The sequence below is a fragment of the Alnus glutinosa genome, chromosome 3 (assembly GCF_958979055.1).
Source record: "Alnus glutinosa chromosome 3, dhAlnGlut1.1, whole genome shotgun sequence".
NCBI lineage: Eukaryota > Viridiplantae > Streptophyta > Magnoliopsida > Fagales > Betulaceae > Alnus > Alnus glutinosa.
In genome coordinates, this window is record NC_084888.1 from 33,737,954 (window position 1) to 33,796,005 (window position 58,052).

General features: G+C 35.3%; 6 protein-coding genes and 1 non-coding gene across 13 annotated transcripts; 2 read left to right on the top strand and 5 right to left on the bottom strand.

The window, feature by feature from the left end:
* Positions 1–3,756: 3,756 nt before the first annotated feature.
* On the bottom strand, positions 3,757–3,873 carry LOC133865077 (U5 spliceosomal RNA). Its single transcript, XR_009899612.1, has one exon. It is a non-coding gene; the product is annotated as a U5 spliceosomal RNA (small nuclear RNA).
* A 14,008-nt stretch (positions 3,874–17,881) lies between these two features.
* LOC133864153 (3-ketoacyl-CoA synthase 19) lies at positions 17,882–19,554 on the bottom strand. Its single transcript, XM_062300402.1, has one exon. It carries the CDS (start codon positions 19,473–19,475, stop codon positions 18,126–18,128), a length of 1,350 nt encoding a protein of 449 aa, XP_062156386.1. The 5' UTR covers positions 19,476–19,554; the 3' UTR covers positions 17,882–18,125.
* A 5,037-nt stretch (positions 19,555–24,591) lies between these two features.
* On the bottom strand, positions 24,592–27,965 carry LOC133863388 (protein FAR1-RELATED SEQUENCE 4-like). Its single transcript, XM_062299329.1, has 7 exons — positions 26,821–27,965; positions 25,689–26,640; positions 25,501–25,587; positions 25,338–25,406; positions 25,133–25,258; positions 24,753–25,051; positions 24,592–24,663 (listed from the first exon to the last, which is right to left on the bottom strand). Exons 1-6 carry the CDS (start codon positions 27,963–27,965, stop codon positions 24,773–24,775), a joined length of 2,658 nt encoding a protein of 885 aa, XP_062155313.1. The 3' UTR covers positions 24,592–24,663; positions 24,753–24,772.
* Positions 27,966–31,683: 3,718 nt separating this feature from the next.
* On the top strand, positions 31,684–32,445 carry LOC133863389 (uncharacterized). The gene has a single exon (XM_062299331.1). The coding sequence runs from the start codon at positions 31,684–31,686 to the stop codon at positions 32,443–32,445; it is 762 nt and encodes a 253-aa protein (XP_062155315.1).
* A 1,600-nt stretch (positions 32,446–34,045) lies between these two features.
* On the top strand, positions 34,046–37,830 carry LOC133862290 (probable pectate lyase 4). 7 transcript variants are annotated; one of them, XR_009899197.1, is made up of 6 exons: positions 34,052–34,296; positions 35,081–35,432; positions 35,516–35,726; positions 35,852–35,920; positions 36,721–36,870; positions 37,423–37,563. XR_009899197.1 is itself a non-coding variant. In XM_062298062.1 (6 exons), the coding sequence occupies exons 1-5, from the start codon at positions 34,170–34,172 to the stop codon at positions 36,748–36,750; spliced, it is 789 nt and encodes a 262-aa protein (XP_062154046.1). In that variant the 5' UTR covers positions 34,052–34,169; the 3' UTR covers positions 36,751–36,791; positions 37,423–37,558. The 7 variants fall into 7 exon arrangements, 4 of the variants coding, with proteins under 4 accessions (XP_062154044.1, XP_062154045.1, XP_062154046.1 ...); XR_009899196.1 differs by having other exon boundaries at positions 36,721–36,878; positions 37,423–37,560; XM_062298062.1 differs by having other exon boundaries at positions 36,721–36,791; positions 37,423–37,558.
* Positions 37,831–38,104: 274 nt separating this feature from the next.
* LOC133864688 (exocyst complex component EXO70H1-like) lies at positions 38,105–40,177 on the bottom strand. The gene has a single exon (XM_062301093.1). It carries the CDS (start codon positions 40,150–40,152, stop codon positions 38,233–38,235), a length of 1,920 nt encoding a protein of 639 aa, XP_062157077.1. The 5' UTR covers positions 40,153–40,177; the 3' UTR covers positions 38,105–38,232.
* Positions 40,178–49,408: 9,231 nt separating this feature from the next.
* Positions 49,409–51,243, bottom strand: LOC133863885 (large ribosomal subunit protein uL29). Its single transcript, XM_062300017.1, has 4 exons — positions 51,106–51,243; positions 50,816–50,951; positions 50,533–50,689; positions 49,409–49,724 (listed from the first exon to the last, which is right to left on the bottom strand). The coding sequence occupies exons 1-4, from the start codon at positions 51,107–51,109 to the stop codon at positions 49,650–49,652; spliced, it is 372 nt and encodes a 123-aa protein (XP_062156001.1). The 5' UTR covers positions 51,110–51,243; the 3' UTR covers positions 49,409–49,649.
* Between the last annotated feature and the right edge of the window lie 6,809 nt (positions 51,244–58,052).

Consider the following 58,052-nt stretch of genomic DNA (forward strand, 5'->3'; position numbering starts at 1 on the left):
CAGGTGGAAGAGTTGAGGTGGCAGCGTTTAAGGTATGGAGGTATGTGGAGCAAGATGTTGGTGGGTGAACTAGTCTCTAAGTGGGAGATTGTTAATTTGTGGAGAATATCCGAACATGCAGGACATTCTACACGGACAGGAGTTCCAGGGGACGCCAGTTTTAAGGGGAATCTGAATGGGTAGTTTACCTTATTCGGACGAAAGTTAACCAGAAAGTGCCTATTTTCGGGTATGTCCGGACAGGCGTGGCATTAAGCTTCAAAACCTTAGGGAAGTTCAGACAACCCAGGAGGGCATCTAGACGCCGCCACCTAAAAGCCCAAGTTTTCAATTTAAATACATGTTTTGAGACTTTTGAAGTATAAGAAACTTGTGAAAAACATATAAGTCTTTTATAGATTTTCTATAGAGGTTCTTCAAAGATTTTCTGAATTTGAGTTAAATAGTTTAATTAACATCTATGTAATGTAAAAGTCTCTTGTAATATTTTATCCATAATAGTAAAATCAGTGCAACTCTGTGGACGTACGTAGCCTTTAGTGGTGAACCACGTAAATCATGTGTTATTTTGTAATTGCTGGATACTCTTTCTTCTGCTTTCTTCTTATTTGTCACATCTTATAAGTCTTGGGGAATAAGATTTGATGATTTTATTCTCAACAACTCCAAAGCAAGACCACTTCGTTTACCCATCTCAAAGTGGCAAATTTCGAACCCGTGCAAAGCGCCTCTCACATGGATCAGGTAAGACTCAGCTCCGTTGCAAGCATAGCCCCAATGAATTGTTGCACCCAAGAAAATTCGGACTTTAGACATGATAGAAGATGCTACTAAGTCTAAGATCTGCACCACTTGAACGAGTCCTTTGGGGTTTACTTTCTCATATTTTCTCAAAGGGGTATGCTAAGTGCTTAACAAACCAGCACTTGTGAATTAACTGAATATGCAGGTACAAAAAGGAATGCAAGTACAAATTAATTGCAGGGCGTAGAGCAATTGCTATTTACTCAATTGCAAACCTTTTTAGAATACTTAAATTAATGTGACATGTGAAGCACATAAATTATTAGGAGATAATCGCATTAGAGTTGTAGTTATGAGTGCTACAAGCCTATACACAAATGTTCTAACGAGAAGATGAAAGCGAACACGAATTTTCCCATTATATGCTGCACGTTGGTTAGAATATCAGTCGGGTTCAAATCCTACGGAGAGGTCCAAAAATTGTTGAAGAAAACATGGAAGCTAGAAGCAGTGTGTCTGGGGTTAGGCGAAGTTGGACATTTACTCTTAACTTTTTCCTACTGCTTTACTGCCATAGAACATTTACTCTTAACTTTAGCTAAAAAAAAAAAAAAAAAAAAAAAGATTTCTCTATTTTAGTTATCAACTTTTTCAAAGCATCTGAACCTCTCGTACATACACTGAAATCTATTTTAGCTATACACTTTCACTATTTTATTTAAATATTCCTTCTCAATGACTTATTTATTCTTTCTTTGAGACGAGAGAGAATGTTAGAGACTTTTTAATATTTTTTTCACATTTGATGAGTAAATTGGTGAACATTGTAGCAGCTCATTAAATGTTTCAACATTTTGTTGAGTAAGATGTAGTTCATTTTAGCATCTTAGATTGTCGAATGACAATGCTTTAGAGCACTTACAGTAATTTCTCTAAATTACAATCCGAACTTAAAGATCTAAGACACTTTTTGCTTCCTTGTTTAAAGACTTCTATATTCTTTCTCTATACTATTTAAATTGCCTCTCTAATTTTCATCAATCTCAACCCAAATTTCTCTTTCAATTACGGGCCTTTGCATGGAGAAAGGGTTTTTGGGCATTGGATGGGTAGCGAAGCAGTATTCATCTTCCTAATCTTGCCTACTATGAATGTAATTTAGTAACACGATAGGGTGATCATTCGAGGTATCTTAAGCCTCCCGAGCACAAACATGAGTTTGTTAAATAAAAAACGGAATTCTAATAGAAATATTCTAACCCATTATTTGTTACTACTAGAATTCTAATAGAGATATAGAAATAACCCTCCCTACCGTTGCTTGTTTATTTTTATTTTTTGAAAATATTGCCTGTTTATTCATTCCCTGGGTCGTTACAACTCTAGGGAGTCCTCATGATCCCTTTGCACCACATTTGTTATGTAACACTTTCATTCATTCTTTGCTCTTTTTTTTTTCTTTTTTTTGGATCATATTCTCTAACTTGATGGCCTTCTAAGATGAGTTTGAAACAATTTTAGCTTTTCTTTATGAAAAATAACAATTGAATAGCGAAAAAAGATTAAAATATATTGGGAGAACTTCACTTATTAGTAAATTGAGAGAATTTCACTTAAGGGTACCGAACTATCACCCTTTTTGACTTAAGGTATCTGATTTTCAAAACGTCTTATTATCAAGTCTTCAGTTAGGATTTGCTATTAAATCTTGCCAAAATTTCAAAAATACCAGTGTTTTTTTTTAAAAAAAAAAAAATCAAAAATCAAAAATTTAGGCATGGGTATTTTTGAAAATTTCTTTAAATTCTAACCAATATCTAAATCCTAACAATTTTTTTTCTTTTTTTTTTCTAAAAAAAAAATATATAGGTATTTTGAGAATTTCGGTAGGATTTAACGGTAAATTCTAATGGATGACCTGTTATTGAGACGTTTTGAAAAATGGATATCCTAATTTGAGACATTTTGAAGTTCAGGTATCTTAAGTAAAAAATGACGATAGTTCGGTACCCTTAAGTGAAGTTTTACCTAGTAAATTACTAAATTTTATTGATTTTATGTTTGTGACTTTAAAACTTGAAATGTTATCAAATAAGTAGCTTTTATGAACAGCAGGCACTTCAAAATAGCAAGATTTGTTTTTATTTTTTGTGCTTTGTTTTCTGCTCAAAAGACCAAATTACTATCATTTTATTGGAAGAGTATATTTTGGCTGGTCGTTGGATTTTAAACTATATAATATATATAAGGCCCATTTCAGTATCTACCACAAATATATGTGGTAGATACAGAAAATGGGCCTTCATTAAGACCCAAGGCCTAATACCCAATCAAATAAAAGGATTACTTTTACTTAGAAATCTGGATATATAACAGCATATTGCTTGAGTTGCACAGATCGACGAAATCCCAACAGGAAGAAAAAGGATGTTGCTATTGTTATTTCGTTGGGGGAGAAACTTTAATCAAAGCTACCGAACGAACAGGAAGAACGATTTCGTGTGAAAGCCAAGAGATTGCATAAGAATGATTTTAATTGTGAATAATAATAATAAGATAAAAAGTAAAATATTTACTTAACTCTCTAAATTGTCGTCCCTTTTATAATTACCCCAATCCGTTAGAATTTTTTATTAATTCCTAACAAAATTCTTAAAATATCTATATATTTTTTTAAATACCCATATCCATTTTTTTTTTTAAATACACCTTTTTTTTTATATATATTTTTACAAATTTCGTTAAATTTCGATCGACGTCTAAAAATTTTTGCAATTTTTTTCTTTAAAAAAAATGAATATTTTGAAAATTAACCCTATCGAACGAGTGAAATTGAAAAATGGATAACACTAAACTAATAGTTTTTTAAGTTTAAAGAGTAATTGCATATGTTATAGCTCTTAAGCTTTAGAATTGGAATTTAATCGGTTTGTTTCGAAAATGATTATATTTTTTTGGCTGTCAACGTGTACTAAAACATGTGGGCAGGATTCTTATACTAAATTTGTTAAGGGGATTCACTGATGTACCCACCTTCAAAACTAGGCGTACGCCAATATCTGCGGCGAGCGCACGGTTTTCTTTAGTAAAAGGCGAAAGAATAGTTCGCTCCGTGCTCACCGCTCGGCTCCGTGAAGAATCATAATTGAGCTAGCTCCTTTGTTAAATATGAGTGTGAGTGGCTGGTGTCTGAGTGTTGCTTCCGATGTGGGACACTGGAAATATTCAAGCTCTTTTCCTTCCTTGCACCTCTGCCGGCCAGCTCACTCTTCCTTTCACTTTACAGCGCACCAGTTTCTTTGATAGTTCACACAATGACACAAAGGTTCTTGCCCAATGTCCCTTAAGATATTTTATACTGCTCACCGATTTTTGTGTTGGGTGTAATAACCTCATATACGGGTGGTCAATTCGGATCGGGACGGATTCCAATCGTGTCGAGATATTGATATAAAATTATATAAATTAATTATAATTTAATTTATTTAATTAAATGAGTCAAACATTACACCATAATTTATTAATTTAATATTATATTTATGTCGAATTTACAAATTGTCTCAAAATTTATCATACTAAGCAGAAGCAGAGCGTGAAATATATATTGCAATGCGTTAAAGACAAATTGGGCTGCTTTGAACCTACCCTCACTTGTTTTAGAGTAAAAATATGATTTGAGTAATTAATGATGCCAGCCTTAACCCATTTATTCTTAAATTGAGCCTCTAATAGTCAAAATAAGGTTTTCTTCTTCACGTTTGCTCATTAATGCCATAACTCCATCCACTTTTCATCTCATAGTCAAATGCTATTTCTCTGATGAATCCACATTCCAACCGAACTTGGGCGCTTATTTGATGGGAACAAGGTACATAGTCTTCACTTTTTCTTCATTTATCAGGGACCTAGGGATAATTCTCGACTATATAAATTAAGAGAGATTAATGCTTCTCTTTTTTTTTTTTTTAACAAGAGAAATTAATGCTAATAAAGTAATAATGCTAAGTTGAAATGTAAGGTATGATTATCTTTACGAGAGCTTCTACGCATGCGCAATGCATCCGTCGCTCTTCAGTCTTTTTTCCAAGTGTTATTTATTTTTTTTTTTAACAAAAAAAGCAATCAAAACGCAGGTGTCTCACTTTCCATTTTTAAAATTTTCCTCATTTCTCTTTCTCAAATCTCCCCCTCTCCATTGTGCCCTCCCCCCCCCCCCCCCCCCGACTGGATCATCGACTCCCTTGCCGATGCCGGAGCCCTTGCCAACGCCGCTCGCTCTCTCTCTCGGAGTCCCTCGAAACCAGTAGACCGGCCCACCGGCCGGAAATCCGAATCCGACGCCCTTGCCAACGAACGCCGACGCCGCTCGCTCTCCCATCCGACACCCAGCTCTCTATCCGTCGGACCCAGCACAGACCGGCCGCCTAGGTCTAACGCCAACGTCGAACCCAGCAGACCGGCCCACCATTTCTCTCCCAGCTCTCTCACAGACCGACACCGGACCAGCAGACCGGGTTTCTCGAGGACCCACCGATCGGCCGTCCCAGATCTCTCTCTCGAACCCAGAGGACCGGCCCACCGACGACCCACCCGCCTAGCTCTGTCGGACCCAGGGACGACCCACCCGCGCGGACCCAGCTCTCTCACAGACCAGGAGCCGGCGACCGCCGTTCGTCTGGGGTCGACGGTCTACTGGGTCGCGGGTCGAGATCGGTGGTCTGAGAGGCCGGACGGTGTCGGCCGTTTGGTGGGGGAGCGGGACGGTGGGGAAGGAGGGCGGTGGTTGGCGTCGAAAATTGAGAGAAATGGGGGAAAACTGAAAATTGGGGGGAAATGAAACCAAAGACTGTCGACTTTCTTAGTTTAAACCTTCCCTTCTTTTTATTTTATTTTTAAACGAAAAAGAAATGCCACGTAGGAAAAAAGACTGAAGAGGGACGGAAGAAAGTCTCCTGTATAGCATTTCTCTTATCTTTACACTTGAGCGTTCCCAATAACTTAGCCATATATATTTCTATTTAAAATAGTTAAGCAAAACTTCTTTATCTATTTTTGGTAATGGCTTTTAAAATACACTCTACATCCAATTATTTATTTTTTCTCTATACTATTTAAATATTCTTTATTTCTTTTTTAAGGAGGGTATGTTTTCAACGGTCATTTTTTTTTCAATTAGTTATTTTTCGAACGGTTATTTTTTTTCAACAATTGTATTTTTCGTTGGTGAAAAGATAGAAATGCGTGTTCTTCGTAGGAGAGAAAGAGAAATTAAAAAGAATGAGACAAATCTTAAAGAAAGAGAAAGGAAAAGAGAGAAACTATTAAAAAAAATTATGTAGTGGTGAACAGTGTCAACCCCGACGTAGATCGATACTGTTCACCAATACATTAAAATGCATATTGCATTTTTTTTTTTTTTTTTTTTTACACAATTTGATGGAGGGGGTTTTTGGAGAAATTACTAGCTATTTTAACTAAAAATGCAAAATGATTAAGCCATTAAGATGCTCTTGATAGGCCTGGAATCAGTTGATTGTCCTCACACGAGGGTTCCTCCTTATTTGTAGGTTTTTTTTTATGAGTTGGCTTCTTCTTGCATAGGGTTCACACACGAGGCTTACAGGTCTAGTAGGTTGTTCCAGTAGGGATTCCGATGCCAAAGTCAATAAGACTACGGGAGGAGAGGTCTCCATGAACGTACTATAGAGCCCTTCAATTATAGTGTGATTGGTGAATTATTGTTATGATAATAGTGCTCACCGTTCTTTTTTATATCTTTGTTTACTTGTCCGATGGGGTTAGCATCCAACTTTCCTTCTGCTACATCGGCTATGTTTGGCAGAGGCTTGTACAGGTCACGAGGCCCACGATTGTGCTTGCCACTATTTACATTACTTTCTCACTTTTTCATATTTTGCAATAACAATTAATATCAAAATATTATTATTTTTTTCACTTTTATATCATATCAATAATTTTTTATTATTGTTCAAATAAAAAAATTCACTACAATATAATTTTTTTTTATTTTTCTATACAAATTATTTTCACTTTATATCATATCATTACTGTTTACTAATTTCAAAATAAAAAACCCGTTATTCTATTTTGTACAAATTTACCAAACATCACCGTTGTGTCTTTGTGCAAGTTGCTTGTAGCTATCCCAGGGTTGCTTGCCTACTTGGGCCAAAGGGGGTGTCTATCCCCTGACTTTCCTACTGTAGCAGTCAGTCAACATTAAATGTTTGGCCGTCTGCATCAATTCCGTTGATAATGCGTTTGGATCCTATCCGGTTCAAATGAATTGAATAAGAGCCAATTAGTTAAAATGGAGGGATAAACTTGTCCAAACGGACCTATCACTCTATCAGCTCTCATAACAGAGAATGGGATTTGTGCTTTAGCAGGCAGTACCATGAAAGGTGGTTCTTCTATATTGCATGGTCGATGGAAATAAGTTAAGACTTAAAACTAGAGATTCTTAGGAAGCAGTGACTGCACCTCCAATAGATACTGGATGAAGGGATGAAACCCTGCAGATTTTGATATGATAATGGCTATACATGTCCGCACTGGTTCATGATATTTGTTTATAAAATATAATGAAGGGATTAATTCATCGATTTCTCACACAAATAGTTCACTCCTCGGATGCCTGATTTCCCAACCCGTGGACGTGACTCATTTCACAGGGATAGAGCATGGGCATGGCTATTGCAGTGTTATGTTATGCAGCGCAGGCTACAAGTTCCAATCAGCACGTTTGGAGCCGGCATTAAAAAGATTATCTTCTGTACTTATTAAAAAAGGAGAGGATTGTCTACTGCCATTAGACTTCAATCATGTAGCATGGTATAGGTTGGCGCGTCATAATGGCCACGATGTGTGACTCCATGAGTCAAAAAGGATTAATGGCCCTGATGTTTGTGTATATCTGTAGGGGAGAAATGAGTAGTACTTTAAAGTTGTCACAATTATTTTATATTGATTGATGTGATTGATTTGTTTGACTTTATGCCAATTACTCAAAAATATTATTAAAAAAATACTTAAAATACGTTACACTAACAATAACATTACTCATATGTAAAGTCCACAAACATAAGACACAAAAGGACATGTATATGATGGTCAAAATTCAAGTACGTTCGTTAATGTGTTTAGGGGAGTATTGTGTTTTTGTTTGGAAAAAATATTTTGATATGAACGTAATGGTTAAAATTATTTTTGTCAGTATTTTATTATGGATTTATATTTGAGAAAATGTATTGTATAGAATACACATGCTAATCTTGAGAAACACAAAACTTGTATTTTTTAAAAAAAATAAAAATCAAAAAGAGACGAACAAAAAAAGGTTCGGCCCCGTGGCCATCCCTCCTCCACGTGCTGCCACCCTATTTCTTTTTTGAACTTTTAATTTTTTAAATAATAAATTAGCTTTTACCTTTGCAAAAGATAAACACTTATTTTGTCAAAATATTTTGTCGACAAAAAAAAAGAATACAAGTTTATAAAAATTATTTTGTGTTTTGAGTTATTGCTAATATATTTGTTTTGTGAAAAAAAAAAAAAAAAAAAAAAAAGAAGAAGAAAAGAAAAGAAAAAAGAGGATGTTGGCAAACATAGCTAGGAAGGGATGAAGCCTCTAGATTAATTCGAGTGTAATCCTCCATGTTCTCCCAGTGCGTAGGCTGGGATCGATTGCCGTATTACTCTGGTCTAGTGAATTTTAAACTAAACTCTCAATATCTTAATTCTAGGTATATTTAGTATAATTATATTTTGATTATGATGATTATACGATATCTTTTTTATAACATTAACATACAAATGTTAAATCTAGGTATCCATTTCTTGACAACTTTCAATAATTTATGAGAAATAATATTATATACTACTATACACCATTATTCTATCATACGATCTCATTTCATTTGGTTGATGCAATAGTATTCCTCAGCCTTTTGTTATTTTTTATGTTTTTATTTAATAATGTATAATTCAGGAACTGATGAACACTACCATATCAATCGAATAAAATAGAATGAGATGAAAGTAGTATACAACAATATTCATAATTTATTCTCTATGTTTGTGCCTTTAGTTGGCCTAGTATTTTTGGCGATTGTGATGGGTTTTTTTTTTTTTTTTTTTGTCTTTTCTTCATCTTGAAAATTATAAAGTTTGATATAAATATGATGGGGCCAAATCTTATCCTCTTTAAGACGTAGACTTGGACCATAATATAACTATTTATTGGACATGTCAAAAAAATAATAATATAACTTCTCATTCATATTAAAAATGTGATGTGGTTTGTCATAAAGACTTAAGATGCGTTTAAGATTGTGATTTTATAGACAAAAAGTATAATTTTAAACTAAATTACAAAAAATGAATCGTTTGGAATTATGTTTTAAAAATTACGATTTAAAAAAGTAAAATATATATATATTCAAGTAGTAGGTAATGGGGTGCTTTTTTGAAAACTTACAATTTTAAAAACTAAACTGCAATTTTAAATGTCAAATAATAATTTTGCCAAATATTTAATTGCGTTTTAAAAAATCACGTTCTCAAATTATAAATTTTAAAATTATTATTTTTAAATCGCACTTTTTAAAATCACAAATCCAAAAAAATCATTATATAACCGAGACATCAATTTTAAAGGTCAAATAATAATTTTGCCAAATGTTTAATTGCGTTTTAAAAAATCACGTTCTCAAATTATAAATTTTTAAATCGCACTTTTTAAAACCACAAATCCAAAAAAATCATTATATAACCGAAACATCAACATTGTTAAATTTAGCCAACATCTTGGAGATAGGTGCTTTAAATAAATTGAAATTATTTTTGCAACAGAGATCATTGTGTTCTACTTTGGCAAGCGGGAATTAAGCACTGTCTACTGTCTAATCAGGTACTAGCTAGATACGTAGGAAATATATTTATTTTCTTTTTCCACCTCCTAATAATTGTAATATTCAAGATAAAATTATACAATTATTTCTTACACAATTCTTACATAATTTTAACAATTTTTTTAAATCAAAAGTAATGTAGTATTTTTTTTTAATTTATAATTTTAAAGGCTAAATTACTAATTTAAATGCCAAATTATAATTTTACCAAACGTTTAACTGCATTTTAAAAAATTATATTTTTAAATTATATATTTTTAAATTATTATTATTTTTAAATCATATTTTTTAAAATCACAAACTCTAGCAGATAATTATTTAGATCGTCTAAGCTTAAATTGGACAGTTAGCAGATGGGAAACATCAACATCGATATGTTTGTTGGCTGCCGGCTGGGCCGACATATTGGAGATAATTATTTTGATCGTCTAAACTTAAATTGGACAGTTAGCAGATGGGAAACATCAACATCGATAAGTATTGGAGATAGGTGCTTTAAATAAATTGAAATTATTTTTGCAACAGAGATGACCATTGTTTTCTACTTTGGTAGGCGGGAAGACCTGTCTATTGTCTAATCATGTACTAGGCTACTAGATACGTAGGAGATATATTTATTTTCTCTTTCCTCCAAATAATTGCAATATTGATGAAACTAGACATTTAAATACAAAGGACAAAGACTTAAAAAAAAAAAAAAAAAAAAAAAAGGACTTTTAAGAGGATAAAAAGCTAATTTTGGAGAGAATATTACATAATAATAATAAATAAATAAACATAAAATTTAGAAATAATTTTAAAATTTTGGAGGACTAATACCCCAAGGCCCTACCTAATTACGCCTTTGTTAGTTTTTCCATTTCATTTGTATTCATCTGCTTTTTTTTATCTCACATAGGGGTGTAAGATGAGCCTAACTGCTCGTAAACTCGACTCAACTTAGTCGAATTAAACTTGATTTAGTATCGGTTCAAATAATAAATGAGTAATTCGTGAACATAATAATCTGCTTAAATATTAAACGAGACATACTCGTATAAACTAGACTCAACTCAAATAAAAAGCTCATGGGCTCAGCTTGTAAGTTCAAATCGACTCGTTTAACTTGAATCGCTAGCTCGCTCATGTATATATATATACACACACTTTGTCGATAAGTCCCTACGCAGCCTTTTTTTTTTCTTTTGTAATCTATAAAGGGCAGCCTATATATGTATATATGAACCCAATAATTTTTATTGTTTGTGTTTTAGCTTATATGTTATAGGAAATCCCATAATCCCGCAACGTAAGGAAGAGAGTGAATTATACAAGAAAAACTTTATGAAAAGTAAATGTGCTACCTGAGTAGTGATTGGGGGCCCCCTTCTTCCCCTTTTAATAAGCAAAATATTTTTATTCAAAAAGTTTTTTTTTTCTTTTTGAATTAAAATGTTTTATTTATTGAAAAGGAAAAGGGGGCCGGTCAGATGTCCTCCAATCACTACTTATGCAACCTACATGTCTCACATCAGAAAAAACAAGTAGTTTCATACAAGAAGAGAAATCCTTATAAAAAGGAAGCCAACTTGCTTTCAGAATTGATGAAGTACAGCTTGAAATAAATAAATATTGTCATATTCAGAGAACAACTTCAATATACTTTTGTTAGGTCTAAGCGTTTAAAGCTTTAAAAGAGGACTAAAGTTTTCGTTGCATCATCATAAATGTTGCGTGACTTTTAAAATTATTTTTAAATTTAAAATGATTATTATTAAATTTTAAAATGCACATGACATTTGGGAGGATTCAAGGAAGACGACTCTAGTCCTCCTTATAGATTTACTCAAATATTATTAAACTCCAATCGAGCTCGATTGGAGGCTCAGCTTGTTAACTTAGCTGAGTTCGAGCCAAACTAGAACTCGGTTAAGCTCTTAATAAGCTAAACTCGAGCTTCCAAGTTAAGTATTCAAGCCAAATCTAGCACTCTGGCAATCTCAAGCTAAGTACGATTTTAAATCAAATTGCAAGAAATTAATCATTTGAAATTACGTTTGTTTTTTTAAATTACGATTTGAAAACGCAATATATATATATATATTTTCAAATCGTAAGTAATATGATGTTTATTTTTTTGAAATCTCATTATTTTAAAGGTTAAATTACGATTTTAAAAGCTCAACTATAATTTTATCAAATATTTAATTATATTTTAAAAAATCACGCTTTCAAATTATACATTTTAAAATTACTATTTTTAAATCACATCGTTTTAAATCATAAATTCAAACAAATCATTATTTTGATCGGCTAAACTTAAATTAGACAGTTATTAGATGGGAAACATCGACATTGATAAGTTTGTTGGGTAGGCCAACATATTGGAGACAGGTGCTTTAAATAAATTGAAATTATTTTAGCAACAGAGATTATCATTGTTTTTCTACTTTAGTAGGCGGGAAGCACTGTGTATTGTCTAATCAGATACTAGGCTACTAGCTCCGTAGGAGATATATTTATTTTCTTTTTCCTCCTCCTAATAATTGCAATATTCAGGATGAAACTAGACATTTAAAAATAGGGGACAAAGACTTAAAAAAAAAAAAAAAGACTTTTAAGAAGATAAAAAGCTAATTTTGGAGAGAATATTACATAATAATAATAATAATAATAATAATAATAATAATAATAATAAAACATAAAATTTATAATTAATTTTAAAATTTTGGAGGACTAATACCCCCGAGGCCTACCTAATTACGCCTTAGTTAGCTTTTCCATTTCATTTGTATTCTTCTACTTTTTTTCATCTCACATAGGGGGTATAAGATGAACATAATTGCTCGTAAACTCAGTTCAACTTAATCCGGTTAAACTTGATTTGGTATCGGTTCGAATATTAAACGAGTAATTCGTGAACACAATAATCTGCTTAAATATTAAACGAGACATATTCATATAAATTAGACTCAACTCGAATAAAAAACTCGTGAGTTCAGCTTAATTGTATAAGTTCGATTCGACTCGTTCAACTTGAATCGTTAATTAACTCGTTTTTGTATATATATATATATATATACTTTGTCAAGAAGTCCCTACGCAGCATTTTTTTTTTTTTCTTTTGTAATATATAAAGGGCAGCCTATATATATACACGCACAGCTTGAACCCAATAGTTTTTCTTGTATGTGTTTTAGTTTATATGTTATAGGAAATCCCATAATCCCACAACGTAAGGAAGAGATTGTATAACACAAGAAAAGCTTTATGAAAAGGAAATGTGCTACCTGCTTGTCTCACATCAAGTAGTTTCCTACAAGAAGTGAAATCTTATAAAATGGAAGCCAACTTGCTTTCGTTAGGGAATTGATGAAGTACAGCTTGAAATAAATAAATATTGTCATAGTCGGATTACAACTTCAATATACTTTTGCCGGCTCTAACCTTTTAAAGAAGATTAGAGTCTTCATTATGTCATTTCAAATTTTATGTGACTTTTAAAATTTTCATTGAAATTGAGATGATCATCATTATTTTAATCAATGATGATTTAAAAGGTAGAAGACATTTGGAATGACTCAATGAGAACAGTCCTCCTTATAACTTTACTTGAATATTATTAAACTTCAATCGTGCTCAATTAGAGGTTCAGCTTGTTATCTTAGCCGAGTTCAAGCCAAGCTAGAACTCGATTAAGCTCTTAAAAAGCCAAGCTTGAACTTCCAAGTTAAGTATTTGAGCCGAGTTTGGCAACCTCAAGCTCAGCTTGACTCGAATTAAGTCCTAATTTCTCACATGGTTGTCGATATAGGAAAACATGGCTAGATGTGATTAAGAGCAATAACAAAATTAGGGTTTTTTAAAAGCTGGGGTTAAATCTAATTTTGCTAAGAGCCAAGTTTAATTTTTAAGAAAAAAAAAATTATATATAAATGTTTTTTTTTTAAAAAAAATATAACTATAACTATATCAATATTTTTAACTTTATATAAGTATTTTAACTATATATAATAGTAATAATAATAATTGGATATAATTTATCCCAATAAATTTCCATTCTGACAGTATCTGGTCTCAGTTCAAAAAAGCATATATTGAAAATTTGAAAAGGTAAGCAACTCTTCCATTTATTAAATTTGCTTCCAGCATGGAGTCCGAATTCGAGTTTACAAGGAGCAAGATTAAAAGATATTGTAATATGAAAGATAATTAAAAAAAAAATATATAAAAAAATATAATTAATGAAATAAATAAATAATTTAAGAAATTTAATTACTTTTTTTTAAAAAAAAAAACTTGTTATTTAATTTTTCATGTCTCGGGTCAATTTATCCGGTTGTAAATTTACATAATTTCTTTATTGCTAATAATTTTGAATATATTATTCACAACAAAATTTGATTAATGTTTCTACATAAGGTTGTTTAAAATTTGATTGTGACTTAATAAAATCACTATTTTAGATAAATAACAATTAACTTAAAAGGACAATCTAAATTTTAACAATTAAAAGGACTTAATATATATATATATATATATATATATATATATTCATTAACAATTTACTTAAAAGGACAATCTAAATTTTAGATAAATAACTTTATTATTACTAATAAATTAATATAAAATTTTAATTACATAGGTAAAATTTTTGAAAAAAGAGAGGCTAGCTCTTGTTTAAAAATTAAATATTGTTGCTTAATTATATATATTATGGGAAAAATACAATTTAGCCTTCAAAATTATCACCATTTTTTTGGATGGCCCCCTAAACTACTAAGGCTTGCACTATGGCTTCCCAAACTACCAAAACCTTTGAAAAAGACTCATTTTGGTGAAATATCTCCATAATACCCTTGCCATGTGTCATTTTTCAATCAAAAACTAAAAAAAAAAACTAATTTTTTTTTTTTTTTTTTTTTAAATAAATTGGGTATTTAGGGTGGCGTTATTTCTCAACCGTGACCCGATCTTCCCAACACCCCTTCGGTTACCGCCTGTTTGCAACACCGTGATGATCGATTTTATACTCCTGCTCGATGAGTTTCGATTCGCAATCATTAGCTCATTGATCTCGGCCAAGCTCAAGCTCGCCCCACTTTGGAAAATATCCTCCACCTGAGAGAAAAACTTGTGATCCTTGAGCCACAGGTAGCTATTGGCTAACGTTTTGAATGCCAAAAAATTACTAAGAGGAAAATTAATATGAACAAGCTCAAGGCCGTTGATTTATCTGTCAGAAATTGATCGAGGTCTTCCACAACGATGATAGACTTACTCGTCGTTTGTAACAAAACAAAATTTAGGTTGGAATCATTCATAACATTCGAAAGATCAATATCATAGACATTGAAGGATATGAAACTAGCCATGTCTGCATTCGGAAAGGCGAGGACGGGTTCGTTGAGCTGCAGGCGTGCATCGTGCCCAACGACGATGCTGGAAAGAAGCATACGTCCTTCGGTCGATTGTAATATTTTTTAAAAATAAAAAATAACATTTTAGTTTTTTTTTTTGAATTTTATTATTTTTTAATTGAAAAATGACACGTGGCAGTGGTATTATGAGGATATTTCGCCAAAATGGGCTTTTTTCAAAGGTTTTGATAGTTTGGGAGGCTAGAGTGCAATCTTTTGTAGTTTATGAGACCATCCGAAAAAAGGGTATCATTTTAGGGGGTTAAATTATATTTTTCTCATATATTATAGTGCGAATTTTTAAGTAAGAAAAAAAAAACTCTAATGGAGAAGTATAATTTTGTTGAGGGCTGAAATTTTACTCTTGAGTTTTGGGGTCATGCTTTTGAAAAACAGCCGCACATATTTTTAAGGGAAGATATGATATGTTTACAACTTTTGTATAACTCTTGTACAACTTTAAGAGCATTCACACCATATTCTATTTGATTTTCTTTAAATTTAAAGAATAAAATTACTTTTTGTTTTCCTATTCAAATACACTTCACAATAGCTTCTCTTTATCTTTTCCTATATCAATTAAATATTTTTTCTTTACAAATATAAGTTTGTACCTACCCTCATATTTTTTCACAAAATTCCAACACAATCTCTAATAAAAGACAAAAAGATGAGAGATGGGAGAGAAAATAAAAATATTTTGTATTAAAATAATAGATAGGGAAGCTTTTTTGATTTCCTACACATTGGGTAAAACTGTAGTATTCCTAATGTTTAAGAAACCAATTGGGTGTCTGTTGTGGGTGGTTTTTTGTGATTTTTTTTTTTTTGACATTTTCCTTATATGTAAGGAATGGAATGAACTATAGAGAAGCTGTTGGAAATGTTTTAACAATTTTTTTTTTTTTAAAATCAACCATTGGATGTGTATGATCCACATTTAGAAAAACAGATCCAACGATTAGTTTGAAAAAAATTGTATTAAGAGTTATACAACAATTATTTTTCTTTTAAGTGTTCATCGATCTTTAAGTGCTTTCTGATATGGAAATAAAAAAATAAGTGTCAGAAATAAAATAAGAAATGAAAGTAACGTGAAATTCAATAGTGACCGACACCAAGTTTGGATTACTATTGATGCCGTGCAGATCTATAAAAAGAAATCATGTAGCTAGGGAGTTCGTTGTGCAATAAGTTTTTGGAAAGAGACTTAACTTTGAAAAGGACAGAAGAGTAACTTAATTAAAGACCAAAGACCACTCCACTCTCATGTCATATGTCACTTTTGATTATGTGAAAACAATTAGTTTATGTATGTAGATATAAAAGTGGTGATTCAAGATTCATCAAGCTTAATTAATTATGGCGGGCGACTGGTCGTTTGCTTCCCCTCGTTCTGCTTCTTTGCCATTAGTATTGAAAGAGAGAAATGGTGAATGTGAGACGTACAGCTAGACATTAATTTGTCTATTTTTGTTATCTCGTGCCACGAAAAGGGCTGACTTTAATTGTATGCCTCAGCCAGTACATTGAGTTGTTCAAGTTTATTTTGGCATTTATTATAGAGGGTTAGAAGACGTGGTTTGATTTTTTATTTATTTATTTATTTTTTATTTATCATAAATGACATTTTGAGTTATGAAAAAAGACGGAGATGATATCTCTATCTTAAAACTAACGGAGTTTTGAACGGAAGTACTATATTCATCTTTTCGTATATCTTCAAGTACTACTTGTGATAAAAATTGAAATACAGGACAAGAAATAAGAAATTCAAACCATAAGGAGCATTGTTTAACTCTATTATAAAAGTTGTGATGTTAGCCAGTAGGCCAAGTGACAAAGGATTTGACTTAAAGTATCTCTAGTAATAATAGTCAAAGTAGCTATTAAAAAAATATAATTTTTTACTTTAGCTAATGTTATTTTTATACTCTCTCTTCAACATATTTTCTATTATATTCTTTATTTTTTTTAATATTATTTTGTGTGGAGAGAGTGTGTGAAAGAAGGAAATAAAGAGAGAGAAAACAATAAAAAAACTGTTTGTAGTGTGAATAGTAAATATGTTATTCCGCTTATTTACTATTCACGTATACCAGAATGAAAAACTACATTTTATCTATTTTGATGGGGACAAAAAATGGTCCATAATAATCAAAATTTATTATTATGAGCCATTTACCTATTATATTCTATTGGAGATGCATGCTCTAAGGTGCGAAAATGTTGAGGTTTAATTTTATTTATGAAAAATAAAGGAGTAAAATTAAATAAACTACGCCATGGTAATTTTTTTTTTTTAAAAAATAACCTAAGCCAAATCCGATGATCAGAAGGAGATCTAACAGGCCAGGTGAAACTGTCAATATGCATCAACTAAGAGTCATTACTAACAATGCAACTGCTAGGTCAAAATCTATTGCCCCTTTATTTGGAAGAGTAGGAGTATTTTAATGACAGTTTTTAGATGAATATTACCAAGTATTGTTAGAATAATAATAGAACGATTATTATATTAATTATTTTTTTATTAACCGAAATTTTTGTGAAAAATAATAATTTAATACGGTATTAGAGTCTAAGTTCTAAATTCAAACATTAACTTTACAATTTATTTTTTTATTTTCAATACATATAAAGAGAATACGTGTTAAAATATTAATTAAATTACTAAATTTACTTAAAAAAAAAAATTTGAAAAAGGGTCCTGAGAGCTCAATTTGTTGTATAACAGACTTCCATTCCAACTATAATTATCAATAATTGCACAGAAAATTATAGCATGAGGAGAAACTCAAACCATTTGATGAATTTAGTTTATTGATTATTGTACTGAATAGGAAAGGAAACAGAGTACATGTGGAGATTGAACTCATTATTTGCGGCAGATGGAGTACCTGCGCGCCATGACATGTCCTTGGAGGAGCAAACTTTAATAGCTTTCACAGTATCATGAACGAAAAAGAAAACATATAAATAGGGAAAAAAGAAGAAGGAAAAACCTATAATAGGGCATCATAAACCAGAAAATCAATCAGGCCGCATCTCAGTGAAGCCTAACAAAGCTTAGATATTCATCGTTGATCCAACTGTACTTCTCCTTGAAAGGGTTGAGTAGGCATTGAGGTGGGTAACGATCAATGCAGTCTTTCCAAACATTGACATCATCCAAGTCCTTCATTACCTCCCACACACAGTTGTTGCACATAAATCCTGCTCCAAGGCTGATCATCAGAATCTTGTCACCCTTCTTAAGCCTCTTCTTAGCCTCCATGTAACCCAAAACGTACCAATTTCCAGCGGCCGACGTGTTTCCAAACCGGTGAAGTGCCATTCTAGCCGGCTCAAGATCGTTGTCGCTGAGCCCTAAGCCCTTCCCAACCCCATCAATCACAGCCCTTCCACCAGGGTGGATGCAGAAGTGGTCCACTCCAGCCTTCAGGTTCGGGCTTTTGGTTTTGTGCTGAAGCTTTGCTGCAAAGAAGTAGCGGAGGAGTTCTCTTAGTGGCAACACTTTAGGTACAAGCACTCGTAGGTTCATGGAAAAAGCTTGAGCGGCAGCTTTTGTGAGGCTTTTGGTGAGGCGAAAACCAAGGTTGCCATGCTCATCTTCCACTTGCATGCAGCATCCGTATGCTTCGTCGCTCGAGCCAGTATCAACTCGAACTGCGCTCTTTAATCTCATGATGGCTCGATGCTTCAAAGCCTTTTTGTTTGTGAAGAGCATCGAACAGCTTCCCGAGCGGAAAAGGCAGTTGGAGAGCAGCATAGATTTCTCCTTGCCGCAATACCAATGCGGGCCCATGGATTCTGTGCTCACAACGACAGCGTAAGAATCTTTGTATGACTTGAACAAGTGTTGCACGAGATCGACGGCCACAAGGCTTGCGCTACAGCCCATTCCGGAGAGGTTGAAAGCCTTAATATCCTCCCTCATCTTGTAACGGTTTATTATACAAGCTGTGAGAGAAGGCACGGGAGAGAACATCGACACATTCACAGCGAGGATGTCGATTTCTGATGGAGAAACTCCTGTCTTAGCAAAAAGGTTGTCAAGTGTGTCGTAGATGAATTCATTCATCTCCAAATGGGCGTCTGCCAGAGTAGGTTCTCTTTCTCTTCCCGCAAAGACAATTGGCGGGCCGTACGTTTCTTCCCCGAGCCCTGAACTGACGATGGTTTTCAAGAGAAACCTGTATTCCTCCAAACCCAGATTTTTGTTTCGGAAGACAATTTTTGCGCTGGATTCAGTGTTGAGCTTTCTTTCCTCAGGGGCCTTGTAGCACTCGTAGGCCAACATATAGCAGCATTGGTCTCTCCGTTGAAGAACCAACTTGCATATGCCGAAGAAAGCATAGAATAGAGATAGTAAACAAATTCCCATGAAGAGATCCATGGCTTGAGAGAGAGGGAGATACGGAGAGAGAGACAGGGAGAGATAGCAGTTTAATTTCCTTGCAAGTTTTCTGTGAGTTCAGTGGAAAATATAAGGGAGTCTTATACAAATTTTCAAATGGCCACTCGGACATTTATCTCTTACCTAACAACCTCCTCTAAATAAATACAGTGACAATTGTTGTTAGCATGCCGTCTTGGATTCTTGGACTTGTGGGGTTGCTTAGAAAAAGAAATCTTTGGTTTGTAGAGTTTGATAAAACATATTGGAACACTGTGTTTTACTCAAAAACCTTTCTCATCAGGTTTGAACTTAATTTAATTATATCAACTACTCATCTTAACAGTACTTAATATGATGTGAAACTTAACTAAAACTAGCTAATCCTATTAATAACCATTGCATCCTATAAGTCTTTGTTACATCAATTTTGATAAAGATTGTTGAGTTGAATTAGTTTTTGAGTAGTTAAAAGTGCTTGTTATGATATAAATAATAAATTTTTTTATAGAAAAGGGAAAAAAAATTTGTAATATATATAGTGAATTTTTTTATTTTAATAGTAATAAAAAATTAGTAATATGATATAAAAAGTGAAAAAATTAAATTTGTTTTAAAATTAATTATTATTTTTTTTAAAAAAAATGTAAAAATAAAGGAGGAGAATGCAAACACCCCAATATTACTCATGATTCGATGTTCTTGAAAACTAGCTACCTAGAAGGACAAAAAGGCCAGGCAAAATTCTGAGTACGTAGTGATTTTGCTAGAAATTATGAAGCCTAGCCCAGGAAAAAAATAAAAGCTAGCCCAAAAACTAGCCATTCTTATGGGAAATGATCTATACACAAAATCCTCACAACTCTCGCACAACAGTCTTACGTGGCAAGAATATTTTATTGTTTTTTTTTGTTTTTTGGTTCATGCGGCTAGAAAACACTGGAGAGGGGGAAAATCAAATTTCCCCGCACCACTGCCACTGCCCAGTCCCTATCTCTCTCTCAAATTTCTGTCCGTACAGATCGCCCGTCGCCCGTCGTCCGTCGTCCGTGTCTTCCCCCTCCGGCAGGCAGATCCTCTCCAGCTCTCTCTCTCTCTCCGGCGTATTTCCTCTCTCCGGCGCTTCCCACTCCACCAGAGACGGTCGTCCGTCGTCTTCCCCATCCGGCAGATCCTCTCCAGCTCTCTCTCTCTCCGGCGCTTCCCGCTCCGCCAGATTCGGTCGTCCGTCGTCTTCCCCCTCCGGCAGATCCTCTCCAGCTCTCTCTCTCTCTCTCCGGCGGTTTTCCTCTCTTCGCCGTTCTCTCTCGGCGTCCGGCGTCCGCCCTTCTCTTCGCCGTTCTCTCTCGGCGTCCGGCGTCCTCTGTCGTCCGGCAGATCTCGTCCCAGTCCAGCTCTGTCTCCGGCAGATCTTCTCTCCGGCGGGTAGGTATTTTTTTTTTTTTTTTCCTTTTTTGCTGCTACATTCTGTTTGAAATTTTGATTTGGGGTTTTTTTGTTTTTTTTTTGTTTTGGCTGCTACATTCTCTGGCATTTCAGTGAACTATGGTTTTGCAGTTTGATTTATGAAAGGAAAGGAGTAATTGGTTGGTTGGGTCTCAGTCCAGCTCTGTCTCCGGCCGGCCACGCTAAAAAAAGGTTTCTCTCTCTCTCTCTCTCTCTCTCTCTGGCCGGGTCTGTTGTGTTGCTAGGGGTGATCTCCTCTTCCCTTTTACCAGCTTTGTTGTTTTGCATTTTGCTTTATTAAAATTTTTGGGTTGTTTTTCCATTGCACACAAGGTGCTTGATAAAATGCTCCATTGACCAAGTTCAGACTTCCCCTTCCCCTTTGGAGCAGGTAATGGGGATTATAGGAAGTGGACCAAGTTCATTGTTCAAGTTCACTAACTTTTAACCTAATGTGTGAATTGGGAATTAAGTGGGTGAATGTGAACTTCTTTATTTTATGTTTTACCAAGCTCGTAGAGCTCTCAACTTACACCTTGGGTTGACACTCTTCCTGCACGTGCACTGTTAATAGAGTGAATGTATCTGATTATGGTACTAAATGGGATTACTGAAATAGCAATTGTTTCAAACATGATTTTCTAGTAGTTTTCTTTTCTCTCTTATGAGTTTTGTGTTTCTTTTACTTACTGATGTTAGGAGTTTTCTTGGATATCAAGGTGTTTGTGTGTATGTGTGTGCGTGGATATATTGCACTGTTTGATGGTTCTGTTGGGCTGACCTTACTGCTTAGTGGGGAAAGGGAAGTCCTAAATTATTTTCTCCTTTATAACAATTTATCTCTTCCATATGATTTGGCTTTCTAGAAAGGATTCTTGCTAAATGCCCGGAAAAAGATATGTCAATCAGAAAATTTTCTTATCTTTTTAATCAACCATTGAGCTGTAGTTTTGATTACCCTGTTAGGTGAGTTCAAATGCTTAATTATGTCCTTCTGGTGTGTCACATACCTCAATCTTGTGCCCTGGTGTTAAATTCTGTGCCATTAAATACATGCCTGAATTTGCCCAAGCCAGTTGATATTTCTTGTCAACTGGAAGGTCCTTCTTGTGTCACATAACCTCAATCTTGTGCCCCAGTTATCACTTCTGTGTCATAAAATACATGCTTGAATTTGCCCAAGCCTTTCCTTATAGCCACCAGAAAACTTCTCAGCTACATTCTGGTGTGTTTACTTTCTTTTACGGCAGAAAGATTTGGTAGCCACATCAAATATAAGATGATTGTTAGAAAAAAAAAATCCTCTTCCCCCAAAGTCTTCTTGATATGAAATCTGTAGTATAATTAGCATGGTGAGGGCAATGATGAGCAACCACAGATATGCTTTCCCAATTTCATTCTGGAGGTTGCCTTAACATATTCAAATTATATTGTTTCATAAAACCAAAAAAATTGATCTGTTGGCTGACTAATTTGATAAAAATATATGGGCAACAAAGGAATGTGGACATTTTTTTAAATAATATGTATATAATTTTTATTTTTTTTGGGTAGGCTCGAAAAAATGTCGGTAAATAGTGAAGCGTCAAGACCCCCTCCGTTATGTTACTGTGGAGTGCGTGCACGTCTAAGGTACTCATGGACTAGTGACAACCCCGGATGAAAGTGGTATGGCTGTATAAAGTATAAGGTAATTTTAAAATTAATTAATTGTGACTTATTCTTTTGTTAGTGGTTTATGACATTTATTCGTTTTCACACAGGAAGCTGGGGATTATGATTTTTTTAAGTGGGCTGATAACCATATGACTTCTTATGAGAAGAGATTGAAGGAACATATGAGAGACATGGAGGAAGGGAGACGGGCCGATATTGAGAAAGTTGAGAAGATGACAATGGCCAATATTGACAAACTTGAGAAGCTGATTGAAACAAAACACAATGAACAATATGCTAGACTTCGGTTGGAGTGGGGTCTGCGTCAAAGTAATAGAAAGATGCTTTGGGTAGCAGTAGTCGTAATCATTTTGGGCCTTGTAATTTATCTCAGTGGTTATAGTGGTTCTAAAGTTAGCTACTTGATGTTAGAATGAAAGGATGGAAACAAGAAGGTTGAAAATGATCATTGTCATGGGTAGCAGTAGTCGTAATCATTTTAGGCCTTGTAATTTATCTCAGTGGTTACGTTCTATCCAGTTGAACAATTGAAATTCTGAATTTTAGTTATGATGGAAGTTGATCTGTAAAATCAGTGTTTGTAGATGGGTATTTGATACTTTCACGAAAAAGCAGTGATTGCATGCTTCATTGTCATGACAAATTAAAGCTGGTTTTTCATTGATCTAAGCTTGTTTTATGTAATCCCTGTAATTACTCCTTCCTATTCTTTCTCAGAAGAAACAGTCTTGTTTTATGTAACTTGAGTCCTTGTCTTGAATTTATTGATCTCTGCAGACATCAATGATTGTCCATTCTGATTGGTTGAGTTCACTGATGCACATTTCTTTTCCTTTTTTTTTTTTTTTTTTTTTTTTTTTTTTTTTTATTAATTTTTTTTTTTTTTTTTTTTTTTTTTTTTTATTAATTTTTTTTTTTTTTTTTTTTTTTTTTTTTTTTTTTTTTTTAATTTTACCATTTTTCGAGAGCTTCCTTGATCCTGTGCCTTATGAATGTGTTGTTCTTTACACAGCTTTCTATTGCTTTCATATTAATGAATCCGAATGCAGATATGTGGTCCATGATTGGTGCACATTTGTAAATCCTAATAAACGTCCGATTGGTAAACCTTTAAGAATAGCAAAATTTTGTTGACTTTCAACACATCATTTCAATGTGTTATGACTTTAAACCAAAAGTTACAGCTTATGACTTCCTGATTCCATGTATTTGCTTATAACAAGAGAATAGTAGTCGTCTATTACAAGTCCCTCCATTTCCAAATGCCTACTAGCTACTGATAAATGATGATGCAATCAATATTCCATGCAATAAATAAATTATTGGAGAGATCCTATCTTATAATAAATCAAGACATTTTATACTAATCTCCATAGGCAAATCAACTTGCATCAGCAAGATATTCTATAACAGACGCAATCTCAATGAATAAACAAATAGAAGATTAGAACAATAGCAGTGAATTGTTTATAAGTATCCATGAATTAGAACAAGAAGATGGCCAGCATGAATAGCATTTGGTTCCTCAGGTCTGTTATATATTATCCAAGTACTTGACATTTTACCCTGCAAATGAAAGGATGACACATCACGCATTAGATGATGGGCAGCAGAGTAACTCACCTAGAATAAAAAATTAAAAACAGCACATCAGCAACTACCATACCAATTCTTCCAAAGCAGCACATCAGCCATCACTCAAAGACCCTCCATACCAATTCTTCCAAAGCATCAAATCAACAACTACCATTATCAAATACCCAAATCCACAAAATCAATCAATTAATAACACTTACTAATTATAAAATCCGATTCATCTATGAACATATAATATACATAAAACTACATATATATGTATTTATAGAATAACATACACCATCCAAAATTCACCTCAACCTCTTTAGCTAGTACACAACATATATGAACATCTTATAAGAACAACAAAAAAAGTAAAATAAAATAAAATAATGGAGTCAATCTTCATTACAACTCCATTACATCCAGGAGTCCATTTGAAAGCTAGTTCCATCCATTACAACTCCCACACAAAATATTCATTTTAGCTCTGCAAGAAAACACATACATATTATAAAACAAGACCATTATATTGTTCTGAAGAAAACATAATGATAACTAAAATAATAAATCAAATACCATTAACTATCATTTTTGTCTCAAGGTGGAAGTAAACCATTCATCAGAAGACGTATAGTTGACCGCACAGCATCAGTAATTGTGGGCAGGACACTTATATGGTTGAGTGCGGCATAAACTTGATTGAAGATGGGCCGCACATGCATTTCAATTGCCGGATCAGTTGGGATTATGGAATTAAAAACGTGTGTCATCCAAGCAATTATTACGGTTGGGTTGGTATTGATACAATATGGTAAAAACCACAACAATTGAAGCAATACTTCTTGACTCAAAGGGAGAGGATCCATAGTCAAGACCTGAAAATCAGCTTTAATATTCAGACATCTAAAATCTAAAATGGATGCATTTTAATAACACAATACTATCAAGTGATTTACCTGGGAGCAAATCCAATTCACAATTGACACATCACGCATTTGTAAGGCTGTAGTTAAAGCCTCTTGGTATTTGTGTTGGCTTATCATTGTGGACAATAGATTTATGGGGTCAATTGACAAATTCACCTGATGAATGCACGCATGATTATTGTACGCATATAAATTCCAATCGAGAAACAATGACTTTAAAAAACACAAATTATACCTGAGAAAGAATAGAATGATGGTGACCACTGAAAGTGTGAGCAACTGTCGATAACGAAGCGACGGAATCCTGCAAAAACAAAAAACAAACATTAAATATCCTCGTGAAATATCAAATAATTATCAAAAATCAACTACTTAAAAAAAAAATATTAGCTAATCACCTGAGTACTATGACCGTGAGTTGCAGAAGGTACAGAAGGCAACGGAGATTGGCTAGTGTTGCCTTGATTTTCCGTTGATTTCGAGGCCTACAATTAAAGAATATTTTATGCAATGTGGGAAAGCACACATGTTTTTAAGCAAGTAAAATGTGGACATAAATAATAAAAAAAATAAAGAAATCACTAACTTGATTTTTTCGTCTCTTCGTTTTAGCATTGTTGTCTCTTGGTGGCTTGCTTGATACATTGGATTTCTTTACCACTGTTTCTATAACAGCCACCTTTCTCTTTGTTCGTGGCCTCCCTTTACAAGTAACCTTATGAGGACTAAGCACCTTTTGACAACTAGAAGATGTGATAGTAGCTGGAATGCCAGAAGCTTGATTTTCGCAACGCCACAACTCCTTTATTTGATCAATTTTTTTCATTAGTTCCATGCAACGTTCCTCCGTGTTTTCTGATGCGAGCGACAGTAATTCCTCAAAATTGTTTCTCACCTTGTCATATATTTGAGCATGTGGATTATCACCAATGGCATCATAACTACTCTTAACCTTTGAGTACTCTCGTTTAATATCCTTCCTCCATCTGTCAAGAATATATCTTTGTGGCAAAGTTGTCACTTTCTTTGTCCGTAACACGGAAAGTGAATGCCTACATAAGATGCCTCTTACTTCAAACAATGCACATGTGCACTTCACTTCCAATTCATTTTCATTGAAGTAAACAAGAAATGTTTTTTCTATTAAGTGGTCTCTAACGGCAACATATTCAATAACTTCAAACGTGGAAATTGCACCTTCACTTTTGAGATGGGAGTTATTACAGGACATCATTTTCACAAACTGATCATGTACTTCTTTGAACTTCGCATTTGTGTAGACAACTTGAAACTGTTTCTCTAACTGCAAGGCGCTTATACACGAGATTGTGCGATTGAAAGAATCAAAATCAGCACGTGTCTCACTCTCAACCATTCTCCTTAAAGCATTATCATATTCATCAACAAATTCTTTCAATGTGGTTCGGGAGTGCACGTAACCATCAAAAAATGCGTTCATACTTTCACTTCGCTGTGTAGTGTTCATTCCCGCCCAAAACGTATCTTTCATGTATGCCGGCACCCAAAATGTCTTATCCCTATATAACCCATTCAACCATGCATTATCATGAAGATTATACTTCTCCAGTAGATCTTTCTAGTTTTCCTCATATTCTTCACATGTTTGAGAGTCATACAAACATTTATTTATGGCACTCTTAATGCCATCAAAATTAGCATGTGATCCAAATTTTTCAGGGAATTTTTTCATAATGTGCCACATACAATATCTATGTCGACTTTCAGGGAAAACAATAGCAATTGCATTTTTCATAGCTCTATCCTGGTCTGTTATAATTGCTTTAGGGGCTTGGCCATTCATGCACTCCAACCAACATTTAAACAACCACACAAATGTGTCTGTATCCTCGCTTGAAATTAGTCCTGCCCCCAAAAGTATAGATTGACCATGATGATTCACTCCTACAAAAGGAGCAAATGGCATGTCATAGCTATTGGTCAAATACGTTGTGTCAAACGTAATAACATCCCCAAAGAAATCATACGTTGCCCTACTCCGTGCATCCGCCCAAAAAACATTTCGTAGCCTACAATCATCATCCATATCTATCATAAAGTAGAAGCCACTATTTTGCTTTTGCATTCTTCTGAAGTAATCACAAAGTGCTTGGGCACCTCCTTTACCAAGACGAAGTTCTTTTGCCTTGTTAATATAATTCCGACAATCTCTCTCTCCAAAAGAAAGACTCTCAAACCCCCCACTTTCAACAACTAAAGAATTGAAATTCTTACTCAGACGTATTCCTGCTCTATCATTTAGCTCAAGTCTTCTTTTTGCAGCATCATTAATTTTCTTATTGCTTCTAAAAAATCTCGCTTTACCAGGGCTTAACGAATGATTATGCGTCAGCTCAACTTTACTCAAAAACCACGTTCCATCACCACATAATCTCGCACAAATCCTGGCACCACACCCTGTTCTATTAGTTGTTGGAATTGGCTTCGCAACATCACTTGTAGCTCGCTCGTCACCTCCACGAGTACATATAAGCATTACGTAACTTTTTATACCCTTCGTTTTTCTCGAGGTTCTATGCGCTATACCAAACCCAACTTGCTTAGCATACCTCCTATAATAAGAGCAAACTTCTTCTATTGAACTAAAAGTCATTGATGACTTCGGTTCTTCAATCTTCTCATCATCCTTTAACACCACGGGTAGGACCACATTTTCTTCCTTATCACTCAACTCTTCATCTGAACTAAAAGTCATTAAATCCTTTGGTTCTTCAACTTTCTCATCATCCTTATCACTCAACTCTTCATCTGAAATAAACGTCGTTAAATCCTTCGGTTCTTCAAATTGACCCTCGGTATCCAATCGTGAACTTGAAGAGTCCATTTTGGAAAATGCTATATTAAAAAGCACTACAAGTTAATTGAATGGAAAAATGTAAGAATTTGTTAATAATAATAAAATTCTATTACACATTAGAGAATTGTAGAAAAAGTAAGACTAGACATGAATATATATAACACAAGAATAGTGAAAGCGAGGCTCTCTTACTCTTGATTAGAGATGAGGGATTCTAATTTAGAAAATTATAGTCAAATTTATTATAGAAATCTACTTGCATAATTAACATCCTCCTATGGTTAATTGATAAAAAAAAAAACTATAGAAACAAACGGAAACCAATTACCTTTTCTAATCTTTAATGCCATATTATCAATTTGTGAGAGGAAGAGAGAAAAAGAATATTAATGCTATATGATTCTAATATACAAGGTCTATGATTGATCTTATAAAAAGATAGTGTAATAAAGCATCAACACTAATTTGATTGATCTGTAATTAGATGAATTTGTTCATTGAACAAAAAAACCAAGAGCCCCGAGTCAATAAATACGGAAAAAATTGACTCAAGAACACATTTTATTTTCATTAGAAAGCAATGTCAGTTATTAAATCTAAAATTGACTAGTAATTCAGGCCTAACTAGGGCACAAGATTGAGGTTATGTGACACAAGAAGGACCTTCCAGTTGACAAGAAATATCAACTGGCTTGGGCAAATTCAGGCATGTATTTAATGGCACAGAATTTAACACCAGGGCACAAGATTGAGGTATGTGACACACCAGAAGGACATAATTAAGCATTTGAACTCACCTAACAGGGTAATCAAAACTACAGCTCAATGGTTGATTAGAAAGATAAGAAAATTTTCTGATTGACATATCTTTTTCCGGGCATTTAGCAAGAATCCTTTCCAGAAAGCCAAATCATATGGAAGAGATAAATTGTTATAAAGGAGAAAATAATTTAGGACTTCCCTTTCCCCACTAAGCAGTAAGGTCAGCCCAACAGAACCATCAAACAGTGCAATATATCCACGCACACACATACACACAAACACCTTGATATCCAAGAAAACTCCTAACATCAGTAAGTAAAAGAAACACAAAACTCATAAGAGAGAAAAGAAAACTACTAGAAAATCATGTTTGAAACAATTGCTATTTCAGTAATCCCATTTAGTACCATAATCAGATACATTCACTTTGTTAACAGTGCACGTGCAGGAAGAGTGTCAACCCAAGGTGTAAGTTGAGAGCTCTACGAGCTTGGTAAAACATAAAATAAAGAAGTTCACATTCACCCACTTAATTCCCAATTCACACATTAGGTTAAAAGTTAGTGAACTTGAACAATGAACTTGGTCCACTTCCTATAATCCCCATTACCCGCTCCAAAGGGGAAGGGGAAGTCTGAACTTGGTCAATGGAGCATTTTATCAAGCACCTTGTGTGCAATGGAAAAACAACCCAAAAATTTTAATAAAGCAAAATGCAAAACAACAAAGCTGGTAAAAGGGAAGAGGAGATCACCCCTAGCAACACAACAGACCCGGCCACAGAGAGAGAGAGAGAGAGAGAGAGAGAGAGAGAAACCTTTTTTTAGCGTGGCCGGCCGGAGACCCAACCAACCAATTACTCCTTTCCTTTCATAAATCAAACTGCAAAACCATAGTTCACTGAAATGCCAGAGAATGTAGCAGCCAAAACAAAAAAACCCCAAATCAAAATTTCAAACAGAATGTAGCAGAAAAAAGGAAAAAAAAAAAAAAAACCTGCCCGCCGGAGAGAAGATCTGCCGGAGACAGAGCTGTACTGGGACGAGATCTGCCGGACGACAGAGGAGGCCGGACGCCGAGAGAGAACGGCGAAGAGAAGGGCGGATGCCGGACGCTGAGAGAGAACGGCGAAGAGAGGAAAACCGCCGGAGAGAGAGAGAGAGAGCTGGAGAGGATCTGCCGGAGGGGGAAGACGACGGACGACCGAATCTGGCGGAGCGGGAAGCGCCGGAGAGAGAGAGAGCTGGAGAGGATCTGCCGGAGGGGGAAGACGACGAACGACCGTCTCTGGCGGAGTGGGAAGCGCCGGAGAGAGGAAATACGCCGGAGAGAGAGAGAGAGAGCTGGAGAGGATCTGCCTGCCGGAGGGGGAAGACACGGACGACGGACGACGGGCGACCGGCGACGGGCGATGGGCGATCTGTACGGACAGAAATTTGAGAGAGAGATAGGGACTGGGCAGTGGCAGTGGTGCGGGGAAATTTGATTTTCCCCCTCTCCAGTGTTTTCTAGCCGCATGAACCAAAAAACAAAAAAAAACAATAAAATATTCTTGCCACGTAAGACTGTTGTGCGAGAATTGTGAGGGTTTGGTGTATAGATCATTTCCCCGTTCTTATACTTCCAAGGTCCTGAAAGAACCAATCTACTGGCAGACAATAGTATTAATTGCACTGGTCAGAAGCACGTAATGAACGCGGGATTGCGCGGTATGATTCTATGAATCCCATCGCATTGATGCTGTTCCAGACCCTCAAAGTACTTAATTACTTTTGGTCATGCATGCTCGCTCCAGAAGAACTGGAGTAAATCCCTCCCCCTCCACTCCCCCCCCCATTTTTTTTTTTTTTTTTCTGACGACCTGTCCGTGTCCCATCCCCACGCTTTTGGCAGCGTCCATCTTTGGCAGGCATAATATTTCTGACATTTCTTCCCATTTTACCCTTAGCATGAAAAGTGCAGTCTTTCAAGTTGTGAAAAAAAGCAAGGGTAAAATAGGATTTTTTGCCAACATGAAATGCTGCTCTGGCAGATGGCAGTCTGCTATACAGTTATTTACCGACAAAAAGTGACTGGAAGGGGGAGGGAGGAAGGAGAAGGGAATTACTACAGGGCCAGTACCATTTAGAAATCAGACACAGAAAACGAAGAATGCAAGAGAAGAAAAAAAAGCCTTACACAAACTGTATATTTACTTGATGAATAATTGTTTACGTGATGGAAGTATTTATATATACAGGGGAATTAATTGGGATATATATATATATATATATATATATATATATATATATATATATATATATATATATATATACACACACATTGATGTGCGTGTTGATTGTGATTGTTCTTAACATGGAAGTCATCACTGTAAGAGGAAGATGTTATCCCTTTTTTTTTTCAAATTTTTTGCCTGTTTTCCCTTCAATTTTCAGCTGATTTGTGGAAGCCTGGTAGATGCATCTTTGCTTTCTTTCTTTGCACATATTTCCTTCCTTGACAGTGCTAGCTCCCTCTTTAAGTTAGAGTAGATATTCCTGACACGTACCCAACTTGTCATATACATAGGTGAAGAAATTGTGTCAAATCTAGCACTTTAGCAAACAGATCGACAGGTTGTTGATTAATCAGTAAGGCTGTGAAAAGTTTGAATTGTGCCGTTTTATAATTATTTTTCCGAATGAAGTGACAATCGATCTCTATATATATGTTTTGTTCTTTCATGTAAGACGGGATTCAAAGTAATGTAAATTGCAGCGAGAAATGGAGATCCGCGAATAGTTGTTATAACGAGTATACAATATCTGATGATTGAGCGTCGAGTATCTCTATAGCGTGCCCAGTATATGGTCACAAAAAGCATGTAATTGCTTATTACTGTTTGCTAAAATACGTAATTCTCACTTGATAGTCCTTAAAAGAAAAAATTTTGCCCTTTGTTTACATGAACTTCATGGTGAAATATTTCATATTAACTATTAATATGAAATATAATACCTTAAATGCTAGTAGCCGGTTTGATTCCAAACTTAGTTCTGTTTTGAATAATAGTATTTGGTGTTGGAAGCCTGCTAGGTCTGAGGCTCTTGTGGAGATTCAATGTCATCTTCCTGATGTTCCTTTAGGTATTGTTGACAAGCCAGTGTGGCATATTGCTCGTAAAGGTTCTTATGCTTGTTCTGACACGTGGGAGTTTTTTAGGGATAAGAAACCTGATGTTGTTTGGTGGCATTTAATCTGGTTTCCCTTAGCTATCCCTAAGCAATCGTTTATCCTCTGGTTGGCTGTTCAGAATCGTCTTACTACGGGTGATCGTCTTCTAGTGTGGGGATTTCAAGGAGATGTGAATTGTGTTTTTTGTAGACATGGTGTTGAAAGTAGGGATCACTTGTTTTTCGAATGTAGTTTCAGCTCTCGTATTTGGCTTGCTTGTTTGCAGCGCTGTCCGTTTATTGATCCTAATTCTGATTGGCAGAGCTTGTTGGATGATGGTTGTATTCATTGGAAGAAGAAGACTTTGGCTGGGATTTTGTGTAGGCTTGTTTTCAGTTCTGCAGTTTATAATATTTGGCGTGCTAGGAATGAAGTTAAATTTCAAGGGCATCCCAAATCGGAAGAGCAGATTCTGAAGTTGATTCTTTGGGAAGTTCGAAATAGAATTTCTGGTTCAAGCAGGTTTAATAAGACTAGGGAGAATATTAGAATTTGTCAATACTGGAATTTAGATTGTTCTGTTTTGCATTAGTTCCAGTTTACTTGTTTTGTTGGTTTTGGTGTTTTTGTTTCTTTTGTTCTGTTGGTTTTGCTGCTATTGAGATATAGCTAGCTTTGGTTGTATTGTTGTTTCGTTGTTCACTTTGGTGATTCGTTGTTGTTAATAATATTGCTTACTTATTCATCAAAAAAAAATACCTTAAATGTACCTCATATCTGCTCCATTTTCTTCTCATATCTTAATGATTGGCTTATTAACTATTCACTCTTAATTATATTACATTAATTTCTATAAAAATTATAATACCTTAAATGTTTTCCTAGACAGAGTGGGAAATGGCTTAGCCTGCTCCCAGCTGCACATAGAGTCAAGTTTTTTTTTTTTTTTTAATCCTTTTTTGAGATAAAGTAACTTTTTTTCATCTGAACCAACCAAATTGAGGCCAATAAATTCACTTCCACAAAAAAAAAAAAAAAAAAGGTACAATAAATGACAACGTGAACAAAATAATAGTACAAGCTGGCCGGCCATCAAAGCTCATAACTAACACGTCCTTGAATAGAAAAAATTAGATGGATGATGTACAGCCACGCAAATAATTTATATCTCACATTGAATGAATAGGACCAATAAATTTTGTCTCAGCAAATAAACGATAGGCGGTGGATTTGGCTGGGAGGAGAGTCCACCTAGATTCGAAAAGTCTATACAAGGTAGGTGAAAGATTTCGAGATATGTTTTGTTCAAAAATTTCTTAGGGCTCTCGGGGGATGAAGATTATGCGGGAGCGTCACTCCCTCGTATCGATGCATTAGCTATTATGTTGGCTATTGCCAACTACCACAAAATACTTCGAATTCTTGTTGACAATGAAAATTCAGTTGGTATCTTATACCATTCGACTTTCAAGCATATGAAGAACGATCGAGAGAAGATGGCCTAGCTCGATACCCCCTCATGGGTTTTTTAGGAGAACAAGTGCTACCGGTCGGTTCCATTGAACTCTCGGTCACTAACGGAACATTCTCAAGGCAACAGCCTGTGATGGTAAAATTCCATAGATTTCTTTTTAGAATATAATAATAATTCATTAGCTTGCTGCCCCTTAGGTTGTGAAACCTTAGATATTGCATTTCAAGGGTGGCGGCCGGCCAACACAACAAAGTGATGGTATAGTTATGGATAAGACTAATAGATCTCATTCTTTGCTTGATTACGAGTAAAATTCATGTCAATTTATACAAGATGATTAAATTACTATGCATCCAAAAACATTTATGAATAAGGACCAATAACTTTTGTCTCTTTACTCATATGAGCAAATAACCAATGAGAAGTGAATGAGGCAAGAAATATTTTATAAAATTTAATTTTTTAATGATTAATTTGCTAGTTTATATAAATATCACGTCAATTATCATATTAATTTTTTAAAAAAATATAATAGTGAAAACTGTTATACGATTATCACCTAAATTATCACACAGTCTAAACCTTTTTTTGAAGGAAATAAGAACAAAGTGAATTGGTAATGAGCTCCTCCCATTGATTTTCTGGTCACAGGCTCAATGTGGGCCGGGTCTCAAGCCCTGCCATAGGGCAGGGGCTTTGATTGTATGGCCCATGGGCTTAAACATATTGCTTCAGCTTGGATCTAGCCCAACTGGGAGACAACAGAGGCAGGCCCAAATTTACCGTTCGAGTCAAATCTTTGATTCAAGCTCAGATCTTGAGCTCCCTCCAACGAGACGAACATGGCGTCCCTGCCGTACGCTGACGTGGATTCCAGCCTGAGAGCACTTGCGGGTCGGGCCGAGGGGTTTGGGAGGTTGTCGGTTGGAGGCCTCCACGGACCGGTCTATTGCGTCTCCACTCTCGCAGGTTCTCTTTCTTTTCGCTTTTGTTCAACTTTTCTTTTCTTTTATTTTTTTTTATCTCTCTTGTAATGGTTAGGGTTTGCTCTGCTCTTTCTCGAAATTCCCGTTGTGTCCCACCGAATCGTTTGGGATTATGAAGTTGCTAATTTTGGCATTGCAATTAGGGTTCACGGTTTAGATTTTGCTGTAGTTCCGGGTTATAAAATTGTTAATATGTGATTGAATTTCAAATATAGCTTCTTATGGTGCTGATATTCAAACATTTTTATTCAATATTTGTTGGGTTTTTTTTAGCTGATGTTTAGCAATTATTTAGGGTCTTTTAGGAATATGAATGGATATTATTGTGAATACAAGAAGTTGGAATGAAATGATAATTGTTATTCTTTTGTTTAGTGACAAGACATGATGTTGTTACTGGAATTGAATCACAATTTCTAAAATGCCACAAAATGGGTTGCCGACGACCACCCCAGTAGGGTGACAGCCACCCCTTGGGGTGGTCAGCCAGCCATCATAGAATATTAAGAAGTTTTTTTTTTTTTTTTTTTTTTTTTTTTTTTTTTTTTTTCTTTTCATTTATTAATTTATAAATTTTGGGTTTGAAGAAAGAAAAAAAAAATATATTGGGTTTTTTGGAAATTCCATTATGTTCCTCCAGGAATAGCTATTCTTCTATGAAATAACTTTGTTTTGTTTAGGTTCAAATTTGTGTACATTGCTAAATGTTTTTCATATTTTGTATTAAGTTCTTATGGTGTATCAAATTGCCCATATTTCGTGTCTAGATGATGGTCCAGGATCCCTTCGTGAAGGATGCCGAAGAAAAGAGCCACTCTGGATTGTTTTTGAAGTTTCGGGTGTGATTTGTCTTTCTTCTTACTTGAGTGTATCGTCTTATAAGACAATTGATGGCCGGGGCCAAAGGATAAAGCTCACGGGAAAGGGCTTAAGACTGAAGGAATGTGAACACATAATTATATGCAACCTTGAGTTTGAAGGTGGTAGAGGGCATGATGTTGATGGTATTCAAATAAAGCCAAATTCAAGGCACATATGGATTGACCGGTGCAGTCTTCGTGATTATGATGATGGACTTATAGATATTACCAGACAAAGCACTGATATAACTATTTCAAGGTGGGTAGATTTCTCATGTTATAGGATCAGAATGAATAACAAAAGTAAACCATTTTGATGGATTATTGCACTTTTGGAACCAGATGTTACTTTACGCGACATGACAAGACAATGCTCATTGGGGCAGACCCCTCTCACATTGGCGATAGATGCATTCGGGTGACAATTCATCATTGTTTTTTTGATGGGACACGGCAAAGGCACCCTCGTGTTAGATTTGGAAAAGTTCATCTATACAACAATTACACCAGAAACTGGGGTATATATGCTGTTTGTGCCAGTGTAGAAGCCCAGGTAAATGGTTTTCTGATTAAGCATCTCAAGTTTTCTTCATGCAGAATATCTGCAGGCATATATCTTTTATCTGAATTGTTGAATTTAATTAAAAAGAAATTTTCGTGAAATTATATTTTTGTCAGATATACTCTGAATGCAACATATATGAAGCAGGACACAAGAAAAAGACTTTTGAATATTATACAGAGAAGGTAAGGTGACCATCTTGTGCTATTTACTGCTTGGCTGAAAATTGCCATGATTATTTATGGCCCTTCATAACATGTAGAGCGCTAATTTGAAGGTTCAAAACTTATATGAGGAAGAATATAGGTGGATGATGTGGTCAATGGAAGTTTATTTTAAACAGCCCAAAGTCAATGTTCACTGAATTTCCCATTTTTACTTGGTGAATGTATTTTGTACCCCTTTAAGAGCTATGATGGTGTCTCTTCTCTTTCCTTCTATAATAAAAGAGGTTATTGCTGTTGATTCTTCATCACCATTACCAATTAGCATATGAGGTCGTAGTCATTGAACCTGGATGCTTTTATGGCTGAACAAGTAACCATATGCTTTTGCGCAATTAGATGTCCAGTTTTTGTTTTTATTTTTATTTTTATTTTTTTTTGTTTTGTGCATTACCCAAGCTTTATAATCTGTCCATCATGGGTCATTATAAATACCCGATCTTTTAGATTACTCAGTTCCAGCTTTACCATTTAACTCTATGCAAGACCTATCTTAGATCGTGTATTATGTCAATTCTTAGGAGTTTCCCTTAATTACGGTGGGTTTGTTTTGACTGCAGAACACTGGAAAAACACTTGTCTAGTTAGCACAAAAGGAACATTCCATTCTTTATAAGCAGTCAAGCACCTGATTATTTTATAAAAAGAATATTGTCGTCAGATATTTTAGAAAAAGAATATTTTTTGAGTATCTGCAGTTAAACCAGTTAGTTACTTGATATCGTTCAGCTTACTCTTCTTCCAAATGGTGGGTGATGCAGGCAGCTGTGAGTGAGGAATATTGCCTTTGAAAAGTAACGATCTTCTCCAGAATTTAAGGGCTTCAGATTTGGTATACTGCTTCAATTGCAGCATTCCTATCATTCTGTCAGCCTCAGCTGGTTGACCGTGTGACCCTGAGCAGTGACCAAGTAGTGTAGTTAGTACTCACTAATTTTTTTTTTTTGGTAAATAATTAATTTCATTGAAAAGCACAGAGAAGCGCAACCCTAGTACACATGATATATACAAAGAAAATCCCCCTTACATGCATTAGTACTCACTAAATTATCTTGGTAGATAGCGTTTTCTCTGTAAAATGGAGAATGGTCGAATTTTGTCATGTTGGCAAGGAAAATATTTAGTTACTTCTTTCTTTCTTTTTTGAGCAACAACTGGGAACAAAGGGAGGGGGAAACATTTAGTTGCTTCTTACTTGTAGATGAATCTATCTTAATAATATTATCCTAATAAAAAACATAACATGTCTTTGCATGTCATCTGTACTTGAGAAGAGGCTGAATCACAGAGTAGTCCTTTTGGGTAGACCAGAATGTGATGAACTATTGTTATTTAGTAATTTTGTTCAAACCATGATGATATAAACTATTTATATGCATTACTATGTCCTCAATTAGAAAATCGGTTGTATGCCATTGGCTGTTGACACGATATGTTTCAAATTCTGTCTCTTGATTCCATAGGCAGCAGATCTGGAGGAGGCAAAGACTGGCGTAGTAAGATCAGAGGGAGACTCGTTTCTGAATGGAGCTCAAGCTTGCTCAGTAACAGGGGTCGGGGAAGAATGTGTGTTCCATCCAAGTAAATTTTACCCAACATGGACAATGGAAGCACCCTCAGATTCTCTTAAAAATGTTCTCCAAATTTGTACAGGTTGGCAATCCATTTGTAGGCCTGCGGAGCAGACAGTAATTTCATAGTTACTCATTATCTTGTATTTATGCAGTTACATGTATCTCTTATCTCAACAGGGTTTCTCTGTCTGAAAAGATTTGTTGAAATTTGAAATGCTGTAGCTGGCAGCATATATTTACATTTATTTAAGACTTTTATTTTGTAATTAAGTTAATATACAAAATATTGTTTCAGAACTTGGTCAGTCAACTAAGATCCACTTAAATAAATTGTTTCAAAGTGCTACTCGGCTTATGATATTGTCGAATTTAATAAGACGGCTTAGATACTTATTTAAATCACAATATTCACAAGTTTGTGTATGTGATTAAGATTTTCCAATTGAATATATCAACTTGTTCTATATGAAAATTTCGTATACATTCAGCATTCAAGCCAAATTTATTTTGCTCATCTCGAATAAGTTGATAGGAATATTTTAGCTTGGATATGAAAATTCAGAATGCCCAAGTAAGGAGTAATATTGCAGAATGATTTTCGTTGATATATGGGTGACTTCCTATATTCTTATTTGAAAATTGAAAAGGCCATTAGAAACAGAATTACAGTTTGCATGGTAATTTACGCGGAGTATATTTTTAGCGAGGCAGACATCCCCCTAACTGCGACAATGAAGAAGATGATGTAGAAGTAGAACTACCCGAGGTGGAAGTCCCCATAAACAAATCTGACAAGTAATTCCCCAAATCATCAGGTGAAAACCTTAGCAAGAACTCCAAATTCTTCTCACCACTTAGCATCACCAAATGCGTGTCATAAAATTCTCGATACACTGGAACCAGTTTCTTCGCTATTGACACCTTCAATTCATCTCTTAATTTCCCATCTTGTACAACCCATGATGTCTGTTTCCTGTATGCTTCTTCAAAAGCTGTATTGAACCTCGTGAAGCATTCCTTTGCCGTTTCAGGGGTTATCGCTGGGGAAGTTTGCGCTGGTAAAGACGAGAAGACCTTGGTCCAAGCCATTGATTCATAACTTGAAGCATATTGTTTAGCTTTCTTGGCGTGCTTCAACACCCAGCGATTGCCTAGGAGGTGCTTGAGGTTGGTTGTGCGTACCGTCTCAACAATGAAGTGGAGATTATTGGCAAGGAAGAGGTATGATAAAGATACATCTTTGTACAGCTCTGCTTTGCTATCAAGCTTGCACAAAAGAACTAATGTTAGCCAAGCTAGGTAGACCGATACTGCCGCCGTTGGACCATCGTTGGCGGTTGGACTTTCAAAGTAGGATTCTGGTAGCAGTGAAGTTGCCGGTGATGGGTTACTGACAATGATGCTGGAGAGAGCAGCATTATAATCTGCAAGTGAAGATATGTAATTCATTGCCGATTGGGTCAGCGGGTGAATGCCTCCCCCAAGCACCAGAGTTCTTGAAGAGTCCTTTTGAATTGTTGATTCAAATTCAGATAGGATGGTGCGGATGGAGTCGCCAAGTTTTAGTGACGAAAGAGCTTGCAACCTAATAGCTGAGGTTGATTGAAAGTCAAATATCAATTCAATCTCTGGCCACAGCTCGGAGATTGCTTCATAAAGGTCCATTAGGAGGAAAATTTTGTCCAGTGAATGCTTGCTCTTTGCAATGAGCTCAGGGAATCTGAATAGATTGGCTGCTCCTTCTGTTATTTCTGAAAAGCACGACTCTCTGATCGTCTTAGATGCTGAAAACACATGATCACAGAGAACTCTTTCTCCACTATACAGCCTTCTCACAGCAATCCTGGTTGCAGTGATCCATTTCTTAATCATGTGCTCGAGGTCTTCCCTATTCATTTTATGAATTTGAGAAGATCTGAACTTTTCGATCCCGAGGCGATACAATCCCTCATCTGCTATAGATTTTCTGATAATCTTGTATATCTTCACACACTCTTTGCCATAACCCGAGCTAATCATACAGTTGGCTATTGATTGCAAATCCGTCATGGCATGGGCCGAGGCTCTCTCCACCTCAGTGATTGCTTCATCAGCAATTTTCAACTCTTCTGATCGAACATCATCTTCACAATCAGAATTGCTCGACCCACCTGAGGTTCGGCCAGACAGTGATTCTGGATGAAGATGGTCACGGTTTTTGGACAGTATCTGATAAAACTCTTTTTCAAGCCTTTTCATGGCTATTTGCATTAGGTTCTGAGCAAGTATGAGCTTTTCGGACATAGAATTTTCGCTGATTAAGAAATGCATTGCTCGCCGCAAGCCCCTGACAGACTTGAGAAAGTCATTGGCTTCTTTTCTGTTATGGTCGAACAGAGAGGTGACTTTGGTGTTTGAGGAAGAGCTTGGATCCCATTTGGAGATGATTGTTTCAGCAATTTCAATGTTTTCTTCCATCATGGTCTCGGAGAATTTTTGGCGAGGGGTGGAAGGACTAGAATCATGAGAGCTTGGAAATGAATACGAAGAAGAAAGGGTTTTTGAGGAAGAGAAGAAGAGACTTGGCATTAATCTTCTTGGCATGTGTTTGTTATTCTTTGGAGTTTCAGATAGCATCATTGAGCCTTGAAGAGTATGAACTTAAAAACTGATGAAAGAGCTTCAGAGCTTAAAGAGGAAGAAAAGCTTACAGTTGTGTGTTTCTTGGTTCTGGGTTTTGTTTTTGGGGTTTATAAAGACGAAGAAAGCTGCAAGTTTCCACTTGGCTACTTGGGGAAGGTGGATTTGCTTGGATTGCTAGAAGAGCAACCGATGACCGACGCAGTTGGGTTTCCACGTAATAACTTCAAATTTGAATGACAGGGAATAAGTTGACTGTTTCCATCAGCAAAATCTAAAAAGTAAGGAAGATCTAGTCAGATTGATTGATCCATTTGAGCATGAATTTATATCTTCAGAAGGAAGCATAGCATACATACACAGATTAGTTCTGATTAGACTCTCCTAAAGCTCTTGGTAAGTTGTTCCATCAACATTCTGCCCTTGTTTTTCATTTACATGTCTTTACTTGAACTCAATGGCATCGTCCATTTGGTTTATCGGTTTCAAAAAAAATGTAAAATCATGATTTGGCCTTTAAAATTGTGCGTTTTTAAAAATCTTCTTCGGCCTTATTATTAGATTTCAGATTATTTTGTATATTTTATTTTACAGATACGTATATATTGTTGTCCATACTAACAACAATTGGTGGAAATGGGCAAGGGTCCAGGTCTGCTGGGAAACAACCTGGAAAGAACTGAGGAAGAAAGGATTTCGCTTAGTAACACCAGTTTCTCTAAATTCATGAATATGCCGCATCCTTGCCTTAGTGAGTCAACCCCTCTTATATTCAGCAATCGTCTCTCCTTGCAAGCTAAGGGCCAAGTCTACCCATTAAAACAAAGTGACCGACTTTGTCCAACCCATGTTTGAAGCCCCTTCTAGCGAAACCAGGAAGTTTTTTGGGTCCTTCTCTCGAGACAGACATAATTCCTTGGTTTGGAGTCAATCTGAATAGAAGAAATTCACGGTTTCCTCAGACTCTGGGCACCTCAATATACAAGGGCGTTGCTGGCCAAGAAGTAACCACAAATAACAACCTCAATCAAACGGTCACCAACATTAATATAGAAAGACAATCTTTACTTTAACAACACTCCCTTTCAAGTTAGTGCATAGATCGATGTCGATCGAGCCCAACTTGGACAAATTCATATGAAACCTATTTGAAGGCAACCATTTGTGTGAAAATATCCGTTAGCTGATTCTCGCTATGAAGATAGTTAGTTATGATCATGTTGGCTTGTACCTTCTCCGGAACAAAGTGGCAATCAACTTCGATATGTTTGGTTCTTTCATGAAAAATTGGATTTGAAGCAATGCGAGTGAATGGCAGATTTATTGTCATATAATAGATCCATGGGTATTGAAGTCTTGAATCCCAAATCAGACAAAAGCACATGAAGCCAGATTAGTTCACTTGTAGTTGATGCCATTGCTCTATATATTCAGCCTTTGTTTTTTACTTTTCCATGTGACTAAGTTACCACTAAAGTATATTTTCTCGGAAATCTTATCAGAGTCATAATCATTCTCAAACATGCAAAATAGTCACATTCTTGGAAATCTAGATTCTCGAACATCACATTTCTAAAAATGTGGATGCCATAAAGAAATGTTAGATTTCGCGAACAAAACGCCACATAGATGTTTAAAGTATATTTTCATATTTAGGAAAGAGTGACTAAGGATAAGTTTGATTATGAGAACCGGAGAACTTTAACTCCAAACACATAATAACACACACAAATAGGGAAAAGAGGGAAGAATGTTTGAGTTGGTCATACAATAATGAAGGGTGATGAAGGGCATTTTAAGATTTTAATAAACAAAATTAGCAGAGGATCAATTGCTTCAATGCTAATAATGCAAATATTTCCATATTATGTGTATGTGAAAATCAGAAGAGAATTGTCTTATCCAAAATGAACAAAGATCCTTATAATTGGTTGTCTGAATTGCACGTAATTAGGGGGCAGCTCTATAGAGAGAGGGCCTAAACAACGTAGGGTGCGTGCATGACTCACTTACTCAGACAGGTAGGCCTTGCAACCTCCTCTTTATAAAACTGTCCGAATTGTCTGCAATTCAGGCAACCAATTATAGGCCATCTTGATCCGATTGAAAATAATATTTTCTTCTCTTACCAACCAACTTTACAAAACCACAATAAGTATATAGACATAGTCCAAAAATCAGAGCACTAAAATTTAGGAACTGCAATTGCACCAAGTAGGATAAGTGTTTGTTGAAATTCGTTAGAGCTAGAGTAGTCGTTAGGTGTTCATAATTGAGAATAACTTCTATAAGGTCTTAGCACTTAGCACAAATCTCTCATGTGAAAATGTGTCACCATCTTATAGGATTGTGACACATCATTTGAGAACCAACTTTTAGAAGAAAAAAAAATCATCTGTTAGACTAGACTATTGAAATAATCAATCCATGATTCCAACATACCAGTAAATACTCCCTTCTAAGTCTCGCTTGCTTGTAACAACATTAACATATGTTTCCATTTCTATTTTATAAGTAATTGTCCTACTCATTGAATTAAGTTATGTTTTTTCTTTTCATTATTGTAATTGTTTTTGGTTTCATTGAAAATATATATAAAACTGATAAATACTACTTTCTTTATGACTCTTATGAAAAGTCTACAATATTATACACTAATTAGTAATTATCATTTGGGGGATTCTTGATTAGTGTTGAGCTAACTAATTTAAGGTATGTTAAAAAAAATAATCAATGTATCTGTTAGACTAGACTATCTGCTTGCTAGCATGCAATGTATCTTCATATTTCTACGGCGTCGACAAATTGTCAAGACTACAAATTAATTAGCATGACGTCCCCAACACGTACGAAACGGCATGACGTCATAACGAGAGCAAAATGTAAGCTAAGCAAATAAGACTTCCTAGTCCTGGAGAAATTTTTTACCCAAAAACTAATGATCACTTTTACGTACTGAGCTTCATCAATTTTAAATATTCAGTCTCTGGAAATTAACCTTAATTAATTAGTACGTTAGTACGTAGTATCACAAAATTACCTCAAAATAACCGAAACATTCTAATCTTCACTATTTTTTGTTTCAAAATTGATTTCGACCTACCCTCTATGTTTTTCTAGAAATGGCAACGAGTTTAATTAATTAATATTCATTAAAAAAAATATATAAAACTGGTTTAATTAAGCTACATAATTAGCGTAAAGACCAGGATGGGTTTTGTAAGTAGTGTCTGTACGTCAGCTAGCGCTGCGTAAAGATCAAGATGACCATTGGATGATTGGATGATTTTAGCCACATAATTGTACTTTGGTTCCGGTCAACAACTTCGACAATGACGTCCATGTTGAACTATTGTTTGTCATCGATATCATGGTCTTCGTTTGAGAACGATTCAGTTCTCATTGGATGTCACTGATCTTCGAGGAGAGGATACCACCCATATTAGGGGCGGTAATTTTTTTTATATGTCCTACAAATTCAACACGTAAATAGTAGATTTGAGTTTTGTATAATCGGATTTTGGGCCGTTCAAGTCAACTTGAATTAACCTGACTTGTTTAAACCATAGGTGACTTGTATAATCCGTAGAAATTAAATTAGATTATTTTTTAATATTTTTTTTTTAAAAAAACAATCTTAAAAGGCTCAAATTCATATGAATTTATTTTTATATCAAATTCATTTTTAAAATTCATAAAAATTATTATTATTTTCGTTTAAATTCATATACAGGTTGAAATGGATCGTATTTGAGTCAACTCAACACGACCTGTTTAATAAATGGGTTATGCGAGTCGGATCGTATCAGGTCGACCAAGCATGACCTGTTTATTAAACGGGTTGGCGGGTCATGTCGTGTGATCTGCTAATTAATTTAAATGAGTTGTGTCAAGATTGAAGAATTTGACATGTTTAACTAAATATGTCAAATTTACTCAAATCTAACACGCGAACACGAATTAACAGCTCTACACAATATAAGAATTATATGTGTCATCACCCATCGAATATAGATCGTGTGCGTGCAATATGACTGTCTTATGTCATATAGTCTATATAAAAGACTACATACTCAAGCTTCACTTGCTCGGACAAGCGTATGGACGGCTTGAATTTCACTTGTACAAACTATTTAAAACATCCGTACGAACGGATGAAACCCGAATTAACTTTCACATTGGAATAGCTCTATTGCACAGGTTCCAGTCCCCATCACAGAAGGATCATCGATCTGTTAGACTAGACTATCTTGTAGCATGCAATGTATGTTCAAATTTCTACAGCCTCGACAAATTATCAAGACTACAGATAAGGCTTCTAGACTTCGATCTAGTCCAGGAGCAATTTTTTACCGGCACAAACGACGCATGCACAAGAATTTTATGATTGAAAACAACAAAACAACGTTATTATTATTCCCGCAAGAAGAGACTCATGACTCTGATGACAACTTGTGCGCACAAATGTTTAAATAACGAACCTGACAAGACTTCATGGCTGTCACTGTCATGTGTCATCCCCAATTAATTCGAAAATTAAGGGGATAATTAATTAAAATTTAAACATTTTTCATTGCAATAGCTTCAAAAAGAAATTCTTCTGTACGTATATAAGAGCAACAACCTCCAATAGTAAGATCATCGAATGAATGTAATTAAGTGTGAGAATATATATCTAGCAGCATAGCAAGAAGAGGAGAGTGTCGTTTCTTTTAATAGAGTACGTGTTTAACATCAACCCAAATTATTTTATGTTAATTGATGATCCTAATTTTGAAGACATAGTTAGGATTAGGATAAAAGATTTAGCTTATGTGTTGCAGAAAAACTATATATATATATATATATAGCATGCTATAGTTTTTTTAATTGTTCATATTTTATTACAAGTTTTTAATGATAAAAAAAAGAGAGAGAGATTGAAATTAATTATGGGCCGTTGAAAAAACTACAATACCTAAACCAAAATCTAGAATAAAAACCAACAACCTTTCATGATTTATCAATTCATTGGAAAACCATTCATAAATTGACAAAATTACCCCAATTAAATAACTAAAAATATTTGGACAATTTTTTTAAAAAAATTGTAGCAGTTAAAAATTTGGGATTCGATTCTACGTGGAATTCACACATAGCCTGTTTCACATTGATTAATGTAACGTGTTTTATGTAACTAATATTAAAAGCCAATTAAAAGTGGTTTACTTTTTGGACCCCCTTATTTGACTTCCATCGCATTGTTTATATTGTGATCAATCTAAAATTCCACGCAGAAATAAGAGAGTACGTACGTGGAAGTTTAATGTTGAATGGGACCAAAAATATTGAATGGATGGGTGGGAGAATACATGCACACTTTGCACTCTTTCCTTCGATCTTCAACAAGTTGGAGCTTTGAATTATTGAACCAGAGGCAGCCATTGAAGACTTTGCAAGCAACAATGATGGACCATTTTAGGGAGGGAGCTAGGAATAGGAACAGGTCCTCGATGATGATGACCACCTCACCCAAGATAAGATGATTTTTTAACACTGTGTGACGACTTCTTCACAACTTGCAGCAAAGCAAATCACACGTCACATAATTGGTTGGTTCAAGATCATCATGATGACGTCAAACTGCTTAATATAACGTGGGTCAATACAAACAATACTTAAATGACTTTTTGCAAATTCTGACCGGACTTCTACGCTTGGAACTTTCATTTTTGATGGGTTAGGCCGAAGTATCATCTAACTTATAGGTGACACTAAGATACTCTGTCAAAAAATAGTACTTAAGAGTTAAGACTTCTACACGGGGGGGGGGGGGGGGGGTTGTATAATGCTGCAAAGTAATTAAAGCTCAAGGATTTTATAAGTTTCCAAAGTCATTTCAATTTATTTTTTAGGTTTTGAATTTTTATAGTAAAGATTTCAGGTTTTTCTCTAGTTTCAAATAACTCCCTTCATCAATTACCGTATAATTTATTAACAGTATGACATGCCATATCAATAAGTTAGTATCATGTGGCTCTCGTTTGATATGTCATGAACCCATTATACGTGCCACGTGGCAGAGTTGCGTTAAATAACAAATTATGTATGTAATTTTAATTTTTTATTTATGGTATATTTCTAATTTTAAAGTAACTATGCCACGTGACACTTACAGTGATTACATGATGTGTCAAACGAGAGCCACGTAATATTAATTGATTGGTTTGACATCGTAATTAGACATTAAGTTGACAAAGTAACCTCTTTGAAATCATTTTTTTTTTTAAAAAAACAACCCTAAGGAATTCAGGGGCAAAACCAGGATTTTTTTGCGTAGGAGCCCGAATCTATGTAAATAAATAAATAGACATATATATAGTCATTCTTTTTATGTGTTTGCATGCTTGTTTATATAAAATAAAAGCAAACAAGTCTTAAACTTAATTTAATACTAAACCATAAGTCATAACTACATACAAAGTCATGTCTATACAATCATCCTTAAAAAAACTTCCCTTAGAGCACTAGCAATAGATTCCCAACCATTTTCCTTATATTTAGGGAATAAAACTACTTTTTGCTTCCCTATAAAAAAATATCCCACAATAGATTCCCTTACTTTTCTCTATATCAATTAAATATTATTTTTTTACTCTTATTTTATTCTTTTTCTCTCCTTCCTACTTTTTTTCTTTTCCCTATATCAATTAATTATACTTCTTTTATATTAAAATAATACATAGGGAATGAATAGTAGACATGTATACATAGGGAATCACTATTCATTCACAACTCCCTCATCTAAATATAGGGCATCTGCTGTGGGAGGTTTTTTTGATGTTTTTCATGAAATTTTCCCTAAATATAGGGAAGGGAACCAATATAGGGTAACTGCTACTAGTGCTCTTACAAATACAAAAGGTTTCTAATTTGCTATAGACATGTACAACTGTAGAAAACTAAATCATCTAGCCATCTAGGGGTGAAAAACTATTGATGGGCCATAGAAAATGTATAAAGATTTTAAAATTTTTTGGGGTTGCCAATGACTTTTCCCCCCGCCCCCCAACTACTAAAGTAATTCCGCCTCTGCTAAGGATTTAATTGTTAAAAAAATTTGAAAATTCAAATCGCATAAAAACTTAGGATTAAATTTGACTTTTCCCTTGATGTACTGAAGTGCTTGTAGCCTAATTTATGTGATTTTTTTAAAAGTCTCTTGATATATATTTAAAAATAAAAAATAAAAACCTTACCTACAAAACATTTTTTTTGGGGGGGAGGGGGGAATATAAAAAAATATTACCCACATATTTTCATGTAAGTATTAATTTAATCCCTATACTTTCAATTTAAACAATTTATTCTTTACATATTGGATTTGTGACAAATCAAACTCTTTATTAAAAATTATCTGTTGAAGCTAACAGAATTAGACGTTAAATGATTCGTTTGTCATTTACCATCTACCCAAATTACAAAACAACCATTCTTTCTTATCATAAGTGCTTCAATATGCAATATCATATTGACATATTGAAGCATATTTTGTCTTGGATTATAAAAATTTCATAAATTTGTAAACATTTTAAACCAAACTTTGTGTGTTTTAGAACCGAGACTTGTAAATGGCACTATATTAGTAAAATGTAGCACGTACATTAAAGATAAATGGTAGCTATGCAATTGTTATAGTCTTATAGACAGTAAAGAATAAACATATCATTAAACATAAAACTGCGTCAAATTTTATTATATATCTATTCTTTAAGGGATAAATGAAATTGAAAACAAAAAAAGAAAAAAAAGAAAAAAGAATTAATTGATGCCTACATGGCTACATCAAAGTCGAAGGTGAAATTCTTTTCTCTTTTTTTTCTTCTTTTTTTTCCTTGTTTTTTTAGAAAGAGTATATATACGCATCTCAAACGAGTACTCTATTGTCAATGTGCCCCCTAAACTGCTAATTGTGCCAATGTCTCAACTTAAATAACAAAAAAAAAAAAAATGTCAATATCTCTTCTAAAGCCTACTTAAATTACAAAAAAAATGTCAATATCTCATCTAAAGCCAAAACAAAAAGACAAAAATAATTTCAAAAAAGTTTCAATAAGACGGATATATATCATTATACATCTAATTGACACAATTAGTAATTTGATAGATACATTGACAATTTATTGAAAATTTTAAGAGTATTTTATATATGTACTTTACTTTTTTCTTTTCACATATGGCAAACGACATGTACATTTTTGTTATATTTTCTTTAGCTTGAACCACATGTACTATGACTTTGAAAACTCAGCCTGAGCACGGTTCTAAGATTAAACCGGATTAGTTTTCACTTTTCAAGCCTAGACCGACCCAATGGGCCTGAAATATAAACCCCCAGCTGGGCTAAGAGAGTAGGGGTGGGCATCGGTTTGATAGGCAGTTAAGTCGGTTAACCAACTTTTGTCGGAATGCAGTCGGTGAATTTATTTCGATTAAGCAATTAATACGTGATTGGTAAAGCGGTTAATAGACGGTCGGTTAAGTCGGTTAACATGAGTAATGAAACGACGTTGTTTTGAATTTTTTTTTTTTTTTAAAAAAAAAAAAAAAAGAGAAAGAAAGATATCAAATGTTTCGTTCTTACTAAAACGACATTTCGTTTTATATCGGTTCGGTTAATTGGTCGGAATAAAAGGCGGTTCGGTTCAGTTACCGCTTAAAAGGTGGCTCGGTTTGATTTTTGAATTGGCTTTCAGAATAAAATTTTATACCGGCTACCCAACCGAAATTAGTCGGTAGAATCAATAGGCGATCAATAGGGTCGATTCGGTAAATGATCGAGAGGTAGATAATTTGCCGACCCCTACAGTATGCACTCCAAGGAGATGACTATAATGATATAATCCTCACGGCTTCTCAAGGAGTATCTCAGCCAAGACAAACTGACAAGGGGAGTTCATAGAAAGTCCAGCATGAGGAACAAGAAGCTGAATCGCAAAGTGGGAACTTTTGGTCCATCAAAATGGATTTTCCACGGTTTGCTGGAGAAGATGCCATAGGGTGGTTGAACAGAACATCCCAATTATAACATTGCCAAGGAACTCCAATGGAGAAGAGGTGATTCTTGCCCCGTATTACCTTGAAGGGGAGCCAAATCAATGCCCGCAATGGCTTGAGAAAAGGTATCATGACGAGGCGACAAGCGGATGATAGGAAACCGGCAAACTAAAAAAATAAGGATTACACATGATATGAAAAACAGTGATAATCAGGTAACTGAAAAAAGCATCAAAATCACTATTAAGGCCATCGACAAATAAGAATAGAAATTCGTACTTCAACTGATCAACTCAGAAACCTAAAAACCTAGCATCTCACTTTAGGTTTGAGCCAACGCCAAAGTTTACAAACATCAAACAAGAACATAAGATCAAGTCCTCCAACTGAAGATTTAAGAGTAAACAACCACCAAAATTTGCCGACAAAATGGATATATATATAAGTAAAGGACCTACACCCTACACCTTGATAGCATACTTCCTCATGGGAAAATACATCTCTTTCTTTTTCTCCCTTTCAGTCTTCAATGATGCCTGAACAAACAGAACAAAACAAACTTAAATCAGGCAACAGGGCAAGCTAAACATACAAAAGCACAAATATAGGCGTGCTAATTAGACAAGAAAAATAGCAAGCACACAATGCAGAGTCATCAGACAGCTTATAATCTAGGTAGACAAATAACAAATTACAAACAACCAAAGCTAACAAGAACTCCACTTAAAATTTTGGAAATCCTAGGGTATTGCTCAAGCCAAGGAATTTTATGATCATGTCTCAAAATAGTCTCTTGGAACTATTATATCAACAAACACATTCTAATAATAATTTTTTCTCATTCATTGAGAGAAAAGAGTAAACAGAAACTATGGCCCATCCCAGAAGCCCTGAAATGGTGTATTATTCGTAAGTATCCTTGTCAACAAATGACCAAATGCACAGGAAACTTAAAAGACTCCAATTCTAGCAATGATATGGACAGGAGGAAGAGACATATCAAACCGATCATGCTTTAGAGACAGTCACTGTTTGTAAAGGAGATAATTTCAATTACGGGAATCAAAAAACGTATACCTGCACCATTTGAACAAAAATTTGCCATCTCAAGTCCCATTAATCAGAATCCCAATGCCCAAAACACTCAAACTTTAAACTTCGTAGGATTGCGTGCAACATTTTCAATAACCCAAACAAGAGAACTTAAAAACAACTCAAACACTTAAAAATATACGAACCAAAACTGGAGGTACCATATAGCCAGTAAAGCTTAAAGTTACAAAGCATAAAAAAATACATGAATTAAAGTCGAAATTATATCAAAGCAAAGACATCAATATATACCTGGTGCTTGGTAAGCCTTCTCCGAATGGCCCTGGTCTTCTTGGGACGCAGATCGAGAGGCAGGTACTTCTTCTTCTTGTAAACTTCCCTCAGAACCTCCTTCTGCTTCTGCGATATAACCGTCAACACCTGCGCAATCGACAGCCTCACCACCTTTCTATATTACCCAGGAAACCCCCCCCAAAAAAAAAAACAGCAGCAATATCAGAAACAAAAACTTTGCTTTTCGAAAATAAAATTAGAGAGAGAGAGGGAGAGAGAGAGAGAGAGAGAGAGAGAGTACATCTTCGAGAGCTTGTTGGGTGCACCGCCTGTGACCTTGGCGACCCGGAGAAGGGAAAGCTCCGCCTTGAGATCCTTGAGCTGGTTCAGCAGCTCGGCCTTCGATTTCTGACGCAGCTCATGGACCTTGATTCTCGCTGTGACATTTTCACAAACAAAATGCGACAACACGGAAATCAGAAGCAAAACTAAAACATGATTTTCGAAATCATAGAAAATCATAATCAGAAATAATATGATTTTCGGAAGCATAGGAAGCAGAAAAGGATAGATTGGGGCTTGGCCCTGTACCCATTGTTGTGCGTCTCGGAGCTTCGCTGCAGCAGATTTGTTTCCCTACGAATGAAACCCTAGAAAAATGGGGGTGGAGGGCTTATTTTTAAGGGTTTAGGGTTATATAAAGAGAGAGGGAGAGAGAGCTTATGGAAATTTCAGGGTTTTCTTTTGGGTCATGGGATGGGCTGTAATGGGCTTTTGAATCGATGTCTTTGGGCTACATTTGGGCCTGACGGAGCTTCAGGGAAATGCGTTATCGACTTATCGCTTTGGTACCTACCTTAACCAAATTCACTATAATTTCGGTCCAAATTATTTTTGGAATTTTCTTGGATAAATTCGAAGTTTGGTTCCAATTTGACCATATATACAAGCCTTTATTAAATTAACCAATTCGCATCTACTCTCAACATTTTTCCATGCTAAGGTTTTGGCAAAAAATTTCTCTAATATTTTTATAAGAGTGACGCTATAAATCACATTTTATCTTACAATTATCTCATAATGTTAATGTAGTAGTCTCAATTAATTATTGAATCACTTCTTAGTAAAAAACAAAAAAAAATCTGAGGATTTGTTGGAACTGTCACGTTAGCATTACTTATTTTTCATCCTCTAACGTGACGTGGTAGCCCCAACTAACCGTTCGATTTAGTCATTGTTAAAGGGTTGGTTATGGCTGCCACATCAACGTTATATGATAGTTGTGAGATAAAAATGTAGTATATAACATTACTCTTTTAGAATGCATGTTGAGAATATCATGAAAAATATTATGGGAATATTATGAAAATATTTTGGGGATCCTATCAAAATACTAAGGCTCATTTGGTACGCGAATCAACTATTTAATTTGTGTGACCACATGTGGGTTTTACAAATTTAATGGTAAATTTGCAAAAGAAATGTGCAAGATAATAATATCAAGCACATATCACTCCATTAAAAAAATGAAGAACTATTACGAAGAATGTAAGATGGTGGAATGTAATAGTTATTCAATTCCTCAGTTTGACATTATTTATTTTTTATTTTTAACTCAAATTTATTTAAATAAAGAACCTAAATCAGTGGCCTACCACCCTTGCCATCGGGGTGACCAAGACCACCCCCCAAGATGCTTACCACATAATTCCAACGTTTTAGATTTTTATTTATTTAAGTTTGAAAGAAAATAATAATAAATAATGTGAGTCTTTTTTAGAAAACGTTGTCTATTCCTCTAATTTTTTTAAAAGAATATCTATTCTTATTCAGAAGAAAATAATTATTCCCATGGGAATGAATATTCTAAAGAATAAGCTTCTATCAAATAAAAGAATAGTCATTCTATTGACCTATTCCACAAATCAAATGGACACATTGTTGTAACAAAAAAGAGATGATACGCTCGGTTTGTTAATATTTTTTAGATAATACTTTTTGTTCTTTGTTAATGTCAATATTTTGTTAAAAATTGTTTGTTAATATTTTTTATTTATTTATTTATTTTAAAAAAAAAAGAAAGTTATGAAACGGACTGTGATCTCACCCACTTTATTAGATCAATATATCTTAACAAACCATATATTTTTTCCATATGGGACAAAGCTAGTCCCACACCACTCTATCTTTCTGGCTTTTAGGTGAATGAAAAAAAAAACCAATCATGACAAAAGAAAAAAGGGAAAATTAAGTGCAATCCGATTATTTTAAACCGTAATATGGTTGAGTTCACTAACGTATTTGACTTTTTTGTCCCCATCGTCATCACAGCTTAATGGATGTGGACAGCGCTTGGTGCATGATTGTTATAGTCGACCTTACTCCCCGTCTAGTTGTTTGAACCAAACACTATATATATACCATTTGATAATTAACACAAATACTCTCATATTATTGGTTTAATTTCAGCTTTAGAATTTCTATATCATATTGCACGAATATATATATATATATATATATATATATATATATATATATATATATATATATATAAAAGAGGGTTCGTCATGCCTTCATCATCCACCAACACGCGCGTTCATCTGTAATTGTCAAGGTAACGGCTCAAAAATCAAAATAATGCAAACATCATTTTGCAATAGTGAATAAGGTTAAAATTTTCTCCACAAAATCGTGATGAAAAGACCGGACATAGTTTTATTTTAAATTGAGTTGGAACAAATTCTTTTAACTCAATTTAAAAGAAAATTTTATTTATTTTTTAAACTATATTAACCGATCGAGAAAAAAGAAAGAGGAAGAAAAACGGAACAACAGAATTTTTTTTTTTTTTTAAAAAAAAAAAAAAAAACCCTTAACTTCAAGGTCTCTATAAAGTGAAAAGTGTCTTTTCTTTGGAACCTCTACCCAACTGTTTGCCTATATAGAAACAGTTTTGGTCTTAAATTGGCACCAATTTGATGATGAATAAGAACAGTTGGCATTTTCTTCAATATTGTTCAGCTAGCCGCCCTTTGAAGGTCAAAATCAGCCAACCCTTTGAAGGTCGAAATCAGCCAATATTGATGATGCTAGAATTTAAACATCGCAAATTTAGACCTTGTTTTTTTCTTTGAATATTGACAAAAGAATTGCGTAACCTAATGTCCCACATCTAAAGTGCAGGCCCTATAAGCAATTTGGATGTATGGATGGAAACAAGCATAATAATGCATGCATGCATCGGCTAGCTAGCTAGCTAGATAACAAAGTTCAAGCGGCCACATGGCCTATCTTCAAAGCAACAAATTATTATATCTGGCAGTGTTTTGGATGTATGGATGGAAAGGGCTTCTTTTTTTTAAAAAAAAATTATTATACTGTTGTAGATGAGTTTGGAATACAAAGCAACAAACAAAACAGATAAAAGATACAATTACTGAAAAGAAAAATGCATGGCCAGTCAAAGAAAGAAGCCACAAAAATCTACCAAGGGGGTGGATCTTTACCACTATTTAGTGGGAGATCTAACATGTCTGTGAGAAAGTTGTCAGTTAAATTAGTGGAAGTAGCTCAATAAATTATGTTGTGAGCACGACAATTAGCATTTTTATCAATTTTTACGACAGGTTGATATACGACATGTTGAGGAAAATCAGAACCCAGAAAAAGAGTAACGGCTAGTAGCCGTTACTCAGCTAAAGAATTCTCCTCTCTTCAACATGATCCAGGATTTTCTTCCTTGAACTTCCTAAACTAGAAATTCAGTTTCCATCCAACTAGAGGAGACCAATCCTAGCTGCAGTACCTCTGAATCAACAACACCCTATAGCAGACTCTAGTACTGTCAAGCACACACAGCAGGCTCTCTCCTGTTTTCCTGGCTGCATGTTTCCTGCGGACTCACCTCAAACTCAGCATTGCTTTGTTTTCTGTTTCCTTGTTTTCTGTTGTAATCAGCTGCTTGATTTTAGGATTCTTTGTTTAATGTTTATTTGTACTTAGCTCTTGAGCTCACTTGTAAAATATCCATCTATAAATGAGAACCTAATCTCTGCACTTGGATTCAACCAAGCAGAGAATTCACTAAACCTTTCATGGTATCAGAGCAAAACTAAAGCCTACGCTTATCTCATGGCAAACTCCACTTCCTCAAACCCCAGCTCCTCAACCAGAAACTCCACCACTACCATCCCATCAAATGCCTCCACTATCCCACCAACTGATAACACATCAACCTTCTCCATTCTCCCAAATCTGTCTCAACTGTTCAAGTTAGAGGGACCCAACTACTTGGCTTGGGTGTCCCAATTTCAGCCTATCCTTCGAGGAAATGACCTCCAAGGACTCGTTGATGGCTCTGATTGCTGCCCTCCTCAGTTTCTTTCCAGTGAGGGTAATACTCAAGCTTCCAATCCTGCCTATGCTACATGGCAGAAAAAGGACCAACTGCTTCTCAGTTGGATTATCAGCTCACTTTCTCCTTCAATTGTGTCATCTATGTATGGAGTCAATACCTCCTATCAAGCCTGGACAACCCTTGCAACCAAATATGCTTCCCAGTCCAAGTCCCGTATTTCTCATCTCAAAAGACAACTTCAAACACTGCAACAAGGAACCAAAAGTTGCACAGAATATCTTCATCTAGCCAAACAATGGGCTGATCAACTGTCTGCTGCAGGGAAACCTGTAGATGATGATGATATGATTTCCTATGTGATAGGTGGTCTCAATCCGTGCTTCAACACCTTTGTCACTGTCCACTCATTCACTACACAAGAGAGGGACATGAATTTTGCTGATTTCCAATCCGAGCTTCTTAATCATGAGATGCTGTTAGAAAGCCAACAGCAGCATGCCATTTCAGCTGAAACTGGCTCTTTTGCTCTCTACACCAACAAGCCAGGACAGTCAAGCCTCATCCATTCAAGTCCGACTAATTTCAACAAGCCCAAGTTTTCTCCTAGGCCCAACTTTCGGTCTCAACACTTCTCATCCAGAAACAGATTTGCAAACCAATCTCACACTCCTAGAAATCACACTGGCTTTCCCATCAGACCTCCATTTCCTCCTAATCAGCATCCTCATCAACAAGCTCCTCTGCTGAACAGAAATACCACACCACAGCAAGCTATTCTCAATGACAATGTTGTTCCTGTCACTCGGCCTGTCTGCCAAATTTGTGGCAAAAACAATCATACAGCCCTTGATTGTTACCACAGAATGGATTATGCCTTTCAAGGTCGACATCCACCTAATGAACTGGCTGCCTTGGTAGCACTTTTGAATGAGGATTTTGGTACCCAAAAGTGGCTGGCAGATTCTGGAGCTAATGTCCATATCACAGCCGAGGCAGCCAACATTCAAGATCCTCAACCCTTTGAAGGTACAGATGTGGTGGGAGTAGGTAATGGTGCAGGTTTGAATATCCAACACTCTGGCTATTCCATTGTTCAATCTTCTTTACCAAATTGTCCACAACTTTTGCTCAAAGATGTCCTACATTGTCCCAAAGCTTCAGCTAACCTTCTTTTCATAAATAAATTTTGTATTGACAACAATTGTTGGTTTGCTCTAACCGGTTCTAACTTTCTTGTGAAGGACAACCTAACGGGAAGGGTGCTGCTCCAGGGCCCCAGTGAGAATGGACTCTACCCCATTCCTCTCCATCATCTATCCCTAAATAAATGGAAAGGATTTGTAGCCTATGTTGGAGTCAAGACAACTGATTCAGTTTGGCATCAACGGCTTGGACATCCTTCTCCTTCCATTGTTCAACATCTTTTGAAAAACCAGCATCTTCCTTTAACTGGTTCTCTTGACAAGACTAGGATTTGTGAAGCTTGTCAACTTGGTAAATCCAAGAAACTTCCTTTTGGTGAATCGACTCGGTGTACTTCTAATCCTCTTGAACTCATCCACTCGGATGTTTGGACTTCTCCTATTCCTTCACTAAGTGGATGTAGGTATTATGTACTTTTTGTGGATGACTATAGCCGGTTCACTTGGCTATATCCTATTTTAAATAAAAGTGAAGTTTATCCATGCTTTGTGAAGTTTAAGTTGCTTGTTGAAAATCTGTTCTCTACTAAAATTAAGCAATTTCAATCTGACAATGGTGGGGAGTACACCTCAAATCAGTTTAAGCATCTTTTCACTCAAAATGGCATACTCCACAGGCTGACTTGTCCATACACTTCCTAACAAAATGGTATTGCCGAGAGAAAACATAGGCATGTCATGGAAATAGGCCTTACTCTTCTAGCTCAATCTGGACTCTCACCAAAATTCTGGGTAGATGCATTCTTAACAGCCATATTCCTCATTAACCGGCTGCCCTCTCCTGTGTTGCAACATGAATCTCCTTTTTCCAAACTCATGCAGAGATCTCCTGATTACACTGTCCTTAGAGCATTTGGATGTTTATGTTATCCTCTTCTTAGGCCATATGCTACTCACAAACTTTCATTCCGTAGTAAACCTTGTATTTTCATCGGCTATGGAGGAAGTCATAAAGGATACCGGTGCCTAGACCCCACAACCAACAAGGTTTTTCTCTCTCGACATGTTATCTTTGATGAGACACAATTTCCTGCTAAAGCTAAGTCCATCTCACAAGGGTCCTGTCAAATCACTGCTTCCTCAGGTAATCCTTTAGCTCTTCTACCTAATTCTCAATTCAGTTCATTGAATTTATCTTCTACTGATCACTTTTCTCAGCAGCATGTAACTCCCTCAGTTCACACTCAACCTATCACTGCTAGCCTTCCACAACTACCTTTGCCAACATCTTCATCTCCTCCTCTACTTTCAACACAACCCTTGATCACCAATCCCATTGAAACCGAAGGCTTAGCCTCCAATACTCAACTTCAACCTGATTCTGCAGAATCCAATGTTTCTGCCTCTACATCTGAATCTTCTTCTCCTGACACCAATGACTCTTCCTCTAATATTCAATTCCAACCTGAATCTGCAGAATCCGATGATCCACAACCAGAGACATCTCAACCTTTCCTTCCTCATTCTACAACCACTCTTCAAGTTGCCACTCCAAACCGTATAGTGACCAGGTCCCAAACTGGACACTTAAAACCCAAGGAGTACCCTGGCTTCAAAATGCTCCACACCATCAAATATCCTCTCCTTGCATTTCATACTGTGCAGTTACCTCCCGAGCCTTCCACTTATAAGCAAGCCGCATCAAAGCCAGAATGGACTCAAGCCATGCTTCTTGAATACAATGCTCTTGTTTCAAATCAAACCTGGACACTTTGTCCTAGGCCCTCTCACCATAATGTTGTAAGAAACAAGTGGGTTTTTAAACTCAAACAGAAGCCAGATGGAAGTATAGACAGATTTAAGGCTCGGTTGGTTGCTAAAGGCTATGAACAATTGAGTGGTGTAGACTATTATGAAACATTTAGTCCAGTTATTAAAACTGCCACCATTCGGCTCATCTTAGCACTAGCTGTTCAGTTTGATTGGACAATCAAACAATTGGATGTTTCTAATGCCTTTCTTCATGGCATCCTAGATGA

What these genes read in the sequence shown, in the direction of transcription:
- LOC133864153 (XM_062300402.1), bottom strand. Translation starts at nt 19,475, where the DNA reads ATGGATCTCTTCATGGGAATTTGTTTACTATCTCTATTCTATGCTTTC.
- LOC133863388 (XM_062299329.1), bottom strand. Translation starts at nt 27,965, where the DNA reads ATGGACTCTTCAAGTTCACGATTGGATACCGAGGGTCAATTTGAAGAA. An exon ending in CGAAGAGACGAAAAAATCAA is followed by an intron (nt 25,588 to 25,688) that starts GTTAGTGATTTC and finishes CTTTAATTGTAG; the next exon opens with GCCTCGAAATCAACGGAAAA. An exon ending in ATCATTCTATTCTTTCTCAG is followed by an intron (nt 25,259 to 25,337) that starts GTATAATTTGTG and finishes TGCATTCATCAG; the next exon opens with GTGAATTTGTCAATTGACCC.
- LOC133863389 (XM_062299331.1), top strand. Translation starts at nt 31,684, where the DNA reads ATGAAATATAATACCTTAAATGCTAGTAGCCGGTTTGATTCCAAACTT.
- LOC133862290 (XM_062298059.1), top strand. Translation starts at nt 34,170, where the DNA reads ATGGCGTCCCTGCCGTACGCTGACGTGGATTCCAGCCTGAGAGCACTT. An exon ending in TTGCGTCTCCACTCTCGCAG is followed by an intron (nt 34,297 to 35,080) that starts GTTCTCTTTCTT and finishes TTTCGTGTCTAG; the next exon opens with ATGATGGTCCAGGATCCCTT. An exon ending in GTGCCAGTGTAGAAGCCCAG is followed by an intron (nt 35,727 to 35,851) that starts GTAAATGGTTTT and finishes TATTTTTGTCAG; the next exon opens with ATATACTCTGAATGCAACAT.
- LOC133864688 (XM_062301093.1), bottom strand. Translation starts at nt 40,152, where the DNA reads ATGATGCTATCTGAAACTCCAAAGAATAACAAACACATGCCAAGAAGA.
- LOC133863885 (XM_062300017.1), bottom strand. An exon ending in CCCAACAAGCTCTCGAAGAT is followed by an intron (nt 50,690 to 50,815) that starts GTACTCTCTCTC and finishes TGGGTAATATAG; the next exon opens with AAAGGTGGTGAGGCTGTCGA. An exon ending in GAAGGCTTACCAAGCACCAG is followed by an intron (nt 49,725 to 50,532) that starts GTATATATTGAT and finishes CTGTTTGTTCAG; the next exon opens with GCATCATTGAAGACTGAAAG.